Source organism: Anolis sagrei, chromosome 4 (genome assembly GCF_037176765.1).
Source record: "Anolis sagrei isolate rAnoSag1 chromosome 4, rAnoSag1.mat, whole genome shotgun sequence".
NCBI lineage: Eukaryota > Metazoa > Chordata > Lepidosauria > Squamata > Dactyloidae > Anolis > Anolis sagrei.
In genome coordinates, this window is record NC_090024.1 from 30873675 (window position 1) to 30924518 (window position 50844).

The 50844-nt window shown below is 42.7% G+C and overlaps 1 protein-coding gene across 2 annotated transcripts; it reads left to right on the forward strand.

Moving 5' to 3' along the window:
- The first annotated feature begins 1205 nt into the window (after positions 1-1205).
- SNX31 (sorting nexin 31) lies at positions 1206-45332 on the forward strand. Of its 2 annotated transcripts, none has more exons than XM_060775674.2 (14): positions 1206-1380; positions 6544-6618; positions 8337-8451; positions 10136-10200; positions 26815-26925; positions 28830-28920; positions 29226-29313; positions 30970-31039; positions 32016-32108; positions 36594-36797; positions 39747-39845; positions 41089-41166; positions 42025-42081; positions 44450-45332. In XM_060775674.2, exons 1-14 carry the CDS (start codon positions 1315-1317, stop codon positions 44546-44548), a joined length of 1311 nt encoding a protein of 436 aa, XP_060631657.2. In that variant the 5' UTR covers positions 1206-1314; the 3' UTR covers positions 44549-45332. The 2 variants fall into 2 exon arrangements, with proteins under 2 accessions (XP_060631657.2, XP_060631658.2); XM_060775675.2 differs by having other exon boundaries at positions 42028-42081.
- The last annotated feature ends 5512 nt before the right edge of the window (positions 45333-50844 follow it).

Consider the following 50844-nt stretch of genomic DNA (forward strand, 5'->3'; position numbering starts at 1 on the left):
AATAAAGCCCAACTGCTCATTGGAGGGAAAGAACATAGAGGCCAAGATTAAGTCCTTTGACCACATCATGAGAAGAAAGGAAAGCTTAAGAGAAGACAATGATGATGGGGAAAATGGAAGGAAAAGGGAAGAGGGGCCCACCAAGGGCAAGATGGATGGATGGTGTGCTGTCGCACGCTGGGCTTGTGCATAAGACTGTAGACAGGACATAAATTCTGTGTGCCCAACGGGACGCCGGGGTTGCCTCAGATTAAAGGCCCTTGGACCTCCCCAAAAACAAAGTCTTTAGATTGCTTAAAGGTTCAATAAAGTTCTTTATTAATAAAAACAAACAGGTACTTCAAGGCTTTCTTAATAGTCTATTGGCTCTCTCTGTCTTGTTCACTGGGAACAGGCACTATCTTCTTAACTGTAATTAACTAATGGGGAAATCCTTAACTTCTAATCTGGGCAGTCTGTACTTGCCTCTGTTGGCGTGGAGCCCCTGCACCCAGTACCAACTGCTTCTGGCTTCCGTGAGTGACCCTTACCAAGCAGAGCTTTATAGACTTCCAGGGAAAAAGGAGTTCAGGTTTCGGTGATGGCTGGCTGAAGTCCCTCAGCAAAGGAGCTGTAAGGCTGTATGATCCTCGGCCAAGCTGTGGGGCTGTATCTCCCTGGCCAAGCCATAGAAGATGAAGCTTTCTACAGGAGCTCTTGATATTATGTCCCGCATGGAAAGCTGCTCTGTGTGGACTGAACTCAAAATGGCTCCTATTCCCTCCAAAACCCCAAAAAGGGGTGGGACCAGGGAACCTAACTATAACTGACAGGTGGCTTGCCCTATGATTGCAGCCAAAAGAAGCCACCTATCTGCAGAGTCCCTGAAACTTAGGACTATAACAAACATTAAATGCAAAGAAAACAAAATTGGAGCTCCTGGTGCAGTTGTACCTGCACAGATGGGATCCTTGAAGTGATTGGATTGACTTTGAAGGAGCTGGGGGTGGTGACGGCCGACAGGGAGCTCTGGCGTGGGCTGGTCCATGAGGTCAGGAAGAGTCGGAGACGGCCGAACGAATGAACAACAATTCCCTCGGGTATCAAACCTGGGAGCCCCCTCCCCTTCCTCCTCCTCCTCCTCCTGCTCCTCCACCTTCGGGGCCACTCCACCCCCTCCCCAGAGACCCAGAAGGCGGGGACAGCCTTCCTCCTCCTCCTCCTCCTCCTCCGTCACGTGGGGAAAACAAACGTTCCTGCCCCATTTCCCCGGCGCGACGGAGAAGGCAGGGGAAGGCGGCGAGGGTCTCCTCCTCCTTCTCCTCTTCCTCCGACATGAAGATGCACTTCAGCATCCCGCTCTCCGAGGAGCTCCTGGAGAAGTTTGGCGGCCGCTACGTGGTGAATGAAGGCAATGGGGCGGAAGATCCGGCTGGGTGGGTGGGCTTGGGGGGCGAGAAGCAGGAGGAAGGGGCTGGAGGGGGCGAGGGAGCGCCTCGTGGCGGGAGGGGGGGGAGGGCCAAGGCGCACAAGTTGGCACCTGGCTTCTTTCTCGGACCCCCTGGGAAAGGGAGAGGAGGAGGAGGTTGTGGTTTGGGTGGGTGAGTGAGTGAGTGGGGGCACAAAGGAGGGGAAGGACCCCAATCGCAGCCCCCCCCCTGTTGTGTGCACAAAGGCCGGGGGAAGGGAGGCGCACTGGGAAGAGAGACCCTTGCCAGGCGGAGGAGGCAGCATGGACTCCCGACTGAGAAGGATGCCTCGGGAGAAGGGTCTGAAAGGGCGAGCCCAGCTGTGGCAAGGCAAGATGGGGGCGGTGGGCTTGCCAAGGGTGGAAGGCAGGGTGGGAAGGAAGGAGGGAATGAAGCCTGGCTGGGAGGAGGGGGAGGAGGAGGCTGGGCGCCCTGGGAAGGAAGGGGTTTTCAGGGCGGAGGCTGTGGGTGGGAAGCGTCCAAAGCAGGCAGCCCTGTGTTTCTTTTGGGGAGGGGGCTTGGCAGGACTTGGCCGTGGGAACGAATGGGACCAGCCCAGCCTGGGTGGGAGGCGTGTCTGTGACAGACTGAGCCAGAGAGACAGACCTGCCCCAAGGCTGCCATGTGGCTTGGGGGAAAAAAAGGCAATGTTTCATGTATTGTCCAAGGCTTTCATGGCTGGAATCACTGCGTTGTTGTAGGTTTTTTCGGGCTATATGGCCATGTTCTAGGGGCATTCTCTCCTGACGTTTCGCCTGCATCTATGGCAAGCATCCTCAGAGGTTGTGAGGTCCTCTCACAGACCTCACAACCTCTGAGGATGCTTGCCATCGATGCAGGTGAAACATCAGGAGAGAATTCCTCTAGAACATGGCCATATAGCCTGGAAAAACCTACAACAACCCAATGCAATGTTTCCCTGCTATAGGAGGACTCTGAGAGGCCAGAAGCCCCCAAAAGGCCCCCCTATGTGTTCCTGAGAGGGATGGCTTCTGCAAGGTGTAACCTAACCAACCATCTGTTTGATTCTAAAGCAAGAGATAAAAATAAGGGGGTATCGTTGTGGAAGGCGGGCATAGAGAGAGAAAGATCTGGCGAAAGGAAGGCTGCCATGTGGCTTTGGAAAGGAATGAATGATTATTGTATTGTCAAAAGCTTTCATGGCCAGAATCACTGGGTTGCTGTGTGGTCACGTTCCAGAAGCATTCTCTCCTGACGTTTTGCCCACATCTATGGAAGGCATCCTCAGAGGTTGCGAGGTGTGATGGAATCTAGGCAAAAGAGGTTTATATATCTGTGGAATAATGTCCAGGGTGGGGAAAAAGTCTTGTCTGGGTTGCTGCAAGTTTTTTGAGCTATATGGCCATGTTCCAGAAGCATTCTCACCTGACATTTCACTTTCATCTATGGCAGGCAGCCTTAGAGGTTGCAAGATGCGATGGAATCTAGGCAAGTGAGGTTTATATATCTGTGGAATGTTCAAGGTGGGAGAAAAACGTATTGTCTGGGTTGCTGCAAGTTTTTTGGGCTGTATGGCCATGATCCAGAAGCATTCTCTCCTGACATTTCGCCTTCATCTATGGCAGGCATCCTCAGAGATTGCAAGATGTGATGGAATTTAGGCAAGTGAGGTTTATATATCTGTGGAATGTCCAAGGTGGGAGAAAAAAGTCTTGTCTGGGTTGCTGTAAGTTTTTTGGGCTGTATGGCTATGATCCAGAAGCATTCTCTCCTGACATTTCACCTGCATCTATGGCAGGCATCCTCAGAGGTTGTGACCTCACAGCCTCTGAGGATGCCTGCCATAGATGCAGGTGAAATGTCAGGAGAGAATGTTTCTGGAACATGGCCATGCAGCCCAAAACAACCTCTGAGGATGCCTGTCATAGATGTGGGTGAAACGTCAGGAGAGAATGCTTCTGGAACATGGCCATACAGCCCCCAAAACTTGCAGCAACCCAGTAATTCCAACCATGAAAGCCTTCAAAAGCTCTTGTCTGTTTGAGGCAGGTGTGAATGTCGCAATTGGCCACCTTGATTAGCATCGAATGGCTTTGCAGACTCAAAGCCCGGCTGCTTCCTTTAGGAAGGAAACGCCCAAACATGAATCAAGGAACATGAAAGGCACTGCAGACTACTTCAAGCAGAGAAGTCAGCTATAGTAGAGCACTTGATGAATCAACCTGGACACAGCATATTATTTGAGAGCACAGACATGCTGGACCACCTGTTTGAGGCAGGTGTGAATGTTACAATTGGCTAGCTTGATTAGCATTGAATGGCCTTGCATTTTCAAGGTATGGCTGCTTGTTGCCTGGGGAACGAATGTTTTCCTGATCCTAGGAGGAGGACTCTGGAAAGCAGAGATCCCCAGAAAGGTCTGCCTGTGCCTAGCATGGATATTGGCTTCTGGAAGATGTAAATAAGCACCCGCGTACATTTAAGGCAGTAAATAAGCACACTCATAAATAAAGGAATGTCATTGTTTCGCATTGTGAACAGCGCCTGTAATTGTTCCTTGAGGGAATGCAGTATGGTTGGGGCTCTGTCAAAGAAAGCGAGCAAGGAGAAACTGCTGTCGCGCACCAATTTATTTTTGTTAGGTTCAAGGAACCTGTGAAGATTTATATACTATTTTTGTCAAAGGTGATATTTTCTTCACCTGAAGTGTCACACCGTGTTGCCACATGATGAACAAGTCATCCTGAGCCGTAATAATCTGGAATAAAGGACATGTAAAAGGAGGGTGTGGCGGGCAAGCTATTTTTATGGGGCTGCCAAAGGTGCCTGCGTACATCAATGTGCAGAAACCCCACAAAATGGAGAGGGAAACATTGATGTCTGCAGAATACTTTGACGTCTCGTGAGTGTGCATGACGAATACAGGCTGAACATCTCTTACCTGGGATTCCACAATACTCCCAAGTTATTTACATGGAGGGTGAAGATAGAGATGCATTTGCTTTGTTTCATTGACAAGTATATTAAAATATTGTCTATAAAATTATCATCCCCTTTTACATCAGCTCCACTGTCTATCAGTCTGCTACCAAGGACAATTCAAAGTGCTGGCTTTAGAATCATAGAATCCTAGAGTTGGAAGAGACCTCGTGGGCCATCCAGTCCAACCCCCTGCCAAGAAGCAGGGAAATTGCATTCAAAGCACCCTCAACAGATGGCCATCCAGCCTCTGTTTAAAAGCCTCCAAAGAAGGAGCTTCCACCACACTCCAGGGCAGAGAGTTCCACTGCTGAATGGCTCTCACAGTCAGGAAGTTCTTCCTAATGTTCAGATGGAATCTCCTTTCTTGAAGTTTGAAGCCATTGTTCCATTGCGTCCTAGTCTGCAGGGCAGCAGAAAACAAGCTTGCTCCCTCCTCCCTATGACTTCCTCTCACATATTTATACATGGCTATCATGTCTCCCCTCGGTCTTCTCTTCTTCAGGCTAAACATGCTCAGCTCTTTAAGCCATTCCTCATAGGGCTTGTTCTCCAGATCTTTGATCATTTTAGTTGCCCTCCTCTGGACACATTCCAGTTTGTCAACATCTCCCTTCAGTTGTGGTGCCCATAATTAGACACAGTATTCCAGATGTGGTCTAACCAAGGCAGAATAGAGGGGTAGCATGACTTTCCTATAAAGCCATAAACTAGCGTTTCTCAACCTGGAGGTCGGGACCCCTGGAAGTCTCACGAGGGGGTGTCAGAGGGGTCAACAAAGATCACCAGAAAACACAGTAATTTCTGTTAGTCATGGGGGTTCTTTGTGGCAAATATGCCCCAATTCTATCATTTGTGGGGTTCAGAATGCTCTTTGATTGTAGGTGAACTAAAAATCCCAGCAACTACAACTCTCAAATGTCAAGGTTTATTTTCTCCAAATTCCACCACATTTTGGCATATTGAGTATCCATGCCACGTTTGGTCCATCATTGTTTGAGTCCACAGTGTCTGGATGTAGGTAAACTACAACTCCAAAACTCAAGGTCTGTTTTTCATTGCTACCCATCCCTTCCAGTATTTTCTATTGTTCACGGGAGTTCTGTGTACCAAGTTTGCTTGAATTCCATAATTGGTGGAGTTCAGAATGCTCTTTGATTGTAGGTGAACTATAAATCCCAGCAACTATAACTCCCAAATGACAAAATCAATCTCCCAACCCCCTCCAGTATTCAAATTTGGGTGTATTGGGTATTTGTGCCAAATTTGGTCCAATGAATGAAAATACATCCTGCATATCAGATATTTACATTGCAATTCATAACAGTAGCAAATTTACAGTTATGTAGTAGCAATGAAAATTTTACAAGAAAGGAGATTCCATCTGAACATTAGGAAGAACTTCCTGACTGTGAGAGCCGTTCAGCAGTGGAACTCTCTACAGCGAAGTGTGGTAGAGGCTCCTTCTTTGGAAGCTTTTAAACAGAGGCTGTATGGCCATCTGTCGGGGGTGCTTTGAATGCAATTTTCTGCTTCTTGGCAGAGGGTTGGACTGGATGGCCCGTGAGGTCTCTTCCAACTCGATTCTATGATTCTAATGTTATGGTTGGGGGCCACCACAACATGAAGAACTGCATTAAGGGGTCGCGGCATTAGGAAGGCTGAGAACCACTACCCTAAACTGTTCCGGCCCAGCTTACCTATCCAAACATATCTCCCTCTATGATCCACCTCAGTGGTTAAGATCTTCTGGAGAGGCCTTGCTCCCAGCCCCATCTCCTGGATGGCCATCTGTCGGGGGTGCTCTGAATGCAATTTTCCTGCTTCTTGGCAGGGGGTTGGACTAGATGGACCTCGAGGTCTCTTCCAACTCTTTGATTCTATGAAAATCATAATAAAAAAAAACAAATGATAAAATGGTAATAGAACTAGACAAAGAGAGCAATGAAGAGGAGGGAAGACTGTGTAGAGCGCATATGTTTGTGTTGTGGGTATTATGTGCTTTTGTCATCCAAGCAGATCTAAATAATTAGCAAAACCCGAATAGGGAAATTTGTGTGGCTCCACTGAGGGAAGGTGCAAGTGTAGGTCATGCGTAATCTCAAATTTGCTTACTTCTCCCAAGAGGTTTTATTTAAAGATTGTGTCTTTTCAGCTGTATTCGGTGTATCTGGAAGGCTTCCTTTTCTGCAAGGTTCGTTACAGTCAGCTGCACCGCTGGAATGAACAGGTAAGGCATTCCTGCTCATTGGGCTTCTTCTTTCATTATCGCGGCTCCTTTTTCATCTTCTGCCAGAGGATTTTTCAGAAGTGGAACATTTAATATAACATCCCTTCCGTGCCCAAGCAGGGACAGCGTCACTGCCATATTGATACATCTTTTAAACTTTGACCATATTGATACATCTTTTAAACTATTCTTTTAGTTTGAAGTGCACGATCTCCTTCTAGATATGCACATGAATGAGATTATCTGTAGGCTAGCAGTTTACTGTTACTTGAAACTTGGTGGGCATGTGCTTTGAAAGAGGTTAATTACATTTATGCTCTCTTTCCATGCCCTTGCAGTCTATTTCCTGAGACTATTACCAGAACTGGAGGAGGAACAGAATCAGTTTGCTCTCTCCTATTACAAAAGTCAAGGACAGTTAAGTATTAGGCTGCACACACCCAATAATTCTTGAGTGGACAATGCCAACCTGGGTAATAGTCCCAATGAAATTGTAGGGCGGGAACATTAGTGCATGGGAGAACATTGGGTGAAGGACGTTGCTGCAGGGAGAAATGTCTATTTGCCTCCTACAGAAAATTTTATGTTAGCATAAAGAGATGGATAGGAAAATGGGTGCTATATTTGTACTGGAGGGAGAGAGGCACCTTACGACCCTAACAACAATTGCACTCAAAGTTTTGGTACCCATTATACAGTGATCCACAACTAAAATATGGTCTCACCATTGCAACAAGAGCGACTGGTCTCACGAAACCCTCTTATAGCGCTGAGGATTATTAAATATGATTTTCTGTGGGTAACCAGATGATGACTACTGGATGGCATATGTTCTGTATCAGAAACTATAGCTGATGTCGTCTATCCAATGCAGTTTTCAGAATCAGCACTCCAAATAACCAAACCAAATCTAAAGTTGACCAAAAACTGATTCATAACCTTTTTGGTACATATGTTGGAGAGTGGCTGGATGGTCATCCATCAGGTGTGTTTTATTTGCGTATACCTACATGGTTGAATTGGATGGCCCTTGTGGTCTCCTCCAGCTGTATGATTCTATGAAAGGGACCGCCGTATTTCCTTAGGCCAGTAGATCATTAACTCATTCAAGGGTGGTCAAGAGCAGACCGATGGCTGTATGTGGCCTTCAAGTGCTGTTTTTGAGAAGGCACAATTCAGAGTTATTTTCCAAAAGCATTTAGCACAGGCATGGGCAAACTTAGGCCCTCCCAAGTGTTTTGGACTTCAACTCCCACAATTCCTAACAGCCAGTCCAAAACACTTGGGGGGCCCAAGTTTGCCCATGCCTGATTTAGCATCTAACCAGGATTGTTGTTTAAGGGGAGCTAAATTGCTAAATTGTTGTGTGTATATAACTTTTTAAAAGATGCCATTACATTTTAATTGCCTTTCTATTTCTATTTGAATCATAGCATTATCTAGGTACCATATGTGCCACTTGTGGTAGATAGATGTGATGAAAAATAACATAATGAATTAACACGGCACCTTCTGACAACTACATTTATATGGAATGAATGGCCTATCTAGGGTTACTTTTTAATGCTAACGTCCTTGAAGGCCACTGTCTTTAGATACATGTACATGTGTGTCTTTCTATTCGTACATGTTTTTATTATTGACACTCGTAAACATTGCTTGGTTATTAAATGCCAGGAATGGATTGGTACCTTGCTACTGTTTGACTCTTCTTTCAGCTGAGACGTGTGTTTGGACGAGGCATTCCTTCCTTTCCTCCGAAATTCTACCTTGCAATGACAAAGTCAATGGCCGATGAAAGGAGAGCTAACCTAGAACAATATCTACAAAATGGTAATGCAGATTTGTTTTTCTTATTGTTCTTGGCTGTTGTTTAAACAAATCCATTTTAGTGATGTATGATGCAAACATTAAATGTTTGTCCTTCAGAAGAGTGGATTGGGCAGGGAATATATTAATTCGTAGGCTTGTGCATTTCGGCTGAACCTCATTCTGTTTTTGCTGGCTGGATACTGGTAGACCCCCATGTCTGTTTTCGTGCACCTCTTGAAAACAGGTGGGTAGCCGGAAAGCTGTTTTCGGTCCGTAGCCAATAAATATGTATAGATCTGGCCCATTGGTGGCAATGGGAAACTTATGAGACTCCCCTTTCCATTCCTTTCCCTTTTTTCTTTCAAGGGAGCCTGGGTGTCAGCAATGGGGTTAAGAAAGCAGCCTATCTGGCCCATTATGGCGGGGAGGGGGGCTTCCCACAGGCTCCCTTTCCATATCCTTCATTAAGATCTGGATTTTTAAAAGCACCAGAGTTAAGATACCACTATTTCTTAAATGTTTCCCTTCTGTTTGTAGAGGAGACTGAGTTTAATGCTTCTTAAAGCTATTTCCACTTTAGAGGAGAGGCGGTGCAGGTGCGCATGCTTTCTCTCCCAGCACCAGCAGCATGCCACACAGCTTTCCAAGGCATTTTAAGGAGGCCCAGGGAAGGAAGAGCAATGATCTGGAGCTCAGCGCAACTATCCTCCCTGGACTACCTTAAAAATCCCCTCTCTTTTCTCTACTGCCTGAAATGTCCTTTCTGCTTGGGGTTTTGCTTCCTTAAAGCTGTTTCTGCTTTCTCCTCTAGAGCAGAGGTAGACTTCTCTTTTTGTTTGATGGATTACTATTATTATTAATAATTAGTATTATCTTTTAGAAGTATCTTTTGAAGGGAAGGCAAGGAGAAAAAGAACCTAAAAGGGTGACTCTCCAAGCCCCCAAATGTGCATGTGCACCCCCCCTCCATCCTGCAGGTTCCCAACTCCAAATCAGTCCCTCTAAAAAGAATAAGGAAAATCAAGGAAAATCAAAAAGATTCATCTATGATGCCGAATATGGGAGGAGGAGCCATGATCGGCTGCCATGTGGTCCCATTTCGGATGGGAATCCATGATGGTTGGGCCGTTGCTGTTACAGGCACCCAAAAAAACCGAAGAAGCTGAATTGGCCGAAGGGAATGGCTAAAATGGATCCAGGCTCAAGTCTATTACTTCCTTCTTCCAAATTCTGAAAATTCCCTCCTGCTGGTTGGGATGAGGGAACAATGAGCTATAGCTGTAAGAGGAAGGGAATTTACTTTGGATTGTCTTCATAAGCGGAAACTGCAGTAGAAAAGTAGACAGGATGCCTCTTGTGTAAGCACCTTACACTCAAAAAGCTTCCCTGAATTTGTACTCCATAGTCAAGGAAACAGACATCCAAGTCTGGGGTGGAAATCCCTAAAAATGCATGTCATTAATTTGGGACATGAACATTCTGAAAACCATTGAGTGTCCTTTCTAAACTCTCCATTGTGCAACAATAGTATTAGAATTAATGTATGCGCATCTTTCAATATGGTCTACAATGTATGTATTGGAACTGGTACCAATTATTTTAAAATACAGTGTCTGTTTCTGCATTATATATGAAACAGCTTTTGTTTCATATGTGTCATTTTCTCACTGCTTTCAGCCCTCATTTTTGTGCCTTTACCTTCCAGTGTCCATTGATCCTAGTATCACAAACAGTGAAGTCTTTATCAGTTTCTTTCGGAAACTACAGCAGGTAAGTGATAGTTATAGTGTGTGTGTGTGTGTGTGTGTGTGTGTTGAAAAACCAGTTGTTTTTGGTTGCATGCTTTTATGTATTTATACTTTAATTTTCTAGCACACATCGCAAGGAAGAAAAGCTGTTATCTAGGTTGGCTGAAAACTAGATCATTATTAGAAAATAACAAGTAGGGCCTCCAACAAAATGTATTAATGAAGGTTGGGTTGCTGTATGGCCATGTTCCAGAAGCATGGCTGTATGGCCATGTTCCAGAAGCATTCTCTCCTGACATTTCTCCCACATCTATGGCAGGCATCCTCAGAGGTTGTGAGGTCTGTTGGGAACAAGGCAAATGAGTTTATATATCTGTGGAATGTCCAGGGTGGGAGAAAAAACCCATGTCTCTTTGAGGCAAGTGTGAATATTGCAATTGGTCACCTTGATTAGCATTGAATAGCCTTGGAGCTTCAAAGACTGGCTGGTTGCTGCATGGGGAATCCTTTGTTGGGAGGTATTAGCTGGCCCTGATTATTTCTTGTCTAGAATTCCCCTGTTTCCTGAGTGTTGTTCTTTATTTGCTGTCCTGATTTTAGAGGTTTTTAAAATACTAGTGGCCAGATTTTTGTTCATTTTCATGGTTTCCTCCTTTCTGTTGAAATTGTTCACATGCTTGTGGACTTCAATGGCTTCTCTGTGTAGCTTGACATGGTGGTTGTTAGAGTGGTCCAGCATTTCTGTGTTCTCAAATAATATGCTGTGTCCAGGTTGGCTCATCAAGTGCTTTGCTGTGGCTGACTTCTCTGGTTGAAGTAGTCTGCAGTGCCTTTCATGTTCCTTGATTTGTGTTTGGGCCCTTCCTTCCAGGCAGGAAGCTGCCAGGCTTTCTAGCTGTAAGGCTATTCAATGCTAATCAAGGTCATCAATTGCAACATTCATACTTACTTCCAACAGACAAGAGTTCTTTCTCCCACCCTGGACATTCCACAGATACATAAACCTCACTTACCTGGTTTCCAACAGACCTCACAACCTCTGAGGATGCCTGCCATAGATGCGGGCGAAACATCAGGAGAGAATGCTTCTGGAACATGGCCATACAGCCTGGAAAACTCACAGCAACCCATTGATTCTGGCCATGAAAGCTTTCGACAACACATTAATGAAGGTTGTTAGTGTTTGTGGTTCCTTTCATAGCCTTTTGCAGAATATTCTATACAATTTCATCACCAATTCTCTGCCTCTACATTCTCTACATTCAATAGTCAGCCAGCATTTTATGTCCCTGATCCAGATTCCACATTGGGCCAAGTTCAGAATTTTTCCTAATGAAGATTTGTATTTCTGTCGGGTGTGCTTCTCCACTAACTTAACTTACTTTCATCCATCATATTGAAACAACCTCTTGCAAGTTGCATTTAAAACCAGGAATTTGATATGTTTGTCATTTGAATATTTAGAAGAGTAAATTATATCAGATTCAGACATCTGCCACACTATCAGCGGAAAATATTACTTTAGATCTTTTCACTACATTGAATTAGCCTCCAAACCATGATAAGAATGGATGACAATTGCAATTTGGCTTTGAGTTGATTCTTATACAAATATATGACCAAACTCTTATCGATGTGACGTTAAATTATACATATACATATGGTAATAATATGATATTCTTGAATCTTCATTGTTGTTGAAATGTTACTTGTTTTTCTTCTTCCGTGTCAGGAACGACTTGAGAAACTGCAAGTTGCTTCTGGTGTGAGAGAATTGGCTGTCTGCAAGGATGTTGCCCAGGGGATGCCAGGATGTTTTACCATCCTTGTGGGAGGCTTCTCTCATGTCCCTGCAGGGGAAGCTGGAGCTGACAGACGGGAGCTTATCCCGCTCCCTGCAGGAGCCCCCAGTGGTGCAGTGGGTTAAACCCCTGTGCTGGCAGGACTGAAGACCGACAGGTCGCAGGTTCTAATCAGGGGAGAGGCGGATGAGCTCACTCTATCAGCTCCAGCTCCTCATGCGGGGACATGAGAGAAGCCTCCCACAAGGATGATAAAAACATCAAAATCATCCGGGCGTCCCCTGGGCAACGTCCTTGCAGACGGCCAATTCTCTCATACCAGAAGCAACTTGCAGTTTCTCAGGTCGCTCCTGACACGACAAAAACAACAACAACAAAAAACCCCGCTCCCTGGATTCGAACCGCTGACATTTCGGTCAGTAGTCCTGCCGGCACTAGGGTTCAGCCCATTGCATCACCGGAGGCTTCTTATGTTATTATGTTATGTTACTTCTTGAGCAGACTGCTATTTTGATCTCTTCCAGTTTATGTCCTGTGGCTAGATAGAATATGTATTTGTACTAGATTTGGTTTTTCCCCTGTTCTTGTTCTCACAGTAGATAGTTGTTGACAGCTAGTTTCTCCAGTTCCACCTTTGAGAATGCTGGTGCTTTTTGTCTGGCCCAATTCTTACTTTATTTTTGGTAGATGCTGTTTAACGTAATCCTTTCAAAATGTAATTTATTCTGTTTCTGTCCCAGTTCAGCCAGCAGGTTCCCAACAAGCTTGTATACATCAGTGGAAATGCAGTACAACCACAATAAATGCTACCAAACCAAACAATACTGAAATAAACAACTGATTAAATGTTAGGGATAGGTGCAGAGAGAGAATTCCAGTTCAGTATTTAGAACAGACATGAGCAAACTTTGGTCCTTCCGGTGTTTTGGACTTCAACTCCCACCATTCCTAACAGGTTCAGGCCCCTTCCTTTTCCCCCTCAGCCGCTTAAGCGGCTGAGGGGGGAAAGGAAGGGGCCTGAGGCTGTTAGGAATAGTGGGAGTTGAAGTCCAAAACACCGAGAGGGCCAAAGTTTGCCCATGCCTGATTTAGAATCAGCAGCAGTCAATTATAGGACCTAAAACATTTAGTAAACACTTATCTTGGTCTCAGATTAATCGGTTTTCCTGCTGACTGAAGGATTCTGGCTCTTGGAATCCAATTAATAACAACAATAAAATATTTTTTTCCCAACTTCTGTGTTAATCTATGACTTTCAGCCTAATAACACCCCTCTGTATTCAAGTATGTCACCCAAACAACACCAACATTCTCTGGTTTCCACTTTTTATGTTGTAGGCAAAGCATAACTTACCAGTTTTTTTTTCATTCTTTGGTAGTGAAATATTTCATGTTCTTCTTGTCCTTAAATCAGTGTTTCTCGACCTGGGGATTGGGACCCCTGAGGGGGGTTGTGAGGAGTTTCAGAGGGGTCACATATTTCTGATGGTCTTAGGAATCCCTTTGGCATGGTTGTTTGGGTTCACAGTGCTCTCCGGATGTAGGTGAACTATATCTCCGCTAAATCACTCTCAATTCATCCCAAGACCATCAGAAAACGCATATTTCTGGTCTTAGGAATCCCTTTGGCACAGTCGTTTGGGTTTACAGTGCTCTCTGGATGTAGGTGAACTACATTTCCGCTAAATCAATCTCAATTCATCCCAAATCCCTCCAGTATTTTCTGTTGATTATGGGGGTTCTGTGTGGGAAGTTTGGCCCAATTCCATCATTGGTGGAGTTCAGAATACTCTTTGATTGTAGATGAGTTATAAACCCCAGCAACTACAACTCCCAAATATCAAAGTCATCAGTGTTCACATTTGGGTATATGGAGTATCTGTGCCAAGTTTAGCCCATCATTGTTTGAGTCCACAGTGTCTGGAAGTAGGTGAACTACAACTCCAAAACTCAAGGTCAATGCCCACCAAACCAAGTATTTTCTCTTGGTCATGGGAGTTCTGTGTGGCAAGTTTGCTTCAATTTTCCCTAAGCTCCACCAGTATTCACATTTGGGCACATTGAGTAATCATGCCAAGTTGGTCCAGATCCATCGTTGTGCTCTCTGAATGTTGGTGAACTACAACTGCAAAACTCAAGGTCAATACCCACCAAACTTTTCCAGTATTTTCTATTGGTCATGGGAGTTCTTTGTGCCAAGACTGGCACACAATCTCCATCATTGACTCCATCGCTGGTGGAGTTCAGAATGCTCTTTGATTGTAGGTTAACTATAAATCCCAACAACTACAACTCCCAAATGTCAAAAGAATTCCCCACAACCCCACCAATATTCAAATCTGGGTGTATCAGGTATTCAGTGCAGTAAATGACAATACATCCTGCATATCAGATATTTACATTACGGTTTGCAAAGTAGCAAAATTACAGTTATGAAATAACAATGAAAATAATTTTCTCGTTGGGGGGTCACCATGACATGAGGGACTGTATTAAGGGGATCATAGCATTAGGAAGGTTGAGAATCACTGCTGTAAATGATTCCCAGTAAACTTTGTGAGACATTTGTTTAAAAGATGACAAGGCTTCTTGGGATTTAGCACTAAATAAATAAGCTTTGGGTTGTGTCAGGACATGTAACGATAAGCATGTTGAGGTGAAAATGTCAGCATCTTCTTGTCTCGTAATGGTGCTGACAGCTCCGGTCTGGCACGTACTTCGAGGCTGGAAGTTCAGGTTACAACATCTGGTTTTTTTTAATGTTCTCAATCTGGGTGTGAGCTGTGGGCCATAAGGTGCAGTGTTGCAAGGCAGGGGGATAGGTAGGTCCTGCAAATCTTGGAGGGTGACTCATATGGGAAAAAAAATAGGTACATAAATAACATAAACAAACAATAGCAAAGTTGAACTGCTGCTGTTTTCTCAGTATTTATATTCAGTTAAATGTCACAGCACTGACTTAAATGGCATGACAGAGAATCTTGTGGCACCTTGTTGTTTATTCGTTCAGTCGCTTCCGACTCTTCGTGACCTCATGGACTAGCCCAGGCCAGAGCTCTCTTTCGGCCGTCGCCACCCCCAGCTCCTTCAAGGTCAAGCCAGTCACTTCAAGGATGCCACTACCCATCCTACCCTTGGTCGACTCCTCTTCCTTTTCCCTTCCATTTTCCCCAGCATCATTACCTTCTCCAAGCTTTCCTGTCTTCTTATGATGTGGCCAAAGTACTTCATCTTTGCCTCTAATATCCTTTCCTCCAGTGAGCAGCCAGGCTTTATTTCTTGGAGTATGGACTGGTTTGATCTTTTTGCAGTCCAAGGCTCTCTCAGAGTTTTTCTCCAACACCACAGTTCAAAAGCATCTATCTTCCTTCGCTCAAGCCTTCCTTATGGTCCAGCTCTCACATTCATAGGTTATCACAGGAAATACCATTGCTTTAACTAAGCTGATCTTTGTTGCCAGTGTGATGTCCCTACTCTTCATTATTGGCACCAGAGCCCCCAGTGGCACAATGGGTTACCCTTCCCAAATCAGATGGCATCTAGTGCTTTTAGGATGTTTAAGTCATAAAATACAATTCCTATGCTTAGAATAGAATCATTTTCTTTAAATGTACATCTTTTGCATGTGCTGCTGATTGGTAGAAAAAACCATGTATTTCAATATAATTTTGCACTCAGAATGACTGTTTTGTTAGATGCCCAAACGATAGGTGGGGTCAAGTCTATGGCAAAGAGCCCCTGGTTGTGCAATCAATTAAACCCTTCTGCTAACATGACTGAAGACCGTTAGGTCACAGGTTCAAATCGAGAGAGAGTGCGAATGAGCTCCCTCTGTCAGCTCCAGCTCCTCATGCGGGGACAGTAGAGAAGCCTCCCACAAGGATGGTAAAACATCAAAAAAACATAAGGGCATCCCCTGGGCAAGGGGATTGCAGTTTCTCAAGTCGGTCCTGACATGAAAAAAACAAACTACTGGCACCTTAAATGCCAATAAATTTAGGATAAACTAAGCTGTTTATCTCCCGAATTGGAGATAAATAGCTTAGTTCCACCTGTATTTCCTATGCTACCTAGGGGGTCTTAGTGGCAAAAAGGGGCAGTGGACAAGTAGAAGACTTGGCAGGAGGAGCGGGAAAGAAATCTGGATTCCTTGGCCAAGTGGGGATAATAGGAATGCCAAGACTCTTTAGCTGAAAGTAGAAGGGGGATCGTGCCTCTCTAGTAGTTCAAAAACATGCAAATGTGAGTAGATCAATAGGTACTGCTTCTGCGGAAAGATAACGGTGCTCCATGAGTCATGTTGGCCGCATTACCTTGGAGGTGTCTACGGACAATGTCTGCTCTTCGGCTTAGAAATGGAGATGAGCACCATCCCCCCAGAATCGGACACAACTAGACTTAATGTCAGGTGAAACCTCTACTTTCTATGAGTTAGCAAGAATTCTTTGGGGGACTATTGCCCTGTACTCCTGTGGTGCATTGTGGACTGGAAATGAGTGGCATTAGTTCTGGTTTCATTTTTACCAACACCTCCCCCATTAGTATGATCTTTTTTTAAAAAAAACACATGGTTGATATCTCACTCTGAATCTTCCATCTATGGAGGATATTATATTATATTATATTTTGACTTTAAACTGTGCCAATTCTAATTGTTTTCCAGTCCTGGACTGTCCCAGCTGTACAGAAATTCAGCATACTTTCCATTACGTATATCTGGTACTGGTTGGGACTGGTATAGCAATGCACTATCTGATGTCAAAATACAAAATAATTTTTCATGTCATTCTTCAGAGCTGATTGATTACTAGGATGATAACCTTTACATATAAACCAAGATTCCATTCTATTTCCTCTTTACTCTTTAAGTGCATGTAGACTGAGCAATAGACGGCTAAGTAAACACCGAGTCAGTTTTAAAGATATTTTTCAAAAAGCTTTTAATGGAGATGTTCTGATATTGTCTTGTAAAATACTTTATGGGACATCCTTGTACTCTGTTTGGAAGTTGTAAATGACTTATGAAATTGATGAACAACTTTGCTGTTGGCTTTTCCTTCTTTTTGTAAAACAACTGTGACCTCAGGACAAGCTGTGATTGTTGGCATAAGTTATTGCGTAAATGCACTATTGTAGAGACTTTTTCCCATTGCCATATAAGCTTACATTCTTTTGTTTCTAATGTTTTGTTCATATTATTTTACTGTAGTAAGAAACATAGCACCTTTTTCTGTACACAAGTCTTGAAATGCAAAGACACTCAAATTTACAAACAGGAAAAAAAATAGCATTTCCCTTTCATGTCCAGAACTAAACGGAGTATTGATATACAGTGTTCCCTCGCTACTTCGCGGTTTGCTTTTTGCAGACTCACTGTTTCGTGGTTTTCCTTCCTTTCTGTTCACCAGGCCAAGTCCTGGTTCTGTCACTAGGATGTAGCCTGGTGAGTAGAGAGCAAGCAAGGGAGGGCGGGTGAGGAAGAGAGGGCTACAAAGGCAGAAACAGGAGCCTATCCGCCTCTTCCAGTCTCCTGATTCTGCCGCTGCTTCCGCCTTTGTGGCCTTCCCTCGCTCACTCACCCATCTGCCCTACCTCACTTGCTCGCAACTCACTGGGCCGAGTCCTGGTTCTGCCACCAGGACTCAGCCTGGTGAGTAGTGAGCAAGGGAGAGTGGGTGAGTGAGTAAGGGAGGGAGAGCCACAAAGGCGGAAGCAGCAGTAGAAGCAGGAGCCTGGAAGAATAAGGCTTCTGCTTATGCCGCCGTTGCTGCCCTCGCTCACTCACTCACTCACCTGCCCTCCCTCGGTTGTTCACTCACCGGGACGTGTCCCGGCATCAGAACTAGGACTCTGCCTGCTGAGTAGCAAGCAAGGGGGGGGGGGGGGGTTAGATGAGCAAACGAGAAGGGTGGCAACAGCAGCTGCAGAAGCAGGAGCCTGGCTGCCTCTTCCAGGCTCCTGTGTCCCTACTTCATGGATTTTCACTTTTCACAGGTGGTCCTGGAACATAACACCTGCGATAAGTGAGGGAACACTGTAGTGTCGGTCTGGCACCATTTTAGTCACAGTACAATTTTGTTCATGTCTGTTAAGAAATAAACCTAGGTGCTTAGGATTTTGAAGCATGAGTGAGGCAACTCGAGAGGTTCAGCAGACATAAGTGCACTTGCTTCCTGCACCACTTGCACATTTTCTTTTTAGTCAGAAGTGATGTAAGGCCACCTCAAGTTTTCTAAAAGTATCCTTTGAGATCTAAAAGAGATGTATCAGGGATCTAAAACAGCTTCCATGTGGAGGATTATTCTGCCTGGAAACATAATTTTCTGTTTTTGCTCCATCTTGTAAAGGTCACAAGATGTCTGGTGGCTGGACAGAAGAACTACCAAACAGTTCATGTAGTCAGTGGGCTGCTTAATTGGAACTTTAAATTGGTTTCAGAAATGTCTGGCAGTGTAAGTCCAAGAGCAGTCCCAGGGTTATGAACAAGATTGGTTCTCTAGGTTTGTTCTTAAGTTGAATTTGTGGTGTGGTTGACCTGCTGGGCTTGTATGGCGGCCCGGGCTCGGACCTTGACCTTGTGGCTGCACAGCAGAGTGCCCAGCACCCCATATTCAGCCCGATAAGCCTCCTGGTTGTCGGGTGGCAAGCACAACTTGGCCAAAACGGAGCGCAGTGTTTCAGCAGGAGGCTCTGGACATGGTCGGCCCTGATTTTGTCAATGTTGCTGACCACGGGCCCTTCCAGCACTGACTGGACATGCTCACCCCCTACCTGCAGCCGCGGCAAGATCAGCGTCTTGATCACATCTTATCCGAACTCCTCCAGGCTGGAGATAGAGCCATAGCATGTGGCCCAGGGCATCTTCTTGTCCACCCAGCTCTTAGTGAAGGTCTTGGTGGTGCACCATTGGATATTGTTGTTGGTGATGTTGAAGTTCTTGCAGAAACCATAAGGAAGGGTTACCACCCCTGTGGTGTCTGTTTTGTTGTCTGTGCCTCTGTTCATAAGGTTTCACCTCACCTTCTATCCCTGTGATTTAGAACATTTTGGGGTTGTCGTGGATTGGTGATAAAGCTTCAGTGGAAGATACATTTTTCCCATGATAATTTTTACAGGAGTGAATTTTCCATCCTAGCCATAGATTTCCTCTCACTTCTTATTGTTTCACCCCTGTTTGTAGTTAGGAGTGGTATGTAAGTTGGATGTTTGTAACTTGGGGACTGCCTATATAACTAGATGCAGTATGAAAATCTTGAATGCAGAACTCTGCAATAACTTCTTTTTCACCAACACATGGATTCATACTTTGATTGTGTTCTCCTAATTACCGGTACTTTCTATGATTGGGTAAGGACAGGGTCAGGGAAGGATCTGGCTGTGTTTCCATAGCTAGCTTCAGACCAAGGGCATCTTCTACCAAGATCTGATGGTGGGCTATAGAGGCCTTAGAAGACTGTCATTGGTTTTATACATGGCTACAGGAACACAGCCAGGTGATTTGTCAATCTCATTGGCTGTTCACCAGATTGCTGTCAGGGAGGATTATCTGAATATAGTCAGTCCTCAGCATTTATACAGGACCATGCAAAAGTGGGGAAAACATGAATAAAAACTCAGTATTTTTCATCTAAGGGCCCTTCCACACAGCCCTATATCCCAGAATATCAAGGCAGAAAGTTCCACAATATCTGCTTTGATCTGGAATATATGGCAGTGTGGATTCAGATAACTCAGTTCAAAGCAGATATTGTGGGATTTTCTGCCTTGATATTCTGGGATATAGGACTGTGTGGAAGGACCTAGAGAGAAAATCTCTCGAGAAATTACTAGGACCTCTGGTATGAATCAAGGGGAAACTTCTGCTGGAAATTGACTACGGAATTGCACTGGAGGTCCTAGAGATTCCTAGAGAGAAAGTTTTTATCAAAAGTCAAAGCTGCAAATATGGATGTCTGACTGTAATACTGACTGTAATATGGTAAATTCTGGGTGGGGGCTTTGGTTATTGAATTGGAAGGGAGAGAAAACTAACCTCGACAACAACTAAAGAAATTCAAAAAAGTATGGTGGACTTATGCATGCAAGTTTCATAACAGCTGCTACCCCCATCATTTAGATTACCACATTTTTGTTAGATTGACATTTTTTGGATCATACTTAAAATGGATTTAATTATAGAACATAATGCCATAGCCGTTTGTGATAACTGAGGCAAGGTCAGCCTTTTCAAATAGGACTGCAGCTGTCTTACCAAACTAAGCTGCTGAAAAGGCACTCCTGGTTGTCGGAACCACCTGAGCTTTCCCATATACTTCTGCCTGGCCCTTGTTTCATCCTGCCCCATCTCTGGAGAGATTTGTGCAGCTTGCATTGTTCTCTCATCACCCATTTAGTCTCACAAAAACTTATGAGGTTGATCAATCTGAGTGATTTGACTGGTCCAAGGTCATCTGGTGAGTCTGGGAGAGGGTGTTGGGAGACATTGGCATTTGATATTGCAATGTGAATATGCTGTCTTTGTTAGTTTTGTAATTTAAACCCTAATCCCAGTAGAGCAAACTAGCGTCAATGCTTAGCCAGTGTAAAGTAGCTGAATTCTATATTGCTTTCTCATCTAAATTGCCTGTTCTGCTGATGACTTCTTTCTCTGGTCTACCACTACAATTACTTTTCTTGGTTTAAAGCTCTAAACTAGCATAATGCTGCAGCTCAGAAATGCTCTTGCATGCCTGTATGTGCTTTTTAAGGTTGCTGGCTTGAATAGAAGCTCATCTTGAGAGGCTGAAATGCTAGGTTCATAAGGGAGCATTTCATAAGAGAGTGTGTGTGTCATCAGAGCTTAAAATGCACATAACACAGACAAATCTACCCTGTGTTCTAGGCTTGGGCAAACTTTTCTAACGTGGTAGCCACATGGTGGTCCAAAGTGGGGTGGGCAGATCAGGAGGGAGGGGGTTCTCCCCAAGCCCCCCCCCTTTCCTCCCCTTCCTCTTCTCTTTCGGATGCAGAAAGTGAAGGAAAGATGGGAAACGTTTGGATTCCAAAAGGGTTAGTCTTGGTCAGGATGAGATGGTGGAAGGGAGAGAAAAAGTGTATCCATGACACCCCATATTGCCTACTGATCTAGAATCCTAGAGCTGGAAGAAACCCCCAAGGGCCATCCAGTCCAACCCCCTGCCATGCAGAAAGGCACAAACAAAGCACTCCCGATAGACAGCCTCTGTGGAAAAGCCTCCAGAGAAGGAGACTCCACCACACTTCGAGTCAGCCTACGCCACTCTCCAACAGCTTACTGTCAGGAAGTTCTTCCTACTCTTTTCAGTTGAATCTATTTCCCTGCCATTTGAGCCCATTGCTCCCTTGTGTCCTGATCTCTAGAGCAGCAGAAAGTCAGTTTTTGCCCTCCTCCTCTTCATGGGACAACCCTTTAAATCTTGAAACATAGTTCTCTTGTTCCCTCTCTATCTTCTCTTTTCCCAGCTAAATATTCCCCAGGAGGAAAGGAGGAAGGAAAAAGAGAAGGAAGGAAGGAGAGAGAATGAAGGAGGGGAATGAAGGGAGGGAAGGAGGAAAGAAAGAAGGAAAGACAAGAAGGAAGGAAGGAAGGAAGGAAGGAAGGAAGGAAGGAAGGAAGGAAGGAAGGAAGGAAGGAGAAATGAGAAATAGAGGGAGGGAGGAAAGAGGGAAGGAGGGACGAAAGTGTGGAAGGGAAGGTAAGAGGAAGGAAGGATGGATAGGATAGGATAGGATGGTGTGAGAGAGGAGGGCCTGAGAAAAGAGCCGAAGGGACCACATCCGGCCCTCAAGCCTGGAAAAAGGAAGAGGGGTCAACCAAGGGCAAGATGGATGAATGGCATCCTTGAAGTGACTGGAGGTGACGGCCGAGAGGGAGCTCTGGCGTGGGCTGGTCCATGAGGTCACGAAGAGTCGGAAACAACTGAACGAATGAAGAACAACACAACACCTTTGTTACAGGAAGGTGCCCCAAATGTCCTGTGGTGGTCAGTGCTTCATGACAAAAAGGATGAAAGATATAGACTTCTGCTTGATAAGCTGAAGAAGTGTTGCCAATCTGTCAGCTGTAGCAAAATGGACCAAGGCAGCATTACAGCTTCCTATGGAAGGTAGTGAGGAGGATCCTCGTATGAACTTCTTGTGCTTTCTTCTTGAAATGCACTCCCATTCTGTCACCAGCTTCCTCCTAACATTGAAATTTTGGTCTAATTGAGAGGAAATATGTAGACAGGGCTCACTTCATACTTTTTGATCAAAAGAAACGTTTCTTTCTGTTTGAAAGGACTACTGCTATATCATGGCAGACTTGTCTTTAATTCCTGGATGGCACAAACGATAAAAACAGACTATGAAGCTCAATGGATGCTGAATACGTTTTGTTCTTTCGCTCAAAAGTCTTTCAGAACCCCACCCACTCCCCATTTAAAAAGCTGCCAAACTTTTGTAAAAAAAGGGTTTCCCTCTCTTTGATGCCATGATATAATCCTGCAGCTGTTTCTTCTTTTGAAAGTTGTGCTTTGGGGAGCAGCTATGGGGAGCCCTCTCAGCCCAGTCATAGCAAATTTCTGCATGGAACACTTTGAAAAACAAGCCCTGGAAACAGCAACAAAAAGCCCACTATATGGTTCAGATTTGTGGATGTCACCTTTACCATTTGGAGCCATGGAGAAGAAGAACTCAACAAGTTCCTGGATCACGTCAACAGCATCCACCCAAATATCCAATTCACTGTGGAAAAAGAAAATGAAGGAAAACTGCCTTTTCTAGATGTCCTAGCTGGTGTTGTCCGTAGACACCTCCAAAGTCATGTGGCTAACCTGACTGCACGGAGCACCGTTTCCTTCCCACAGAAGCGGTTCCTATTGATCTACTCACATGTGCATACTTTCGAACTATTAGGTTGGCAGAAGCTGGGGCTAATAGCAGGAGCTCACCCTGCCCCCCAGGTTCAAACCGCTGACCTTTTGGTCAGCAAGTTCAGCAGCTCAGCAGTTTAACCTGCTGCACCACCAGAAGGCCATGGAAAGACTTGCCTCACTAGAAAAAGTCAACACTACTTGGTAAGATAGAAAGCTATAAGGAAAGAGGAAGACTGCGTTAGAGATGGAAATGAAGCCATTGCCCTGAATCTGTAAAACCTGAGCAGAGCTGTTGATGATAGGATGACTTAAGAAGCCTCTCATTCATAGAGACGACAATGTATACCATCTGGAAAGACCCCCTAACTCATAAGCACTGTACGAGTAGGAGGCAACATAAAGGACCTCCATTTCCTATATTTTTCTTAATATTTTTAGCAAGAATTAAACTTTTACCAGGGTTGCGGGCAGGGCACACCACCAACCTCCAGATCCTAATGGCCCTGAGGGAATTGTGTCATTTGGACAGGCTTTTCACAACCTTTTTTGAACTTATCTTGTGCATAATAGATGCATTTCAGCAGTTAGGTTCCTTTTCCTTAAAAAAACAAACTCTCATGGTGTTTTCTCTCACCTGAAACTGACAGCCAGAAATCCATTACTTTCTGTTTCAGTAAGGTTATTCATTGAGCAGACCTGGGAACTGAGCTGCAGAGCTCCCGGCATTACGGATGCACTCTGAGTATTGGTGCTCATCTCTATTTCTCAGCCGAAGAGCCGGCATTGTCTGTAGACACCTCCAAGGTCATGTGGCTGGCATGACTGCATGGAGCGCCGTTACCTTCCCACTGGAGCGGGAATCTCCTCATGTTTGCATGTTTTTGAACTGCTACGTTGGCAGAAGCTGGGGCTAACAGTGGGAGCTCACCCCATTCCCCGGATTTGAACTGGTGACCTTTCAGTCAGCAAGTTCAGCAGCTCAGCGGTTTAACCCACTGCACCACCGGGGGCTCCAATAACACATTAAGTGACTAGCAATTTGCGGTCTTTTCATGTTACTTATAAACCAAATCACGCTGCTTCATTTAGCCTTAATAATATAACTGCTTCTGTCACTTATGTGCATCAAACAAGGAGATTTATGATGTGAAATACAAAGTACTTACATAAAGGAGAGAAATAAATATATTGAGATTAGGTGCATTTAGGTTATTTCTACTCTTCTGATTGTCAGCGATTATTTGTTAAGTGTTCCAAAGAAACAGAAAGAAGGATTAGGAGGAAAAAGCATGCAATTATGTGGGTTTGTAACTATCAAACAGAAAATAATGCTCATAGTTCTTCGGTGTTGAATTTTGTATTCTAAACAGACTCAATGATTGAACATGTGAGCCCACTGTCATTTTAAATATAAGGAACTCAGTAATTTTACTAAATCCAATGGCATATTGGTTGTTGCATCTCCCCATCTCTTTCTGTCCTCTTTGCAGTTTTCCACAACACCCCAAAAATGTTTAATAGAGATTTCCAACCCTTCTGAGCAGATTTTAAGAGGACCAAGTTGGGTCATGTTGTTTCCCCAAAAATATGACCCAACAGTTTTATAAGCAAAATGCCTTCCAGATAATAATTTCCCTACTTAAAAATCAATGGGTCTCCCCTCCTTAGGGTCAATGGGTTTGATTGGTTTAACTCAGGGATGTCAAACTTATTTTCATTGAAGGCCACATCAGCCTTATAGTTGCCTCCAAAGGGTTGTTGAATTCATAGGTGGAGAATCTGTGGAAAGAGAGGGTCAACTCTAATGTTTTTAGATCATAGTCACTGCTCTTTAGTTGAGAACAACAACTCTCATCACTTTTGATTTACCGCCACGCAGACTGGGGATAATGGGAATTGCAGCCCAACAGCACTTAGACTGTTGGGGAAAGCTTAAAGGGCATTTCAAAGTCACACATAGAATCAAAGAGTTGGAAGAGACCTCATGGGCCATCCAGTCCAACCCTATTCTGCCAAGAAGCAGAATAGGTGCATTTTAAGAAGCATTTTAAATATAAGGAAAAATAAGGAACCATCCAGCCTCTGTTTAAAAGCCTCCAAAGAAGGAGTCTCCGCCATACTCCAGGGCAGAGAGTTCCACTGCTGAACAGCACTCACAGTTAGGAAGTTCTTGCTCATGTTCAGGTGGAATCTCCTTTCTTGTAGTTTGAAGCCATTGTTCCATTGCATCCTAGTCTCCAGGGAAGCAGAAAACAAGCTTGCTCCCTCCTCCCTATGACTTCCTCTCACATATTTATACATGGCTATCATGTCTTCTCTAAGCCTTCTCTTCTTCAGGCTAAACATGCCCAGCTCTTTAAGCCGCACCTCATAGGGCTTGTTCTCCAGACCCTTGATCATTTTAATCACCGTTCTCTGGACACATTCCAGCTAGTCAACATCTCCCTTAAATTGTGGTGCCCAGAATTGGACACAGTATTCCAGGTGTTGTTTGACCAAGGCGGAAACGAAAGGAGAAGCCTTTGCCTGTGTATTTGTGTCTCATTGTATGTCATTGATCTAAGACATTACTGTATCACAACTTCCATCAGCTCCAATCATGATTTCTAATTATGAGGAATAGAGGCGTTGTAGTCCAGCATCTGGAGGGCCATGTAAAATGTCATCTCGGAATGGGTTTCGCCCGTGGGCCTTGAGTTTGACAAATGTGGCTTAACTGTCTGTATAATCAGAAATAAATTTCAGTGGGTTCAGTGGAATTTATTCGCAGTTAAATTGATATAAGACTGTAGCAAACGGGAGTACAGAGAGCCACTGTTATCTCCATAATGACTTCTGCTAATGATAAAAAGCATAATGATAAGGGGAAACACTAAAAGACCAATTATCTGGAGTTTACAACTGCCTGGATAGTAAGGCTGCCATTTGATTAAGGTTATTTCAAACTGTGGGTTTTAATCAAATCTAAATACATTTCTATATACTTCTGAAAGGGGAAAATGTGCTTTGTTTTTCATTCTATGCAGTCATATGCCTCAGCAAATGGTACTTCAGAAGAGACATATCCTCTTGTGTGAAAGAAAGGAGGAATGCCTTATCTAATAAGGCTTCTTCCCTTCCATTTATTTATAAGCACTTACACAGGAAATACTATTGTCATTGGAGCACCTTTTTGAATGATCAGATCTCTTATTAAGGGCATCTCTTTCACAGTGCATATTTTGCAGCACTTCAATACTACTTTCACAGAATGCCAAATCAAAGGAATATAGAGGATAAAGACTAGATTCCTTTGATTTGATATGTATTTAAAAGGGACCACAATGGCGCAGATGGTTAAATGGCTAAGCTGCAGAACTTGCTGACCAGAAAGTTGGTGGTTTGAATTCAGGGAGCGGGGCGAGCTCCCGCTGTTAGTCCCAGCTTCTGCCAACCTAGCAGTTCGAAAACATGCAAATGTGAGTAATAGGTACCACTTCGGCAGGAAGGTAACGGCGCTCCATACAGTCATGCTGGACAACGACGGCTCTTCGGCTTAGAAATGTAGATGTGCACCACCCCCCAGAGTCGGACACGACTAGACTTAATGTCAGGCTAAACCTTTACCTTTACTATAGTTCTCTATCAGAATTCTCTACCTCTAGTCTCTTTCTCAAACTATGAATCCCAGGATTCTGCAGGATGAAGCCATAGCAGTGAAAATGCTGAAATGGATTAGTATGACGAAGGTGACAATTAGATAATGCTGCAGCCTTGTTATATTAACATCTGTTTCTTGAGTCTTTCAATTCTATAATTCTATTCATTTTCTTTATACTTCAGTTAAGGGCATGTGGTAAATATTTTACATCTTGTTTACAAGCCACCATTCTTTTTCAGTTTGCTGCATGTTTTTCTGAAGAAATTGAAGATTCTTGCCATCATCAGCAAAGGCCACAAATGTATTTTCATATCTTGCAGGACACCTTCAAAATCCAGACCCAACGAGCCTTTCTGGATGTTTTTCTTCCTGATGGGAGATATCTCAGACTTGATGTCCAGACATCAGATACTGCTGAAAGAATCCTAGAGGTAATTCATTTTGAAACCTTGGCAAAGGTTCCTTTTTTGAACCTAGTTTGAGAAAGGCACTCTTCCAAGTTGTGCTTCTTTTACAAATGAGTTGAACACTACCAGCTATGAACTGTTTTCAGTTATATTTAGCCATTGTTTTATTTTTAAACTCGATTTCATCCTTGCAGATGTATTGCAGCATATAATTGTTTTGAATATCAATACATAGTTATTTATGGATGCCCTGGTGGCGAAGCAGGTTAAACTGCCGAGCTGCTGAATTTGTTGACCAAAAGGTTGGTTTGAATCCGGGGAGCTCCCAGTATTAGCCCCAGCTTCTGCCAACCTAGCAATTCAAAAACATGCAAATGTAAGTAGATCAATAGGTACAGCTCCAGCGGGAAGTTAACGGTGCTCCATGCAGTCATGCCGGCCACATGACTTTGGAGGTGTCCATGGACAACGCCAGCTCTTCGGCTTAGAAATGGAGATGAGCACCACCACCCAGAATCAGATACGACTAGACTTAATGTCAGGGAAAACCTTTCCTTTTACCCAGGGAAGTGTGACGTTCAATACCACTATCCCCCAGTTGGACACGACTAGAGTTAATGTCAAGGGGAAGCCTTTACCTACACAGTTATTTGTTCAGAGACCAAAAATAATTTAGACTATACCTCTGTAAAAAGTGCTTTTATTTATTTATTTACTATATTTATATACCGTCTCTCTCAGCCCACAGGTGACTCGGGGTGGTGTACAGTTGGTGCCAAGATCATAAAATACAATTTCAATACCATAAAAACAATCAGAGAATATATCGTATATTCCGGCATATAAGATGACTGGGTGTATAAGATGACCCCCAACTTTTCCAGTTAAAATATAGAGTTTGGGATATACTCGCCGTATAAGACTACCCCTCTTCCAATGCACACCAAATAAAATTTTAAAAGCATCAGATTTAATTTCAATTTGATAATTTTCCTATTACTGTACCTCCTTCTCTGCCTCTCAGATCTTGCACATGCGCACCTGCACCACTTCACTGCAGTCTTCAGGAGTGAGATCTGAGAGGCAGAGGAGGAGGTATGGTAATAAGGGCGGGCCAGACAGGTAAAAGAGGTGTGTTTTTCTGGGTGCAGAGTCACTCTATCTCTTTTTTGCATACCCCGGGGCGCCCAGGATGCCTGCAGCTTGCTCCGCCCTTCACTTACACCTTCCCAGTAAGGCACCCCTTCACCTCACCATCGGGACCGCATCAAGTCCACAAATCCTGATGAATGAATTTTCTTCTACCGTACTTGTACAGCGTCACCCTAATGCTGTATACGGCTGTATACGGCAGGGATGCGACCACTGCCATTTTTGCCCCCCACCATATGCGGCAACCACAGATTCTCCAATCCGGATTGGAAGTTTCAGCACCCGCTCTATAAGACGACTCCCAGTGCATAAGTGTACTCCCAGTGTATAAGACGATCCCTGACTTTTGAGAAGATTCTCTTGGGTTAAAAAGTAGTCTTATATGCCAGAAAATACAGTAATACCATAGCAAAGTCAATTAAAAACACACAACCTGGAGTTGTAAATAATGACTATTTGGATTATATTAGCAACTCCTGGGGAAAATAACTGGGGCAGAGTGATCCACAGAATTAGCAACAGTAGACACGTAGGAGCCTTTTCATACTTACGTCATGTTCTGTGAAACGTGAAAGTTGCAGCTATTACCATTAACTCATTAAAATGTATCACCTCGGTGGTTTATTTATCTCCACCTCTACAAGAAAACAACAAAGATCAATTTGCGGAATTTTTCTATTCCATTGTGTCGAAAGGAGTTATTTTTAAGTAGGTGTTGCCTGGTGTGTTTTTCTGTTCACAGACTTAAGGAAAAGTATTTTTCTCTTTTCCCCCAGGTTGTATCCTACAAGATTGAGCTTTCAAGAGAACTAATAGGGTATTTCAGCTTATTTCTTATTCAAGATCACAACAATGGAGAACTGTCTGGTAAGAAATGCTTTGCGTAGCCATCACTCAGTAAATGCTGCAGTCACTTTCCTTTGCTGGTCTCCTTTGCTGGTCTGATGGGAAACTGGGAGACAGCAGTGTGACCTTGTGGTCCATCCAGTCCAACCACCTGTCAAGAAGCAGGAAATTCACACTGTTTGTACAAAAGCTTGCATCAATGCATGCTATTTAGCACAGTGTACACAACCTTCTGTATAAATCATTTGAGTTTTACGTATATGAAAACCCAATTTTTAAATCGTGTTTTAGAGATTGTCATCTTTTCTCCCTCTTTACCCCTCTAGTACTGAAAAAACTGGCCGAATTTGAACTGCCCTATGTGAGTCTTCGCAGCATGAAGGAGCCGTCTTGTAAAATTGGGATCAGAAAGTGGTGAGCAGGAAACTGAAGTTTAATAAGAAAGATGTATTTTATTTTCATCATTAAAATGAATATGTTGAAGGAGGAAAAAGCCATTGGTTCAGTTCCTATGAGCTGAGTACCATTAAAAAAGAAAGCTGACAGAAGAGGGGGCGAAATCAGCACATTTGTGGTGCTGGGGGAGTGTGCTATAGATATAATGGACTGCCAAAAAGAGAGAACAAATTAAACCTGAAGTCTCACAAGAAGGCAAAATTATTTAATTTTGATACTGTGGACATATCATGAGAAACATTACTCATTGGAAAAGACAACAATCCTCAAACTGAAGGCAATAGAAGACAGAAAACTGTACTATAGGTGAAGTAACTCAACTTGAGTTTTCTAGACCTGAGCAGAGCAGAGGGTCTCTTAGGCCCCTTTTACACTATAATGATCATGATGATGATGATGCAATCCCGGGTGATAGAAGGATTGAAGAGAAACAACTGGAAAAGCTGACACGAGGATTTAAAAATCGAACTGCATACTCTGGCACAAGCCAGTTAAGGTGGTCCCAGTACACTGATCGGTACACTGGGTGCAGTGCCTAAAGACCTTGGCCTGCATTTAAACACAATTGGCACTGACAAAATTACCATCTGCCAGCTGCAAAAGGCCACCTTACTGGGATCTGCATGCATTATTCGCCGATACATCACACAGTCCTAGACACTTGGGAAGTATCTGACGTGTGATCCAATGCAACAACCAGCAGAGATTATCTTGTCTCATCTTGTTGTGTTAATAATAATAATAATAATAATAATAATAATAATAATATATTTATACCCCGCCACCATCTCCCCAACAGGGGCTTGTGGTGGCTAACACGAGGCCAAGCCCAACAATTACAACAAATCAAAATAAAATACAAACACCAAATAATAACATCAAATGAAATGTAAACAAAACAAATTAATACAAAATCAAATACAGAAAATGAAGTAAAATAATAAAAAATGTACATGCCATATAATCCAAATTATTAAATCAGATAATCCAGATTATCTGCTTTGAACTGGATTATAGGAGTCCACACTGCCATATAATCCAGTTCAAAGCAGGTAACTTGGATTTTATACGGCAGTGTAGAAGGGGTCCTATCAGTCTCTCATCACTATAAATGGAAGGTAGCAGCTTTCTTCACTTATGGACTTTAATGGGTTGAGTGGTGACGGGAATAGCAATCCAACAAAATTAGAAAGGCCATAAATTGCACACTCCTCATGTATATTATTGCCAAATTATGTATGTCCTTTTAGGGAGATGGTAATTGATTGTCCAATATTTTGCCAATTATCCAGTCTTAGGTAAATGTTTTGAATTGAAACAAATCAAAACATGCACCTTAAAGATGTGTTGGCAGATATCACACCTTTTCCTGCCACACTTAACAGTAGTTTTTCCCCAGTATTCTCGGAAGGTAGCCTCTCAGCAGGTGCTACAGTATGTGGACCAATGAACCTGTTATTGTGGCAGTCAGTTTTGCTCCTTCTCATAAACATTTGTTGCTTAAATGCCATTTTAAGCACAACACTTGTTGATATTTTCTTTTGCTAGATATATTCTTTGCTCATGTCACATTCTTCTGTTTATGTTTTTAACCCCATTTCTTTCACTGGACAGGTACATGGATCCTTCCCTTGATAAAATGCTTGTGGACTGCAGAACTGCAGTGAATTTACTCTATATGCAGGTAACACCTAGAAGAAGCACTTTTTGTGCTTCTGAAAATGTTGTTCAAATTAGGATTTTTTAAATGAGCAAGTGTGACAACATGTCCTGGCTACTATGCCACTATGCCACCCCACCGCTTTTATGTATATACTAATCAGGTAAACTATACAGGAAATATAAAGCAAAACTAGATGTGAGTGCAGAAATATGGTATTTAAGCTGACTCAGCCATATAAAACCAGCATGATGCTGGTGTTAATAGCAGAAATCCATAGGTAAGCATTATTAAAACCACAAGGCTTGCTTCCTAGAGTCGCTCCCCTGCTATGCACTGGGGTATGCAAAGCATGATCCGGGATGAGAAAAAGTCAGAGAGGGGCTGATTTAACATTATAAGCAATATACCATTGCAGAGTTGTGTACTCTTCGGCTCCTTTTTCCTGTAAAAATCAGATATACACAGTTTCCTTGACATTGCAGAAGATTTTCTCATTTATATCCTGCTTTTGTCATGATAAAGACTCAGGAAGGCTTGCAAAATTAATATAAATACACTGCAAGCATATGCGAAAACAAACAAAAGATTGGCATTGAAAAGGTAAATTTGCCCATTTGTAATTTTGCAAGCTAATTAAATTATCGTCGAAGGCTTCCATGGCTGGAATCACTGGGTTGTTGTAGGTTTTTGGGGCTATATGGCCATGTTCTAGAAGCATTCTCTCCTGACGTTTCGCCTGCATCTATGGTGGGCATCCTCAGAGGTTGTGAGGCTGTTAAGAATTGTGGGAGTTGAAGTCCAAAACACCTGGAGGGCCAAAGTTTGCCCATGCACTAGAAGAACCAGAACCCTTATAAAACAGCAAGGCCAAGCCATCCATGGGGGTTATTGGCCAAGGTCCCAAAAGATTCTGGACTTGCTGCTTGCATCTCAGAAAAGAATATATTAAATTAGAGATAACTGAGGTTTCAACTTTTTTACTTTTTGTGTTTAAAAGGTTGTACAGGAGATTGAGAAGAACTGGCTCAGGCCTACTGATGGGCAGATGCAGAAACTTCAAATGTTCCAAAAGGCACCAAACAAAATGAAGGTAACATCTTGTTGTTGTTTTTTTAAAGGCTCATTTCAATTCAGTGCTATGGTATGACGACAGCATTTATAGACACCCCTCTATATTTGTGCATTTGATTGTTCATGGATTGGATGAAAATATTTCCTCTAAGAAACCCCAGGTCCTCCAGTGTGAATCTCTCATCAAATTCCACCAAATATTGCTCATAAAGTCAAGCTGGAGGACTTGTAGAAAGGGCCTGTCACATAAAATCCAGATTTTGGTTTTTGGGTCAGGAACCACTTGAGAAACTGCAAGTTGCTTCTGGTGTGAGAGAATTGGCCGTCTGCAAAGATGTTGCCCAGGGAACGCCCGGATTTTTTTTATGTTTTTACCATCCTTGTGGGAGGCTTCTCTCATGTCCCCGCATGAGGAGCTGGAGGTGACAGAGGGAGCTCATCCACACTCTCCCTAGGTTGGATTCAAACCGGCAACCTTCAGGTCAGCAACCCAACCTTCAAGTCATTAGTCCTGCTGACACAAGGGTTTAACCCACTGCGCCACTGGGGACTCCTGATTATCTGATTTGAACTGGATTATCTGAAAGAGTAGACTTATATAATTCAAATCAAATAATGTGGATTTTTTGCTTTGATAATCTGGGTTATATGGCAGTGTAGAAGTGGCCTTAGAGATTCCTAGAAACCATTCAAGAAATCTCCAGTACAATCCAGTACAATCTGACAGAAATTGCTGGAGAAACTAGATATTCCTAGAGCAGGCGTGGGCAAACATCGGCTCTCCAGGTGTTTTGGACTTCAACTCCCACAATTCCTAACAGCCTACCAGCTGTTAGGAATTATGGGAGTTGAAGTTCAAAACACCTGGAGGGCTGAAGTTTGCCCACGCCTATGCTAGAGAGATGTTAGCTCATCTTAGGCTTTTCTAGATCCTGTAATGCAATTTTATGGTATTCTTGGGCCAGATGTCCTTCATTCCAATAGAGTTTGCTATTATCTGTGGCTTCCGAGTATTCAGAAATCATACTGTATTGGATATATGATACATTGGATAAAGTGGGGATTGCACTTCAATCCTATCATGTTGTGCTTTGACATTGGGTCCATTATTTTGAAATGCCTTGTATTTTGAGTGACTACAGTGTAGCCTCCGTAGTTACTCAAAATACAATATATCCAATTCTTTCCATTTTTGTTTTTCTTACTATAACCCTGTAAAGAGCAGCAGTTGTGTGAGAATGATGATACCCACCTCTCCTCACAGCTCAAAGTTAAGCACAACATGATAGGATTGAAGTGCAATCCCCACTTTTCCAAGTTCTTAAACTCATTTCCGGGTGGAGCCATCAAGAGGTGGAGAATCCTGCTGTAATGGAGCAGGACACTAGGTTGTGTTCATCTTGCAAGTGGTGGATGCAGTGAAACCCAAGGTTTTAAGAGGTCCTGTCCCACCAATGCAACTGTTCTACGTATGCCTCCAGTAAGGAGTGATTGCAGTTGCAATTCTACTTGAAACATTTGCTTGAAGGTAGAGACAAGAGGTGAAGGCAGATCCAGTCCACTGGAGTTCTTGCTGTTGTGCTGATGTGTTTACAACTATCTTTATCCCTGGTTTCCAGCTGGGTTACTAGCTTGGCGTAAAAAAATCATTATGCAAGCTGTTGCGCTTTCGCAGAGGTTGCACAAATGCAGTCCCCAGGCAGCCAATCATTTTGAAAGCACTCACAGTTCTTTTCTCACTTCTGACCTGGGAATATGGAACTAATTGAATATTGTTCGGTAGGCGGATTCAAGGCCACACTGCCTATTATGTAGTTTGTTGTCAAAAGCTTTCATGGCTGGAATCACTGGGTTGTTGTGAGTTTTCTGGGCTGTATGGCCATGTTCCAGAAGCATTTTCTCCTGACGTTTCACCCACATCTATGGCAGACATCCATAGAGGTTGTGAGGTTTGTTGGAAATTAGGCAGAGCACCTGATGAACTAACCTGCACACAGTATATTATTTGAGAACACATAAATATTGGACCACTCTAACAACTACCATGTCAGACTACACAGAAAAGCCATTGAAATCCATAAGCATGTGGACAATTTCCAACAGAAAGGACGATACCATGAACAAAATCTGGCTACCAGTATTAAAAAAAACTCTAAAGTCAGGACAGTAAAGAAAGAACAACACTTAAAAACAGGGGAATTCCTGATAAGGAACAATCAGGGGCAGCAAATCACCTCCCAACAAAGAATTCCCCCAGGCAAGAAGCAGCCAAACTTTGAAGCTGCAACGCTGTTCAGTGTTAACCAAGGTGATCAATTGCAACATTCACACTTGCCCCAAACAGACAAGATTTCTTTCTCCCATCCTGGACTTTCCACAGATATCTAAACCACATTTTCCTAGTTTCCAACAAACCTCACAAACTCTGAGGATGCCTGCTATATATGGAGTCAAAATGTCAGGAGAGAATACTTCTAGAACATGGCCATACAGCCCAGAAAACTCACAGCAACCCTATTATGTAGTTGGTTGTGTAATATAACTATGCTGGCATATATTATTGCAACCTTATCTCTGTCTCTATGCATTTCCATTTCTCCACTGGAACAATGTCATTCTTTCAAATACGACTTGTACTATACATATATTTGTTTAGGGGTGGAAATGTAAACTGTTGTGTATCTGCGGCTCCCTCAACACTGCCATAAAATCCAGTTCAAAGTAGATAACCTGGATTTTATACGACAGTGTAGATGGGGCCTCATAGAGAAACACAAATGGCAATTTCACTTGCCATTTTCCCTATAGTATAAAGATGAGGAACATTTGATCCTGTAGCTCCTAGGACACTTCACTGTGATTTTTGCTGATTAGGGCAGATAGGAGTTAGTGTCCGCCAACATTTAGTGAGCTGTGTATTTCCCATCCTGGTTAATGCCAAACATGTAAGCATACAAACCAAGCCTGGACAGTCGACCCTCCACATTTGCAGGTTTAACTGTTACAGATTTGATTATTCACTGATTTGATTAAAATGTTCTCTAAGAATCTTCCATGGCGGTTCTATGGTCGTCTTCCAGTGGAAGTTGACCACGGAGCTTGTTCTGTCACACGCTGGGCCCCTAACAGCTGTACTTTTCTATAGGATGTATACTTTAAGCCCAGCGGGAAGCCAGGGGAGCCTCAAAGAGAGATTCTTAGGGATTTTTCTGAAGTGATGATCTTTAGAATCTTTAAAGTCTTTATTATGGAACAAACAACACATCTTCAATGGTTCAAACAACACTTCAAGGCTTTCTTAGTCTAGTCTTCAATGGACTGGCACCTGACTTTGATTAACTGTATTTTCTCTGTAGGAAAACCCCTTTTAACCTCTCCCAGGCTGCTTACTATCTATGCCTCATTGGTGTGGGTGCTACTACCGATTCCAAATGCGTCTGGGTATAGAGTAGACCTAGCAGCCGAGGCTTGTAGATATTTCAGCTGGAGTTCAGTGGATCTGTAATGCTGTCCTCCCTCTGAGAATTCTTTGAAACTGTTAGGCTGAGAGGCTGTGAGCTCTCAACCAGAGCCTTGGGACCTTTTCCCTGGAATTTCTGTTTCTGTTTTCCCCGGATGTTTTTGAGAAAAGAAACTAGGTCTACGTCCTATAGTATAGCTTCCTTGTGTGAGACTGACCAAAAAATGGCTCCTTTCCCTCCCAGAGCTCTGAACAAGGGGCGGAACCAAAGCTTAATTATGATAGACAGGTAGCCTGCCCTATGATTGCAAACTTTAACATAAAGAAAATAAAGTTGGAGCTCCTGGTACAGCCGTACCAGCACAGAGCTGTATTGGAGGACTTGGAGAGTTTTAGAGCGATGTTCTCATATGAAAAATAGCATTTTTTTTAATTTGCAGTTTTTCATTTTCATGGGGGTCATGTGCTTTGAATCCCAGCGAATACGAGGTTCACAAATACCTTGCCAAAAAAGAGAAGAGCAATTACTTTTGCTCCTTTTTGAAGACATTGTCAAGAAGGCCTTGTGCAGATTACTAGCATAGTATTAAATAAACATGGACTGCTGAACAGCTCCAGGAATCTTGCCCTGCACATTTTTCTCAAAGTATTAATCATTCCCCATCTAACATATGGCATTTGACATTTTTACTTCAAAGTGAGCAGCAGGAGAACTCCTGCATTAATGTTAAATGTAGGACTGGGGCCCTTTAAACCTGGGATCGTAAACTGTAGCATCGGTTATTAGCTTCTGGATGTCCACAGGAGATCTGTACCAGAGTCCGGAATTGAATTATAATGTATGCTGTAACCCAAAGGGTTTGGCTAATATGGCCCGTGGTTACATTATCAAAAGGACTTTAGGGGTTATGGTCTACATAAGTAACTTTTTCAGTCAAACTTTTTCAACCAGTCACTTGGTGAAGTTGCTAGCCTTTGCCATCTTCCTGCATCATGTCATATATAACCCACTGTTCTCCTCCAGTTTCTGTTTCTCTTGCACAGTTCTTAGAGCTGGTTCAGGAGGTCCGGCATTATGGCTATATACAGCTTGATCCTTGCTCTTGTGACTACCCCGAAGTCGGCTGTACGGCTGCTATTCATGTTGGAAATAATGAGATTAGCTGCTGCATAAAGTTGCCTAGTAACCAGATCAAAGAGGTCAGCTTCAAGATCAACCGGGTGAGGTGCTGGCAGGTCACATTCCTAGTAAGTACCTTGGGAGCAACTTGATGTTTTTCAGGTACTTGACCACAGTGTGTGATGAGAACTGAGAATTATCACTGCCTTTCTTCACAAAGGAGCAGAGCTTGGGGAAGTTATTTGGTTGGACTACAGCTCCCAAAATCCTCCAACCAGGATGGGCATTTCTATGGAGATGGACGATTCTGGGAGATTGGTTTATTTAGTGTCTCACCTTTCTTGCAACATGGCACCCAAAGGTAGATCACAACACAGATGAAAACAAAGTACACTTAAACAAAATTATTTTAATTGAAGTGTTATTTATTTATTTATTTATTGAGTCATCAGCAACCAGTCAATTATATTACATTTCTAACAGAACAAAGCAAACAAACAGACAAAATACAAAATACAGAATACAAAATGTGTGAGTTTGGTAGTGGATTAAATGTCCTTTGACCAGTATCTGGCCACTTGGAATGCTTCTGGTGTTGCTGCAAGAAGGTCCTCCATTGTGCATGTGGCTGGGCTCAGGTTGCATTGCAGCAGGTGGTCAGTGGTTTGCTCTTCTCCTCACTCGCATGTCGAGGATTCCACTTTGTAGCCCCATTTCTGAAGGTTGGCTCTGCATCTCGTGGTGCCAGAGCGCAGTCTGTTTAGCGCCTTCCAAGTCGCCCAGTCCTCTGTGTGCCCAGGGGGAGTAGCAGTTAAATAAACTATAATATTAAACACAGCACTAATTCGGAATGGATAATGATGATGATGATAATAATAATGATAATAATAATAATGATAATAATAATAATAATAATACTTTTGAATCCAGACTGACAAAGTTTTGGAACACAATACACCAGACATCACGATTGTGGAGAAGAAAATGTTTGGATTCTTGATGTCACCATACCAGGTGACAGGCACATTGAGGAAAAACCCTTCAGCACAACCAGCCTTTTGCCAAATATTTGACTAGGGAAAAGGTCTTGGAGAACAGAGAGAGAGCCATTGGGGGAAGTCCTGTGGTTTTGAAGGAACCACATAGTGATAATGTGGAATTGAGAAAATGTCTTTCACTATGGACTTCAAAACTAAGGTAAGTTCATTTAGGAAAATATGAGCTTTCTCATATCTCTCTATATGAACTTACTTGAGATAGTCTGGAGCCAAGCAGTCTAGGACTTCATGAGTCATAACCAATACTTGGCATTCTGACCAGAAATAAACCAGTTGCCCTTGAAGCTATTGCAACAAGAGTGATATGTGTTGCTTGTAACCCAGTCCTGGACATCAATCTGGCCATAGCGTTTTGGAGGTTTCTGGAAACTTTCTAAAGACAGACCCATATTTAGTGCCTTACAGCAATTGAAACAGGATCTAATCAGTGGATTTCAGTAGATCTGGCATCTCCAAGAATGGGCACAATCAGTACACCCGTTTTAATTATGTCCATGTATTTGTAATGGCTGCCAAAACTTGGACATTCAGACTTGAGGCTGAGTTCAGCAGTATAAACAAACTGTGAACTTGATATTTCAGTGGAAATAGCCTGGTCAAATTTATTCTCTGTTTGCCCAACATTTTAAGTGATGAAGAAGAGTACTCTTCATCATTTTCATTCTCTTAAAATAACTGTTTTTGATGCAGCAAGAAAAGATCAAGCTCCCCTGTTTCTCTAATACTAAACAAAGGACTGGATGGTCCTTGTGGACTCTTCCAATTCTATGATTTTCCCCAAAGACATTTACCATGAGCAATTTAGGGCAAGCTCTAGAAGTCATCCTAAAAATCCCACAAAAATGCAACCACCCTTGTCCCAAAACACAGTTCATTTGGTAGCATTCCCTTGGGAATTTTCTTTTGAGAAATCTACTAGCAATGGAGCATGGCACATAAGGCAAAATCACAGAAGTGGAAACAGCTTTTTCTTTTTACCATTTAAAAAAACAGTTAAAGGGTTAGTAAATATGTTTAAAATGTTTTATAGAACTTACATAACTCCAGAGTTATTGGCTAAAATAGAGAAAACAGGACAAGGGGTTTGCTGGAGATGTAAGAAGGTGAAGAGATCCTTTTTCCATGTATGGTGGACTTGTTATATAGTTCAATAATTCTGGGGGGAAAGTGGTGAAAGAAACAAACAATATGATTAACAAAAAGTTAAAAAAAACAACCCTGGAAATGTGCTTATTAGGACTATTTAGAAGGTGTACTAGCGCAGCAGATGAAGAAATTTGTTGATATTGCTTTGTTTTTGCTAGACTAATCATGGCCAAGACATGGAAGCGGGGGAAAGAGTTAACTATTGAAGGCTGGAGAGATAAATTAGTAGAGAGATAAATTATATCCAAATGGCCAAGCTTACAAATAGCAGCAGAGGAGGAAATAATGAAGAATTTAGAAGGAGAAAGAGAAGGAGAAGGAGAAGAAAAGGCTGGCTTGGGTATCTGGGAAAGAATACAAAGCCAGATTTGAAGACTGTCATAAAGGGGATTTAGTGAAAGAAGGCACATGGGTAGTTGTGGGTTAATTATATGATCCAAATTGAGGGGCATCAGAGGTCATGGGGGTTGAATTCACAGGTGTGGGGATAGAGGGACAAGAAATGTTAAGGTATAATAACTGTACTGACAAAAATGATTTTTCACATGTTTAACGAGTGCTGACTGTATATCATTTTGTAAACTTGCTTGTTCTTTTGTATATCTTTTTTCCCTCTCTTTTTTTCATTTTCTTTTCTTTTTTCCTTTTTTCTTTTTCTTTTTTTACAAAAAAATATTAGACAACATTTAAAGTGTGAGGGCAAGTGAGCTGCCACTGAAACGACTGAGATATCCACGATATTATTATTATTATTATTATTATTATTATTATTATTTAGATTTGATTGAGCAGCAATACAGATTGGATAATCTCTGAATCAGTAGCACAGCCTCACTGTATATGTCTTGTCCTTTTTTTCTTTTAAATGCTCAGGGATCTGTTACAGGTCAAGGACTTGACCAGTTTTTGGAACTCAGGTTTGAGTACAATGATTCAGATACATGGAGATGGATCGTCTTCAACACAAAACAGGTTTGTTCTGGTGAAATTTTTAAAAAGGAGTCTGGGGTGAGTCAAAATGGCATTTTTTGCATGTTTTGCATCAGTATCTGTACAGGTATTACAATCCCAGTTGACCTAAATGCTTTTTGGAGAGGGACTTTTGGAAAAAGAGACAAAGGATGAGTGTAAGTTATCCTTTTCCAGCTGCAGTTTGCTTGCTCCAAATCCAAGCTGCTTTTCCCTATAACACATTCAAAATATGTTTTCTAGGTATCTCCCCAGGGTAGGGAAGATAAGGCAAACCAAAAGATCTGAAACAAAGACCCTGTAGTCCAGTCATGGGCAAAGTTCGGACCACCAGGTTTTTTGGACTTCAATTCCTAACAGTTAGGAATTGTGGGAATTGAAGTCCAAACACCTGGAGGACTGAAGCAAACCCATGCCTGCTGTTATCACATCCCTTCAGTTGCTTCTCTCATCCAAGTAATGAAATGTCTTCTTAACTTTTCAATAGAAGTAGCAATTGCTAGGTGTCTTCTTCTGTATGGAACTGTTTAAATTAGTGGTTCCCAACTTGTGGTCCATGGACCACCAATGGTCTGGAAAACGGAAATATGGTCTGCGGCCTCACCATTACTACACCATTGCCTCAAAATCATGTGGCAACAAGAACGACTGGTCTCGCGAAGCCCTCTTACAGTGCTGAGACAACAGGGATATTGGGAGGGGAGAGGCTGACTACCCACAAAACATTACTACTACCACATCAGCTCTAGATTATTGAATATGGCTTTCTGTGTTTGAACGGATGACGACTACTGGATGGCATATGTTCTGTATCAGAAATTAGAGCTGATGTGGTCTATCAAATGCAGGTTTCTGAATCAGCACCCCAAATAACCAAACTGAATCTAAAGTTAACCAAAAACAGATTTGTAAACTCTTTTGGCACTAGTGTTGGAGAGTGATCCCTGGTCAAAGTGGTTCCTGGCCAAAAAAGGTTGGGAACCACTGGTTTAAATCAAGCATGTGCTACTTATCAATGGACTAAAGGGGAGCATCTTTCTAGTGCAGCCTTCCCCATCTGGTACCCTCCAGATTCCAGAGAAGGTTGGCCCAATGTTTTCACAGGAATATAAAACCTGTGAAGAAATGGAAATGGATACCAGGTCTTCTTTTGCTGGGAGTTACCTCTACTCTGTTCTCCTTTAAACAAATAAAAAATAATAATCAGGACCCAAAATTAAAATGTTTTTTCTCCTCACCCTTTTAGGCATTTCTACTAAGCAGTTGCTTGAAAAAGATAATATCGGAGCAGCTAATGACAGCAACCAAAAGTGATCAAGAAATGGTGAGCAGAGTTTTACAGTATAGTTTGCCTGTTGACAAGAGTCTATCCTACCACTTTACCCTTGGGAAATGCCAATTATACACATCTATATAAATAAAAATGTAATGTTCATTTGTGGGATTAACATAATTCAAAAACCACTTGGTGAATTGACACCAAATTTAGACACAGTACACCTATCAGGCCAACAAGTGACTATATAAATAAAAATTTAATGTTTGTTTGTGGGATTAACATAAATCAAAAACCACTGGGCGAATTGACACCAAATTTGGACACAATACACCTATCAGGACAACGAGTGACCATCACTCATAAAAACACGGAAAAACATAGCAGAAGAGACTTAAAAAGCCAAAAACCAAAAAATTATATTACAACGCATGTGCAAAACCACATATATACACATACACACACACACATATACACACACAAAACACATATACACAGACTGGGCCACAGCAACAGTCAGACACCATTAGACTTAATGTCAAGGGGAAAGCTTTACCTTACCGTTTCCATGCAAATCAGGAGCTCAGAAGATGATTTGTCCCTGGCTCCTGTTGTCCCCATTTCCACAAACTTTTAAAACAGATCACAGATGAAGTAATGTGGACATCACATCACGGGCTGTGTGGTACTTCATCTGTGAAGTGTTCTAAAATTGTGTAGAAATGGAGGGAGGGACTTGTATCTAATGAGGTCCTTAGACTATTAGGGACCCAAATACCAAATAAAGAAAAATCATTTTACAAGATTGATATGATACAGTTTGGTACCTCAGCATACAACGGTTCGTTGCTTGTTTGTGTCTCTGTTTTGGTAAAACAAATGTTTTCATTTAATGAACTGTTTCAGCAGATTGAGCTTCCTGAACCAGAAAAAGCAAAGAAAGCAAGCATCCATCCAAGTCAGGTTTGTGAATTTAATGTTGTTAATTGGGCAGAGATGAGATTGGGTAGGATGACAGAGATATAGTGATGTATTATACACTTGCGCAGAGCTGCTTGCATGCATTCTTTGTAATCCTATATGCAGTTTTTATTTATTTATTTACAGTATTTATATTCCACCCTTCTCACCCCGCAGGGGACTCAGGGTGGATTACAGTGTACATATACATGGCAAACATTCAATGCCATCAACACACAACATATATAGACAGACACTCAGAGGCTATTAACTTTCCAGCTTCTGGCCACCAGGGGAGCTGTCACTTCCTCATTCTTTGCATACTTCCTGGAGATTTTTTATGGCCTCATAAATCAGGTAATTTAGCTGGCCCTCTATAGATTCTGTATCCATGGATTCAATTGTATATGGCTTGAAAATATATTTGTTTTAAATTCCAAAACTTTGATTTTGCCTGAGTCGCCCCCTAGGAGGTTGAGAAGGGTGGGGTAATAAATAAATAAATAAATAATATAAGGGATGCCATTTTACTATACCATTGTATATAATGTAACTTGAGTATCCATGGATTTTGGTATCAACAGTTTGTGTATATGTGAGTCCTGGAACCAAGTCCTCTGTATTGATATCATAGTGATGCAAATAGATGGAAGTTGGAAAAGTTTGTCTGGTTTGTAAGTGGTAAACTATTTAAAATATCTTTCATGTTTTAAAAAATAGTTATCATTTATTGTTTTAAATGATAAAATTATATTGTAAACCACCCTGTGATCTTCAGATATAGGGCAGGATACAACCATTTTAATAAATATCACATGTACGAGGGTTATCTGGAAAGTATGGTTACAAGGCATGTAGCTCTCCCGGGGAATTTTCGCAGGAGAAGTTGGTGTCACTGTTGTGTAGTGGGAAGCCAGCAGAAGCGAATGAGCAGTGCCAATCTTCAGTAGCTCATCAACTGGTGTTGTGGTGAAGGTTAGAGATGAGCATCCTCATTCTGTTTCCCTCCAAGTGTGAGTTCACTCTGTAATATGCTACCTAAATGCTAAGGGCATAAGAATCCCACTGTGATTCATCACAAAATCGTTTCAGTTTATGGAGAGGACGTAATGTCAAGACAAAAATGGGTATGGAATATATTGTGAGACCATACCCATTGCAGAGCCATCCAAAACAAACATCGTGGGATGCTGACGGTGGAAGTCTGTCTCTTTCATGACAATGCATGTCCGCACACCGCTCATGCAAGACAAGAGTTGTTGACTCCATTTGGTTGGGATATTTTAAGCTAGCACTCTCACAGCTGCAATCTCGCACCCAGTAACTATTGAAGGAACATCTGGGTGGAAAACACTTTTCTGACGACGAGGAAGTGAAAATCGAAGTGACGAACTAGCTGAAAAAGGCGGAGGGAAACTTCTATGACACTGGCATCAAAAACCCATCCCACAGATGACAAAATGCATTGAACTGAATGGTGATTATGTGGTAAAATAATATAATACCTATGCTACAATCAGTGTAAGTTTTATCAAAATATATTCATTCTTTGTATTTTTTAAAAAAATCTTGTAGCCTTACTTTCTGGATAGCCCTCATATCTGTATATTAGGCATGGGCAAACTTCGGCTCTACAGGTGTTTTGGAATTCAACTCCTACAATTCCTAACAGCCTCAGGCCCTTTCATCTTCCCCTTCAGCCGCTTAAGCGGCTGAAGGGGGAAATGAAGGGGCCTGGGGCTGTCAGGAATTGTGGGAGTTGAAGTCCAAAACACTGGAGGGCCAAAGTTTGCCCATGCCCGTTATATATGCATATTATAACTCTAGTGCTGGTGGAGGGGAGAAATGTTGGTCTCCAAAATCTACATTTTTAATTTCTGAATCTCTGAAGCTAAATTGCTGAAATAGCATAACATCAGTATAGTAAATCAGGAAGTCCTTGATTTATTTACCTTTTTAAAAATGCATTGCAAGAGGTGACACGTTGCTGTCCTATCAACCATAGCCATCCATCTACCTTTCTGACCTGCCTGCCTTACTTATTTCTTGAAAGAATTAATAATGCTACTGAAATGTATTACTCTGAGCATATGATTGTGCGATACACATGCTAATTATTGGTATTTCTTTATGCAAGATTGTATTGTTCTATTACTTACTGTACAAATGGTATAGCTATTTGTTGTGTCAGATTTTGCAACCTTCTAGTATATCGCTTGAGCATTGCTGTTGATCTCCCCAACAGTTATGTAGTTCTCCGATAATCTTTTTTTGTTGGTTTCATAAATTTGGTTCAGGCACTCTGTTTTATCCCAATACCAATGTTTTTCATATATGGTTAATATTTTAACATATCTTTGCTTTTGTGCAGATATTTCATTCCGGTTTTAAGTCAAGAAAAAAGATAACAACTAGTAGATCAAACGACGACGACTGTGTGTTTGAGAAGATAAGTGAAGAAGACTTGTGATCTTCAGCTGCTGCAGTTGGGACTTTTTACCAAAAGGAAAAGTCAACAATTACTACATTTTTCCTCAAGTGGCAGTTTATATTTTCTATCTCCTTTTTGGATAGAACGTCTGTATTCTTGATAATTTAAAAACAAGCCTGGACGAGCCATAATTTATGACATTGGGAACGAAATCTGTAAATATTTTTGCACATATACTTGTTTTAATTTTATTTTCTAAATATGTACAGGAACTTTTGAAAAAATGAAAGACAGCTTCTTGTTTACTGCAAGTGTTGGAGAAAATGTGACATTAAGTGGTTAATCTCAGCAATGTTGACTATTGTTTTGTTCTGTTTCAAGGGAGACCAATTTTCCCTGCCATTTTTCACCCTGATAGTAAATTAACATTATGCACTGATTCATCCCGTCAGGGTCTTCCTATTTGCATAGTTCATGGTGCAATCTTGTCCTGATCTTGCATTTCAATAAGAATCTAACAGCATTTATTTATAGGACTTTTTCTGGAGTTTTTGGCTTCCCCTTGTCTGTCGCATGAAAATGTGCATTTAACATATTTGACTCTCTTCCTCCCCTTTTTGCTGGAATGCATTATTACCCTCAGGGCTCTTGGGACTTGCCTCCCCCCTTTAGCTGTTCCAATACAATACAGTCTCTGTCTGTTTTTTTTTAAATCTATTGCATTTTGTATAAGGAATTTTTAAACAATAATTATGCAGGAAGGGGCGAGGTAACTTGTAGCAAAAGCTTACCGATATGCTAAATATAAACACTGTGAAAGCAATTCTGTGGTTGTTACCATTCTTTAAAAAAATACAGTGTCTATACCTTCAAAATGACCAAGATTCAAAGTTTTGAAATTATAATAATACACTTTATTTATATTCCACCTTTCTCCCCTGGGGACTCAGAGTGGATTACAGCATTTACAGTAGACATGGGCAAACATTCAATGCCTTACAATCGCATACAAACACAGACAAGACAAAGGCGTCTCCTTTCATTTCCGGCTTCTGGAAGAGGTGTTTGTCTCTGGTTTGGGGGAGGTGTTCTCCATTTTCAAGCCAAGGAGCCTGCATTGTCACCTCCTAGTCGGGTAGCCAGCAAGACTGCTTAGAGCATCTCTTTCCCTTTTCCCACTGAAGGGGTGCCTATTTATTTACTCACATTTGCATGTTTTCAAATCGCTAGGTTGGCAGGGGCTAGGGCTAACAGCGGGAGCTCACCCTGTCCAATGGATTTGAACTGCCGACCTTCAGGTCAGCATTTCAGCAGCACAGGGGTTTACCGAAACTCCAGGCTCAGGTAGCTTCTCAGGCATAGTCCAATCAATCAGATTCATGCTTTGCATTTTCCAGTTAACACACTCACCAACTGATTTTTTCATGCTCCAAAATATCAGCCTCCTCCCAGTAGACTCAAATCAAGGAAAAGCTTATTGAGAATCACCACTCCTCTTAATGTTCCTCCAGTAACAGAAAGAATATCCCTCTGGGCAGCAAAATCAAGCAATGCCACCTGGGTGGCCCCCCACAAGGGTCTTCCTCCAGGGGCAAACCAAGAATGGGCAACTTGGAAGTCCCTGAATAGACTCAGAAGTGGAGCGAGCAGATCAAAAGACAACCTGGCAAAATGGCACTACCAAGAACAGTGGTTCTCAACCTGTGGGTCCCCAGGTGTTTTGGCCTACAACTCCCAGAAATCCCAGCCAGTTTACCAGTTGTTAGGATTTCTGGGGTTGAAGACCAAAACACCTGGGGACCCACAGGTTGAAAACCGCTTACCTAGAAGAATCCTCCAACTTGTGTGACTGTGGAGCAGAAAAAACAACTCTGCATATGTATGCTTGTCCACCATGCCCTGCCTCATGCACAGAGGAACTGTATTGTCGAAGGCTTTCATGGCTGGAATCAATAGGTTCCTGTGGGTTTTTTTGGGCTATATGGCCATGTTCTAGAGAGGAACTGTTTAAAGCTACAGACAATGCAGTCACTGTTGCCTGTTTTTGGTCTAAAACTATTTAGCTGCTGTGCTCCCTTTATTGTATTAGTTTTAAAGCTTCAAATGGTCCAACGGACGGCAGCCAGATTACTAACAGGAGCGGTGCTCAGAGAGCATACAACTCCTCTGTTGTACCAACTCCACTGGCTGCCGGGCACAATTCCATGGGCTGGCTTTTAGCCTGTAAAGCCCTAAAAGGTTCTGGCCCAACTTATCTCTCTGAATGCATCTCCCCTTACGAACTTGCTAGGACTTTAAGATCGTCCGAGGAGGCCCTGCTCTCAATCCCACCTGCGTCACAAATACGTTTGGCAGGGATGAAAGACACGGCCTTCTCGGTGGTGGCCCCTCGGCTATGAAACGCCCTTCCTATGGACATTTGATCGGCCCCTTCCCTCTTAACATTCCGGAAAAGAGTCAAGACCTGGCTGTTCAAATAATAATAATAATAGTAATAATAATCTTTATTTATACCCCACCACCATCTCCCCGATAGGGACTCGGAGCGGCTTACATGAGGCCAAGCACGAAACAACAATTACAATAAAGAAAAACCAAGACACAACCGAAAACGCGAACAATAAACAATAACATAATTACATTAATTAAAAGCAAGTGTTTGAAAATGCAATGTAAAAGGCATAGGAACTTGGAATGACTGGATGACGAGATGGACAGTGCTTTTAATTAGGAGATGCAAATGGTTTATTTTTTTATTACTCTTGTTATGGTTTTATACTATGTATTAATGCTTTAAACGTTTTATGATTTTCTTGGGCATCGAATTGTTGCCTCTGTAAACTGCTCTGAGTTGCCTGAGTGCTGAGAAAGGTGGTATACAAATATAGTAAATAAATAAATAGGTAAAGGTTGTCCCATGACATTAAGTCCGGACATGTCTGACTCTGGGGTGTGGTGCTCATCTCAATTTCTAAGCTGAAGAGCCGGCGTTGTCCATAGACACTTCCAAGGTCATGTGGCCGGCATGACTGCATGGAGTGCCGTTACCTTCCCGCCGGAGCAGTACCTATTGATCTACTCATTTTGCATGTTTTTGAAGTGCTAGGTTGACAGAAGCTAGGGCTGACAGCGGGAGCTCACACCGCTCCCCGGAATCGAACCTGTGACCTTTCAGTCAACAAGAGGAAGCCACAGGGAGGAGGAAGCAAGCTTGTTTTCTGCTTCCTTGGAGACTAGGACGCGGAGCAATGGCTTCAAACTACAAGAGAGGAGATTCCATCTGAACATGAGGAATAACTTCCTGACTGTGAGAGCCATTCAGCAGTGGAACTCTCTGCCCCGGAGTGTGGTGGAGGCTCCTTCTTTGGAAGCTTTTAAACAGAAGCTGGATGGCCATCTGTCAGGAGTGATTTGAATGCAATATTCCTGCTTTTTGGCAGGGGGTTGGACTGGATGGCCCATGAGGTCTCTTCCAACTATTTGATTCTATGATTCGAAGCTCAGCAGCTCAGCGCTTTAACCCACTGTGCCACCAGGGGCTCCAAATAAATAAATGAACTTAAATAAATAAATAAATAAACTTATTTGTTTATGCAATACTTTTGACAGAAAATAAATAAAAAATAATAAAATCCACAATTTAAACCACAAGCTAAAATTTTCTAAAATCACTGAAAACATAACAATGAGAATAGAAAGCACAGTACACATACACACTATGACAAAGACTCTTCTGCCACAACTACTGTAGTCAATAGACAAAAACCTATTTCTATATCAAGTGGTGTTTGCCTGCCAGCAAAAGAGAGCACAGCTTGAGAGGTTTCTTCCTCGGTCAACCTGCAGGGGGCGCTGCCTCACAAGGTTCTGCAGTCCCCGTTCTGTCCTCTGCGCCTTTGCATTGCCTGGCTTCAGGCTGCACAGTCGCCCAAGGGGATTGGTCTCAATGTCTTTGCACCTACAGCACCGGTTCCTTGTCGACGCCCCAGCACTTCATTTAACCTTCGAGTACAGAGAAGGTGGCGAGACTATACAGAAGATCTGTATAGGAAGGATAATAATATTGAGGATAGTTTTGACGGTGTGGTGAATGAATTAGAACCAGACATCCTGAGGAGTGAGGTTGAATGGGCCTTAAGAAGCATTGCTAACAACAAGGCAGCAGGAGATGACGGGATCCCAGCTGAACTGTTTAAAATCTTAAAAGATGATGCTGTCAAGGTGATGCATGCCATTTGCCAGCAAATATGGAAAACACAAGAATGGCCATCAGACTGGAAAAAATCAACTTATATCCCCATACCAAAAAAGGGAAATGCGAAAGACTGCTCAAACTTCCGTACAGTGGCCCTTATTTCTCATGCCAGTAAGGTAATGCTCAAGATCCTGCAAGGAAGACTCCAGCAATACATGGAGCGAGAGTTGCCAGATGTTCAAGCTGGGTTTAGAAAAGGTAGAGGAACGAGAGACCAAATTGCCAATATCCGCTGGATAATGGAGAAAGGCAGGGAGTTTCAGAAAAACATCTACTTCTGCTTCATTGACTATTCTAAAGCCTTTGACTGTGTGGATCATAATAAATTGTGGCAAGTTCTTAGTGGGATGGGCATCCCAAGCCACCTTGTCTCTCTCCTGAGGAATCTGTACAAGGACCAAGTAGCAACAGTCAGAACTGACCATGGAACAACAGACTGGTTCAAGATTGGGAAAGGCGTACGGCAAGGCTGCATCCTCTCACCCAACCTTTTTAACTTGTATGCAGAACACATCATGCGATGTGCGGGGCTTGATGAATGCAGGGCTGGGGTGAAAATTGCTGGAAGAAACATTAACAACCTCAGATATGCAGATGACACCACTCTGATGGCCGAAAGCGAGGAGGAGCTGAGGAGCCTTCTAATCAAGGTGAAAGAAGAAAGCGCAAAAGCCGGGTTGCAGCTAAACGTCAAAAAAACCAAGATTATGGCAACAAGAATGATTGACAACTGGAAAATAGAGGGAGAAACCGTGGAGGCCGTGACAGACTTTGTATTTCTAGGTGCAAAGATTACTGCAGATGCAGACTGTAGCCAGGAAATCAGAAGACGCTTACTTCTTGGGAGGAGAGCAATGTCCAATCTCGATAAAATAGTCAAGAGTAGAGACATCAGACTGGCAACAAAGATCCGCCTAGTCAAAGCCATGGTATTCCCTGTAGTAACCTACGGATGTGAGAGCTGGACCTTAGGGAAGGCTGAGCGAAGGAAGATAGATGCTTTTGAGCTCTGGTGTTGGAGAAAAGTTCTGAGAGTGCCTTGGACTGCGAGAAGATCCAACCAGTCCATCCTCCAGGAAATAAAGCCCGACTGCTCACTGGAGGGAAAGATACTAGAGACAAAGTTGAAGTACTTTGGCCACATCATGAGGAGACAGGAAAGCCTAGAGAAGACAATTATGCTGGGGAAAGTGGAAGGCAAAAGGAAGAGGGGCCGACCAAGGGCAAGATGGATGGATGGCATCCTTGAAGTGACTGGACTGACCTTGAGGGAGCTGGGGGTGGTAACGGCCGACAGGGAGCTCTGGCGTGGGCTGGTCCATGAGGTCACGAAGAGTCGGAGACGACTGAACGAATGAACAACAAACAGATTATTTATTTATTTATTTATTTATTTCAATTACTTCTACCCCGCCCTTCTCACCCCGAGAGGGACTCAGGGCGGCTTACAGACGAAGGCACAATTCGATGCCTAAATCAATTAACAAACAATACAGAAAAGCAATTCACACAGTTAACAAGTAAAAACATCAATACATAATGAAATAGCAAAACAATCTCATGCTCAGTGTTCAGAGTTCCGTATATCCATTCCATTTCATCTGTCCTTGTTTATCGTCAGATCTTTCCTTTAGCTGCCAGAATGTCCAAAAGCTTGGTCCCATAGCCAGGTCTTCAATTTTTTTCTGAACGCCAAAAGGGAAGTCGCTGATCTAATCTCCCCGGGGAGTGAGTTCCACAGGTGAGGGGCCACCACTGAGAAGGCCCTGCTCCTCGTCTCCGCCAACCTCACTTGTGATAGTGGCGGGGTCAAGAGCAGGGCCTCCCCAGATGATCTTAAACTTCGAGATGGGATGTAGAGGGAGATCCGTTTGGACAAATACACTGGGCCGGAACCGTATAGGGTTTTGTAGGTCAAAACCAGCACTTTGAATTGTGCTCGGAACTGGATCGGCAGCCAGTGGAGCTGACATAACAGAAGGGTGGTATGCTCCCTGTATGACGCTCCGGTGAGTAATCTGGCCGCCGCCCGTTGGACTAATTGAAGTTTCCGAACAGTCTTCAAAGGCAACCCCACATA

Excerpts from the sequence above, each read along its gene's own strand:
- SNX31 (XM_060775674.2), top strand. The coding sequence starts at position 1,315 with ATGAAGATGCACTTCAGCATCCCGCTCTCCGAGGAGCTCCTGGAGAAG. Across the intron at positions 28,921-29,225 it reads CAACAATGGAGAACTGTCTG|TACTGAAAAAACTGGCCGAA; the intron begins GTAAGAAATGCT and ends TTACCCCTCTAG. Across the intron at positions 41,167-42,024 it reads CCAAAAGTGATCAAGAAATG|CAGATTGAGCTTCCTGAACC; the intron begins GTGAGCAGAGTT and ends GAACTGTTTCAG.